This window comes from Marmota marmota, unplaced genomic scaffold (genome assembly GCF_001458135.2).
Source record: "Marmota marmota marmota unplaced genomic scaffold, marMar, whole genome shotgun sequence".
NCBI classification, from domain to species: domain Eukaryota; kingdom Metazoa; phylum Chordata; class Mammalia; order Rodentia; family Sciuridae; genus Marmota; species Marmota marmota.
Window position 1 is genome coordinate 37274553 of NW_025999900.1, and position 72089 is coordinate 37346641.

Below are 72089 nucleotides of genomic sequence, written 5' to 3' on the forward strand. Positions count from 1 at the left end.
CCCTGTATTGATCCACCTCCTGACACTATTACACTGGGAATTAACTTTCTAACACACAACATTTTTCTTTTTCATGGGCACATAATAATTGTACATATTTGTGGGGTACTGTATGATAATTCAATACTATACTATGGTGGTGGTCAAATCAGAGTAATTAGCACTTCCATCACTTTATATACTTATCATTTGGGTTTGAAAACTTCAAACTCCCCTCTTATAGTTCTTAATAAGATATAAAATTGGTTTCATGAACCTGTATTCCCAGCTACTCAGGGGGCTGAGGCAGGAAGATTGCTTGAGCCCAGGAGTTCAAGACCAGCCTGGGTCTTGAACACACCTCCAAACAAACAAAATGAAGAAAAATGATTATTAAAGAATACAATGAACATTTATTTGTCAACATATTAGGTAACCTAGATGAAATGGATCTAGAAAAAACACAAACTACCAAAACTGACTCAAGAAGAAATAAAAAATTAGTGTAACAAGAGATCAAATTATGTGAGCAAAAAATCTACAAAGAAAAGTCCAGGCCTAGAGAGCTTCACTGGTCAATTTTATCAAATGTTTAAAGAATTAACTCTAATCTTTAACAAACTCTTCCAAAAAATCAAATGGAAGGAAATGCTTCCAATTTTGCAATTATGAGCAATATTCCTGAGAACTTTCATGATATTGTCTAATTCTTCTAATACTTCTCAGACTGCATCTTCTCATTCTTCTTCCCTGACATTTCTCCCTTTCCTTAGGCATCTCATAAGAAAAGTCTTTGACCTTCTGCTCTGCTTCAGTCAACACTACCTGCATTTTTTGGTAATCATTTCTCTTGTCCTCCTCCAAGACAGATGTTGAGGAAGCATGTGATTTTTTTTTCTCTTTTTTGTGCTGGAGATTGAACCCAGGGCCTCACCATGCTAAGCACACATTCTACCACTGAGCTGCACTCTCAGCCCTGATTTATTTAAATAAATATCTGACATGACACAGCTCTGCATATAGTCCTGCAGGTGTGCACTGCCCCAGTCCTAAGAGAACTATTCACATCACAGATCCACAGATTTGCATCTTCATTACAATTTTCTAGCAAATGGTAGTAAAGCAACTTCATCTCACCAAAATCAGTAAATTGCAACACATCCCAATTAATTATATTGACATAAAAATGCCATATTAGCCCTAACTCTGATGCAACTAGTGAGTCAGGAGCATAAAGGAAACCAAAAACTTCCTAAGAGACAGATTAAATTTTCTTTACTCAAAACACTTTATCATTAAACAAACCAAAAATCAAATTTACCTTCTTCCCACAAACCCTGCCTCTCTTCTTGACTTTGTAAGATTAATGGTTTTTTTCTGTCCAAGTTAAATCTGTACTGAGAGTTTCCTAATATGTAGCAAAAATGTATTTGCTGTAGGGTGTAGTTAGATGGAGCTGTTTTTAAGTCGCAAAATCATGTGGTTGAAATGTAGCCTTTTTTTTTTTTAGTTGTAGATGGACACAATACATTTATCTTTTTCATTCATTTTTATGTGGTGCTGAGGATCAAACCCAGTGCCTCACACATGCTAGGCAAGCACTATACCGCTGAGCCATAACCCCAGCCCAGAAATGGACCCATTTTGAGCCACCCCTACATATCTCCCTTTGTCCTTGTTCTTCCAATAATAATGCCTGTAGCATACTAGGTAATCCATTTATAACTGTAGGCCTTCCCTTTGCACACCCAAGTTTTAAATTAGGCAATCGTGTAGATTGTAACCCCAACTCCTCCTGTCAAAGTAAAGGGGAGTTCTGCCTTAGGGATACTACCTGAGCAGACTTCCTGCCCAGTGTGCTTGCTTGCCAGCTATTTTTTTGATAGCACATCAAAAATAAAAGTTCCGTAGATGTAAAGTTTGCCTTGCCCAGTAGCTTTTGAGCGTATGTCTGATGCCTTGTGACACCCTGATATTTTTAGCAACTTTGAATACCTGTGTTTGTTTCCATCATTCACCTCTATATAAAATCTTAGTCTAGCTCATTCCCCCCTCCAATCTATTCTCCACAAAGTAATCTGCTCTGGAATTAACAACTGGCACATATAAGGGAGCTGGCCATGTTTGTTGACTGCAAATAAGATGTAGTACCACCAAGCAGACAATGGTAGCTTAGTGCAGCTACTAATGGTAGCTGGTCAGCCTCCCCTAATGGCCAGGCACTTTTACTTCTGTTCCTGGAATCTATTTGTCCCTTTGTCCTTAGTCTTCCAACATATGCAAATTCTACAAGATCTTCTAATAGTCTGTTGTTTTTGTGTTTAGTGCTTCTGAAATCAAGACAATTCTCAGGGTTCCTTTTTCATCTTTCTCCCAGAATTCACCTTTGAATGCTAAACAGTTTTCTCCTCACTGTGACCAGACTTTATGATTCTCTGCTTCCTGGATATGCTCTGTGTACAAAGCCTGGTTCATTGGCACATTCGTTCATTTACATAAATTAATCACCTCGTAACCACAACAGTTTTAATGAGGTCTGCTGGGAAAGCCAGTTCCCTTTGTTAATTACTCTTCTTGCCACAGAGCAGCATTTAGAGACCAGGGAGTGATCAGGGAGAGTGAAGAGCTATAATGAATCATTAGAGGCATCCTCTGTCTTAACTGCGATATTGTCATGGGCCTGAGAAACACAGGAGATTAATTAAAAAGTTGCATTTTCCTCTGGGCCATTTTAAGAGGCTGTCCCTATTGATCTGTAACTTGTCAAAAGTAACCAAACTCCAAGCCTCTTCTTTCCCAGAACTTTGTGTGTGCTTTGTTTACAGATACTTAACCTCTGGAGTATCATTTGACCCTACAGAGCAGGAACAAAGAAGCACCCTGTTACCTTATTCCTCTGTGCCCAGCTTTCTTCATCATTAAGAGAAAACACAGTGTACAGAGACGATGACCTTTTAGTCTGGAGGATAGTAAACCATTTGCCAGGGCCCCGTGTGGGTAGTTAGTCCACACAATTCACTCATTCTTCTTATTTCCAGCTGAATCGGCCTGATGTATCAGGCTCAATTAGGGATGCACTTTGAGATAATCATTCTTATCATCTAAGAAATTTGGAGCTGGAAGAAGCCTTAAGGTTGACCTCTGCAGACCACTCATTCCCCCAGGGCAGTGTGCAGATGCCCAAGGTCACATAACTTGTGTAAAGTCATGAAGAAAGAGGATGAACCAGATCTTCAGCAGGGATTCTAGTGTCTTAGCCTAGTGACCTTACAAGGGAAGCGATAGGAGTCCCTTCCACCTGAGGGCAAGTGTGGAAAAAATTTAAAAGACTGCTTGCCGCTTTCAATGAATGGTATTTAGGAAAAGATGATGTCCTGTTACTGCTTTGAAATTTTGAAGCCTCTCTCATGGTTTCCCTTTGTCTCTGTTCTTGCTGCCTTGTTCTCATGTATTCATGTCCTAATGCTACCCTAGCCTTCTTGCTTTGACATCCCTGCCCCAGTCATTCCTCTGTTTAATCTATCCTGTCCACCCCTGATAAATAATCTTCCTAGGACACCATGTCAATATCGGCTTACCAAACACAAACTGTGTGATTTTTTGTTCTTGTGGGAATTGAATCCAGAGCCTCAGACATGTACCACTGAGGCACACTGCCAGTTTCTTAACCAGGTAATCTTTTTTCATTTGTTGTTTTTGGATACACATGACAGTGGGGTGTATTTTGACATATTATGCATACATGGAGTGTGACCCATTACAATTTTGATCCCATTCTTGTAGATGAGCATGATGTGGAATTTCACTGTCGTGTATTCATTCATATATGGAATAGGAAAAGTTATGTCTGATTCATTCCATCTTTCCTATTCCCTTCCCCCCCTCACTTCCCTTCATTCCTCTTTGTCTAAACCAAAGTACTTCTATACTTCCCCTCTCTACCCTCCTTATTATGGGGTAGTATCCAAATATCAGAGAGAATATTGGCCTTTGGTTTTTTGGAACTGGATTATTACACTTAGCATGATATTCTCCAGTTCCATTCATTTACCAGCAAATGCCATACTTTCATTCTTCTTTATGGCTGAGTAATATTCCATTGTGTATATGTACCACATTTTCTTTATCTATTCATCTGTTGAAGAGCATCTAGGTTGGTTCCAAAGCTTGGCTATTGTGAATTAAGCTGCTAAACATTGATGTGGCTGCATCATTATAGTATGCTTATTTCAAATCCTTTGGGTATAAGCTAGGGAGCAGTATTAACTAGGTCAAATGGTGGTTCCATTTTAAGTTTTATGAGGAATCTCCATACTGCTTTCCAGGATGGTTGCACCTATTTGCAGTCCCACCAGCAATGTATGAGTGAACCTTTTCCCCCACATTCTCATCAACATTTATTGTTAGTTTATTCTTGATAATTGCCATTGTGACTAGAGTGAGATGGAATCTCAGTGTAGTTTTAATTTGCATTTCTCTAATTGCTAGAGATGTTGAACACTTTTTCATATATTTTTTGACCGTTTGTATTTCTTCTTCTGTGAGGTACTATTCAGTTCCTTTTTCCATTAATTGATTAGGTTATTTGGGGGGTTTTGGTGTTAAATTGTTAGAGTTCTTATATATCCTGGAGATAAATGGTCTATCCGAGGTGCAAGTGGTACAGATTTTCTCCCATTCAGTAGGCCCTCTGTTCATGTTCTTGATTATTTCTTTTGCTGTGAAGAAGCTTTTTAATTTGATGCCCTCCCATTTACTGAGTATTTTTTATATCTTTTTTCTTTTTTCTTTTTTTTTTAATTTGTTCTAATTAGTTATACATAACAGTATACTGCATTTTGATACATCATATATAAATGGAGTTTAACCTAGTCTTCTGGTTGTACATGATGTAGAATCACACCAGTTGTATAGTAATATGTGCACATAGGGTGACAATATAAAATTCATTCTACTATCCTTTCTATTCCCATACCTCCTTCCCTCCCTTCACTCCCCTCTGACTAATCCACAGTAACTCTATTCTTCCCTAGCCCACCCTTCACCATTGTGAATTAGCATTCACATATCAGATAAAACATTCAGTCTTTGGTTTTGGGGGACTGGCTTATTTTGCTTAGCATGACATTCTCCAGCTCCAACCATTTACCAGCAAATGCCATCACTGTATTCTTATTTAAGGCTGAGTAATATTCCATTTTGTATATATACCACATTTTTTAATCCATTCATCTATTGAAGGACACCTAGATTAGTTCCATGGTTTAGCTATTGTGAATTGAGCTGCTAGAAACATTGATATGGCTATGTCACCATAGTATGCTGATTTTAAGTCCTTTGGGTATAAACCAAGGAATAGGAAAGCTGGGTCAAATGGTGGTTCCATTCCAAGTTTTATGATGAATCTCCAACCATTATGGAAACAATGATTACACCAATTTGCAGTCCCACCAGCAATGTATGAGTGTACCTTTTTCCCCACATTCTTGCCAACATTTATTGTTGCTTGGAAACAATTGTTATTCTGACTGGAGCAAGATGAAATTTACTGATTCTTTTTTTTTTTAATCTTTTTTTTATGCCTCTGCTTTTATTTATTTATTTTTATGTGGTGCTGAGGATCAAACCCAGGGCCTTCCACACACTAGGCGAGTGCTCTACCGCTGAACCCAGCCCCAGCCTGAAATTTACTGATTCTTGATTTTACTTCTTGTACTTTAGAAGTCGTATTGAGGAAGTCTGTTCCTAAACCAACATAATAGAGATTTGGGCCTACTTTTTCTTCTAGTAGGAGCAAGTTCTCTAGTCTAATGTGTAGGTCCTTGATCCACTTTGAGTTGAGTTTTCTGCAGGATGAGAAGAGTTCAATTTCATTTTATTACATATGGATTTCATATTTATTTCCAGATTTGCCAGCACCATTTGTTGAAGAAGCTGATTTTCTCCAATGTGTGTTCATGGTGCCTTTGTCTAGTATGAGATAACTATATATATGTGAGTTTGTCTCTGTGTCTTCTATTCTGCACCATTGGTCTTCATGTCTGTTTATCTGCCAATACCATGCCATTTTTGTTAAGGTAGTTCTGTAATATAATTTAAGGTCTGGTGCTATGATACCTCCTGCTTCACTTTCTTGCTGAGGCTTGTTTTAGCTATTCTGGGCCTCTGGTTTTTCCAAATGAATTTTATGACTGCTTTTTCTATTTCTCTGAAGAACATCATCAGAATTTTTTTTTAAGTTTTATGACTTTATTTAACTATCAGCAATTAGCTCTCATCCATATTGACTGTCTGTAGATTTTTAAATGTGGTAATGGGGACATAGGTTACCAAAGTATAGAGCTTGTTTGGTGAATCTTCATCCACGTTACATTTTCTGGATAATCACACACGAATACGATATGGGACATTCCTTATTCCTTTGGCCCAGACAGCTTTGTTGAGCCTGGTATCAATGCGCACATCTGGAGTTCCCATCTCCTTCATGGCAAATTTCTGGATCTCTTAGAGTGCCCAAGGAGCACGCTTCTTGAAGTCCACTCCTTGGATGCGCTTGTGAATGTTAATGGTGTATTCCCGGGTCACGACCTGGTTGATGGCAGAACGTCCCCTCTTCTTCTCGCCACTCTTCTTTGCGGGAGCCATTCTGCCAGGCCCAAGTTCATCATCAGAATTTTAATAGGAATTGCATTAAATCTGTATAGCACTTTGGTAGTATGGCCATTTTGATAATATTAATTCAGCCTATCCAAGAGCATGGGACATCTTCCCATCTTCTAAGGTCTTCTTCAATTTCTTTCTTTAGAGCTCTGTAGTTTTCATTGCAGAGGTCTTTCACCTCTTTTGTTAGATTGATTCCCAAATAGTTTTTTGGGAGACTATTGTGAATGGGATAGTTTTCCTGGTTTCTCTTTCAAATGATTTGTCATTGATATCTAGGAATGCAATTGATTTATGCGTGTGAATTTTATATCCTGCTACTTTGCTGAATTCCTTTATGAGTTCTAGAAGTTTTTGGTGGAATTTTTTGGATCTTCTAAGTATAGAATCTGTCACTAGCAAATATTGATAATCTGAGTTCTTTTCCTGGTTGTATCACTTTAATTTCTTCTGTGTAAATGCGCTAACTAGGGTTTCAAGGACAATGTTGAATAAAAGTGGTGAAAGAGGGCATCCCTGTCTTGTTCTAGTTTTTAGAGGGAATGCTTTCAACTATTCTCCATTTAGAATGATGTTGGCCTTTGGCTTAGGACAGATAGCTTTTACAATATTGAGGTATGTTCCTACTACCCTAGTTTTTCTAGTGTTTTGAACATGGAGGGGTACTGTATTTTGTGGAATGCCTTTTCTGCATCTATTGAGATGATCATGTGATTCTTGTCTTCAAGTCTAATTATGTAATGAATTACATTTATTGATTTCCGTATGTTAAAACTTGCATCCCTGGATGAACCACCCTTGATCCTTGATCATGGTGCCCTATCTTTTTAATATGTTTTTGTATGAGACTTGCCAGGATTTATTAAGAATTTTTGCATCTATGTTCATGAGGGACATTGGTTTGAAGTTTTCTTTCCTTGATGTGTCTTTGTCTGGTTTTGGTATCAGATTTTGATTTTACTTCTGGTACTTTAGGAGTCTTATTGAGGAAGTCTGTTCCTAAGTATCAGGGTGATACTAGCTTCATAGAATGAGTTTGGAAGGGTTCCCTTTTTTTCTATTTCATGGAATAATTTGAGGAGTATTGGTGTGAGTTATTCTTTGAAGGTCTTGTAGAGCTTGGCTGAGAATTCATCTGGTCCTGGGTTTTTCTTTGTCTGCAGGCTTTTGGTGGTATCTTCAATTTAATTGCCTAAAATTGATCTGTTAAATTTTCTGTCTGTCTGGTTCAATTTGAGTAGGTCACGTGTCTCTAGAAATTTGTCGACGTCATCATGATTCTCTATATTATTGGAGTACAGATTTTCAAAGAAGTTTCTGATTACCATCTGTATTTCAATAGTGTCCATGGTGATATTCCTTTTTTCATCATGATTTCTAGTGATTTGAATTTTCTCTCTCTTTTTCTTCGATCACTTGGCTTTTATTTATTTTTTTCAAAGAAACAACTTTTTGTTTTGTCTATTTTTTGAATTTTTGTTTGTTTCAATGTCATTGATTTGGGCTCTGATTTTCATTATTTCCTGTCTTCTACTGCTATTAGTGTTGATTGGTTCTTCTTTTTCTAGCTTACCCATATAATCTTAACATGTCATTGCCCTGCTTAATTACTCACACTGTATTAAGTGAGGTGAGGGATCTAATTTGATATTTGCTTCATTTTCCATTCAATGACTCCAAAATAATTTGTCTAAATTTGTGTAATTCCTTGACTTGTGCTCTCATTTTCATGCATAGTAAGCTCCTAGATACAGCAGCACTTACTTCTGTTGTTGTTCCTTGCATCTCTCACAGGTTTTGTTTCTTTGGTTTCATTTCTTTGGATCTTGCTATATTGCCTAGGACTGCAGACTTATGCCACCATGCCTGGCTGTTCCACCTTGTTTTGACAACCACATCCTTGTAAAGTGAAACCAAACTAGGATGTCTACATAATGAAATGCTACTCAACAATAAAATGGAATGAACTACTGGTACAGGAAATGACATATATGAATCTCAAAATAATTATGCTGAGTGAAAGAAACGAACACCCTTACACCAAAAAAAATGACATATTTTCCATTTACATCAAATTCTAGAAATTCTAGAAAATGAAAACTAATCAGTTTATAGAAGCAACAATGTGTTGGTGAAATAAAGAGAAAGTAGGATAGTAGACAACCAGGCAACAGAATCAAGAATATTCTTTTAATTATAGGAAAGTTCTAAGCATGTTCAGGCCAACAGGAATAATTTGGTGGGAACAGAATTAAAGATACCAATGGGTGATATGGTAATGATGGAGTAAGGTCCCCAGAAATCCAAAGTATACAAGACTTAGTTATAGGGCTAGGGATATAGCTCCAATTGGTAGAGTGCTTGCCTTGCATGCACAAGGCCTGGGTTCGATCCCACACACACAAAAAAAAAAGAGTTATATTTCTGAAACTCCCCTTAGCAATCTTGAAATCCACATGTGTTTTTACAGTTGCCTTTGATACCAATTCTACCTTCTGGGTTGTTTTCCAAAAGGATCTCTGCCTTTCACAAAGTTCACTATTAAGCACTAATTTACTGAAGTCTTTGGATCATAAACAACTCACAACCTTGTACAATTTTTCTGAGGAATCAGTCCTGCCTGGCTGCCTTCACTCCACCTCCCTGTGGACTCTGAAGCAAAGGGTTGGGGGTTCATTAGTCTCTGAGTTCTTCCCATTGCATCTGTCACAGCACAGAAATGTGTGCCACTCTGAATACATTCTGCCCCCTCCTAGGAGAGGTTAGATGTCTCCAGGGACATTTCAGTTTTGGTAAGAAAAAGTCCAGCTACTATAGATATATCAAGTGAATTACCCAGGAGATGAGACCTCCTTCCCCAATTCGAGGACAACTATGAAACTCTGTGATTATGTAAGTGAAGATATTGAGAGTAGCCAGGCATGGTGGTGCTTGCCCATAATTCCAGCAGCTCAGGAGTCTGAGGCAGGAGGATTGCAAGTTCAAAGCCAGTCTCTGCAACTTAGCAAGGCCTTAAGCAACATAGTGAGAACCTGTCTGAAAATTAAAAAGGAAAAAAAAAAATTAAAGGGCTGGGGATGTGGCTCAGAGGTAAAGCACCCATGGGTTCAATCCCTAGTACAAAAATAAATAAATAAAAGATACTGAGAGTAAAAAGTTGGAGGGGATTGTTCAAAATCAAACCCTCAATGGAAGCAGGCTACAGCATAGACCTTATGACCATCACCAGACTGCACAGTCCAGCCACAGTCAGGAGATCTGCTCACGCCATACTTTGTTATTTCCAGCCTGGTTGACAAGAGCTCTTACAAAAATAAGTGGGATATGAGATGAAGAAATTAATATAACCCCTTCACCACAGTCTTCCATGGTAATTCATAAACAGTATAAATCCTCCCGGAAATTTCATTTATCAGATAACTAATTAAAAAGCAAAATATAGGGGCTGGGGTTGTGGCTCAGTGGTAGAGCGCTCACCTAGCATGCACAAGGCATGGGTTCTATCCTCAGTACCACATAAATGTAAAATAAAGATATTGTGTCCACCTAAAGCTAAAAAAATAAATATTTTTTAAAAAGCAAAATATATATTTAGGGGCTCAGAGTATAGCTCAGTGAACAGATTCCTGCAGATTCCTGCTAAGCATGCATAAGGACATAGGTTCAATCTCCAGCACCAAAAAAAGAATATTTGTCTGTGTATTTAATTAATAATTCTTTATTTAACTAAATTAGTTTGATTTTAAAACATTAGTCATATGTACAAACTAGGGGTTTTTTTTGTTTGTGTGGTTTTTGCTTCCAAGCTATCTAGGTCATTTCATTTTTTTTAACTTCATAAATTTTTTATTTGTTCTAATTAGTTATACATGAGAGTATAATGCATTGATGCACTTTGATATATCATACATAAATGGGATATAATTTCTCATTTTTCTAATTGACTTGTTGTAGAATCACATCAATCATGCAGTCATATGTGTACATGAGATAACAATGTCTATTTTATTTGTAGATGGACCCAATACCTTTATTTCACTTATTTATATGTGGTGCTGAGGATCAAACCCAGTGCCTCACACATGAGAGGCAAGCACTCTACCACTAACCTACAACCCAATACTAGATTTTAATGTACTGATACTCTTATCAGTCCTGTAAAATATATATTACTAGTCTCAATTTTCACTGAGCAAAATGAAATTTGGGAGGTTAAGCCAATTTCTTAGGACCAATCCATCAATAAGAGGAAGAATCAAAATTTGCAGTATCAATTCCTTGCAGTATCAATTTCTATAAATTTCCCAGCTCTCCCCTGCCATTTTCTCCTATTAAGCATTAGTATTCTTACCTATAAATACATTATTTATGTTGTAATGTATATTTATGTCTGAATATCTTTTATATATTTATCAGTATCCATGTGGAAAGGCTCAAATTTTTAAATGCGTAAAACCAACAAAAGTGATTAAGATTTTTTCTAATGGTTTTGTTTCCAAATCCCTTGACAACCTACCTGAGGCTAGAAAATGGTGCATGATTGTCTCATAAATTTGAAGAATAAAATTCACAAACACAGGGTGAGAACAAAGTAACAGGATTTATTAGAGTGATAGAAAGCAGAGCTTCCAAGGAGGGAGGGATCCTAAGGGAGTGATACCCAAGAGTGCCTACTGTCTAGGGCTTTATATAGATCTATAGGTTTAAGGAAGTTAGCCCCCTGCCTAATCCTGGGTAAGGCGTTCAGTGTCCACGAGGTATTCATGCAGCCTGTAGACAATCAAAATATCAGTCAGGCATTTTTCCTTCTTTGGAGAGGCATGAATCCCAGTCATGTAGGTCCTGATTTTAAAATAGCCTTTTTGTAAGTTTCTTGGCAAATAGCTGCAGGTGCTGATTGGGCTCTACTGCCCAGGAAGTTACCCACAGGCCATCCCCCCTATCCTTCCAGCCTCATCTCTTCCTCAATGGTGGGCAGGGTGGGAGTGGGTGAGGACCGGGATCATATCCTAATTTGCTTCTCTTTCCATGGTTGTCACAGATAAGCCTTTCACAAATGTAGACGTTGCCAAAAATATACAATATATCATATATTATTACCTTCAGTTTTGGACATGACTTTCAGGATGGATATTTGTGGCAAAATGTGTGTCTCTTTTAATGGAAAATTAGTGAGTTTAGGATCAAAATCATTTAGCACAATTGTTGTCACTCATTTGTTAAAATTCCATTTTATTTACATTTTTTATCCAATTAGATCTCTCTAAATAGAGTAATCACAACATAAGCAAAAAAAAAAAATGAACAGTTCACAACTGAACTAATTTTCTCTATTAGTACTAACAGCCCCAGAGAACAGCTCAACACAGTGCCTCCCCAAATCAGGCTCCCACTGTCTCCACTCTGGAGCTGGGCAGACTCCTTCATCACAGGGAACAGCTGGAGACAGTATCTCCACACAGCCACAGGGCTCTTCATTTACTCTAGCAAAGGATCTATCCTCAGTATCGACTGGGTGAGAAAAATTCTAAATTGAACAGATTCCTGCAGAGATAGGACAAAGATCTGTTTGAGCAATGAGTTTGTAGTTTTGCAATTGGGAATGGTTTTGTGCCCTGCAGGCTGCTCCCATTGCTGTGGGGAGCAGAGGAGAAAGAAAGCAGGGATCCATCTAAGCACACTTTTGTTGCTTTTGATGCCCATTTTTTGAGACTTGAAACAGAATACAATCTCTAGAACCAGTCACAACTTAAAATCATAGGGCATTGTTAAAAGTTGAAAGACTATAATCCATTCCTTTTTCTTCCTCATCCTTTTCATAAAATTGTAGAGAAAACAAATTCCAGATCTTTTTTAAGATTTGCCAACATAAAAAAAAGAAAAAAAATGATCTGCCAACATGTACAGATACCCAGAATTAATGACATAAATTTTCACAGTAAGATTGTATGTTGTATGTGTGTGTGTGTGTGTGTGTGTGTATACGTAAAAGAATGAGAGATGGAAAGAGAATACAAGAGAGCTAGAAGAGCTATTCTTATGGATGAGAGAAATGATAGAAAGAAGGAAAGATTATGCATAATATATCCACAATGAGCCTAAAACTTGTGAAGCTTCTAAAAAAATTTTTTCATTTCCATCACAATGTACAATATGAGTGATATAGCCCCTTAATTGTAGCTAAAACAATAACATCCTATGTCCCATACAATAAAGTTCTGCATTTTCAAAATGCCCAGCAAGTTTTTATCTTATTTTTCTCATTATTCTACACATTATTCAACAAGTTCCAATTACATATCAAACTTTCAATAATAATATATATTTGAACACACATGAAATAAATCAGGAAGAAAAGTAATACAAAATACAACTTCTTCTATTGTTCATAACATTAAACATCAATTGTTGGATTATATTGTAATCCTATGTTTAACTTTTTGAACAACTGCCAAACTGTTTTGCACAGAACTACACCAACAATGGAAATGGTTCTAATTTCTCCATATTCTCAGCAACACTTATTTTCTTTATTTTTTAATCATAGCTATCCTAGTAAGGTATAAAATATTATGTCATCATGGTTTTGATTTACAGTTCTCTAATGACTAAAGATGCTGATTATCACTTCATATGTTTGCACACCTTTGTAGAGATGTCTATTCTGGTCTTTTGCTAATTATTAAGATTATTAAGATTATTATTATTAATTATTAAGATTATTGATCTTTTTGTTGTTGAGCTATGAGGGTGTTTTATATGTTCTGATAGTAGGCCCTTATCAGATATATGATTTATCAGATATATATAAATATTCTCTCACATTCTTCAGATTGTCTTTTTACTTTCCTGATATTGCCTTTTTATGTAAAAATGTTATTAATTTTGAGAAAATCCAATGTCTCTACTTTATCTTTCATTGCTTGTGCTTTTAGTGTCATTTCTGAGAATGCACTGCCAAATCTAAAGTTATAAAGATTTACTCCTATGTTTTCTCCTAAGAGTTTTATAGGTTAGTTCTTTAATTTAGGTGTTTTGTCCATTTTGAATTTATTTTTGTATATGGCATAAAGTAGGGTTCCAACTTCATTCTTTTGACAATAAGACTCAGTGGAGAGAAAGATGTGTGTTTTGGGTCTTCATTCTTTTTATCCAGTTGTCCCAAAACCATTCATCAAAAAACACCATTCTTTCGCCCATTAAAAATTTTTGGTCAACAAATATATGAAAAAATATTCAACATCTCTAGCAATTAGAGAAATGCATATCAAAACTACTCTAAGATTTCATCTCACTCCAGTTAGAATGGCAATTATCAAGCAACAATAAATGTTGGCGAGGATGTAGGGGAAAAGGCACACTCATACATTGCTGGTGGGACAGCAAATTGGTGCAGCCAATATGGAAAGCAGTATAGAGATGCCTCAGAAAACTTGGAATGGAACCACCTTTTGACTCAACTATCCCATTCCTTGGTTTATACCCAAAGTACTTAAAATCAGCATATAACAGTAACACAGCCATATCAATGTTTATAGCAGCTCAACTCACAATAGCTAAACTATGGAACCAGCTGGAGCTGGATTCAAATCCTGTACTTTGTCAATCAAAACTTCTTTAATTTTTTTTATTTTTTATAGTACTTGGGATCATATTTTTTATAGTACTAGGTGTCTTTCAACAGATGAATGGATAAAGAAAATGTGGTATATGTATACAATGGACTATAACTCAGCCTTAAAAAAGAATAAAATGATGGGATTTCCAGTAAATGGATGGAGCTGGAGAATATCATGCTAAGCGAAATAAGCCAACCCCAAACAACCAAAGGCCAAATGTTTTCTCTGATATGCGGATGCTAATGCATAATAAGGGGTGAGGGCTAGGGAAGAATAGAGTTAGTTGAGATTAGACAGAGGGAAGTGAAGGGAGGGGGGGCATAGGGATAGAAAGCATAGTAGAATGAATCAGACATTGTTACCCTATGTATATATGTGGCTACATAACCAGAAAGATTCTACATCATGTACAACCAGAAGAATGAGAAATTATACTCCATTTATGTATGATGTGTCAAAGTGCATTCTACTGTCATGCATAACTAATTAGAACAAATTTTTAAAAAGTCAAAAAAAAAAAGTTTTGGTACCTTTTTGAAAATCAGTTGACCATAGGTGTATGGTCTACTTCCGATCTCTCAATTCTAGTCTATGTACTATATATCTATCCTTAAGCCATTCCTACAAACAACATTGTTATAGATCAGTGGTTCTTCAAATGTGCTCCCCTGAACAGCAAGAACTGGGAACTTGTTAAAAATACAGATTCTTAAGTCCCACCTTAGTCCAACCAAGTCAGAACTTTGTTTTAACAAGTCCTCCAGGTGATTTCAATACATGCTAAAGGTTAAGAACAACTTTCTATTCTGCTGGGGGATTTTTTGAAAAAGCTATGACTGGACTGGAGGTAAAGTCCAGGGGTAGAGCATTTGCCTGTTGTGCATGAGACCCTGGATTTGATCCCCAGTACTATAAAAAAATTAAAAAATTAAAGAAGTTTTGATTGACAAACTATAGGATTTGAACCCACCTCAAGCATGAACCCTGACTTGAAACACACATCTTCCTCTCCACCGAGTTTTATTGTCAATGCTTTCTTGATTAGTCCCAAATCTTCATCCAAGTATCCATTCTATAAACACAGAAAAAAAATGGTGTCAGGCTAATTATTTGTGAATTCCTAGTGAAAATACTAACTTTTTGAATTTTCAGCTATTTACCCAAATTAAATCTTCTAACATTTCTTTTGTTCTCCAGAATTTTTCAAAGATAACAACAAAACAAAACTGTTCCTCTACAAGTAAGCCCAGTGCTCTGCAACCTATTATGTCTTGGCCCTGGTACATAGAGTCATTTTAAATAAACAAGCACTCTTAGAGTATCTTTTTAACTTTTGGGGGATTCATAACTTTATTAATCATGTTTATTTTACCAGTTACAGAATGATTATCCCTGATTCAAAACAATGCTTCCCAAACTTTATACATCATGTCACATACTGAGAATTATAATATTTGAGCAGCACACTGGAATAACACATGCAACCAGGAGCAACTTCACCCAAGGACTCTTACCCCTCTGCCCCCGGGGCCTTACCTGGATGATTCTAAAGTGAGAACACCAATATCTCTGGACCTTTACAATACATCAAGGTGTACTATCTTGCAGGACAGAGCAAGAGTCAAGCTCTGTTTTAGAAGGTGGAAGTTAAGCCAAGATTAAATCACACTGAAGACCATCTCTTCTTATCTGTAACTCGTTTTACTTTGGTTCATTCTGTGCTTACAGATTCAAGAAATTACTGTGCACATACCAATGACAGCCTTTAAAAACACACACATACCTGTACTTTGAATTTTTTTAAATGTCATCTTTTTTTGTTTTTTTTATACATGACGTATACATGACAGTAGAATGTATTTTGACATATTATATATATATATATATATATATATATATATGGATCACAACTTCCCATTCTTCTGGTTGTACATGATATGGAATTACATCAGTCATGTATTCATATATGAATAAAAACCAAAGGCTGAATGTTCCCTCTGATATGCTGATGGTAACTCACATTAAGGGGGGAGATAGGGGAAAACAGAAGTATTTTGGATTAAACAAAGGGTAATGAAGGGAAGGGAAGGATTGGTAGTAGGAAAGTTAGTAGAGTGAATCAGACATTACTTTCCTATAATTATATATGAATACATGACCAATGTAAAATATGACCTTAACTGACACCACTTATAAAATTATAGAGTGTCTTTTGTCTTTTCCTTCTTTACAAGATTGTCAAATTGGGGGCTGGGTCTGTAGCTCATGATAGAGCACCTGCCTTATATGTGTGAGGCACTGGGTTCAATCCTCAGCACCACATAAAAATAGATAGATAAAGATATCGTGTCCATCTGCAATTAAAATGTATATATATATATATATATATATATATATATATATTAAAAACTGTCTTTAAAAAAATTAAGATTGTCAAATTGCCATAATTTTATTTTAGAAAGTCTATAATTTATATTCTTTTATAGTATTTCTGGCCACGATGGAATCATACTTACCTTTTCCCTAACTTTTTTAGATTAACTTTCCTAATATCTAAGAAACAACTAGCTGTGCCCAATGGTTCCTCCCTGCTTTTGCAAACTCCAAAATTATGTTGAGCCATAATTTCTTCCAAGATTCTGAAATTTCCATAATATATTAGTTTCTTATTGTCACTATGACAAATTACCACAAACTTAGTGGCTTAAAGCAATATATATTTATTATCTTACAGTTATATTGATCAAATGTACAAAATGGGTCCCATGAAGCTTAAATCAAAGTGTTGATATGGCCACATTCTCCTGGAGCTCTAGAAAAAATACGACTTCTTCAATTTTCTAGCTTCTATATGCTACCTACCTCCTATACATGTGGGTCCCCAGCCAACAATATCATTACTCATACCTCTGCCCCTGTTATCCCATTTTCCTCTCCAACTCTACAATGGGCCTACCCAGCTATATTCCAGGAAAATATCTCCAACCCACGTTCTGAAATCACATCTGCAAAGACCCTTTTGCTGTGTAAAATAACTACTCAAAAGTCCTCCAGCCTTAGGATACAGACATCTTTGGGAGGAAAATTATTCTACCTTCCATATATGAAGGTATTTTTAAATTATTCTACCTTCCATACATGAAAATTATTCAACCTTCATACATGTCATTAACAAATCATTAACAAGTTCTTTCCTAATAATCAGAATTAAATTCACTGTTATAGTGTTCTTCATCATCTCCATTGTATTCTTGGCAATAAAATTGTCAGTGAGTCAAAATTTATTGAATTTTATATTTGGCAGGATAGTTTCAGCTACAAGAAACAGAAATCTCAATTCAAATTGAAGGGGATTCATTGACTCAAAAAACTGGAGTACTCAGAGAAGAAGTAGGACTTTTGGTAAGGCTTAAAGTAATATATCTCAATGATTCCACTTATTAGCTTAGATCAATTACACCTATTACTGGAATGTGAAATTGGACCAATCAATTAATTCATCTTTCCCAAACTTCACGATGCAACACAATAGAGAGGAGTGGTTAGAAATTGGGAAAGCAACCAATGTTGCCCATGAATATTCATACTTAGCATTATAAGACTTCTAATGGTTAATTTTGTCAATAGCAAACACCTTATAGTGTTTTATATCTTACAAAGACTTCCACATATACATAGTGCTATTACTTTCATTTTTCTTTTGTGAAACAGAGTCTTGGCTGTTTCCTAGGCTGATCCTGAAATTATGATCCTCCCACCTCATCCTTCAGAATAGGAAGGTTTATGCACCAGAGTGCCCTGGATTTTATTTTTTTGAACAGCTAAAAAAAAAAAAAAAGTATAGTTAAATCCCATTTTATCTGGAAAGCCACTTGTAGCAGAATAAAATTTAACCCCTACCTCTCACTCTGCATGAAACTCAACTCAAAGTGGATCAAGGACCCAGGCATTAAACCAGAGACCCTGAACATACTAGAAGAAAATGTAGGCCCAATACTCCATCAGGTTCAGTTAGGAATTCACTCTCTCAATAAGACTCCTAAAGTGCAAGAAATAAAATCAAGAATTAATAAATAGAGCCAGGCGTAGTGGCGCATGCCTGAAATCCCAACGGCTCAGGAGGCTGAGGCAGGAGAATTGTTGAGTTCAAAGCCAGCCTCAGCAATTTAGCAAGATCCTCAGGAACTTAATGAGACCCTGCCTAAGGTGAGGCAGAACATCAAGGTGGAAAGTGTGTGGCAGAGGAAAGCAGTTGGGAACATAGCACCAGGAAGCAGAGAGAGAGCAATGCTTGGGGACAAAATATGTACCCCAAAGGCATGCCCCCCAACAACCCACCTCCTTTAGCCATACCCTATCTGCCTACAATTACCACCCAGTTAATCCCTATCAGTGATTTAACTCAATGATTAGGTTAATACCCTCATAACCCAATCATTTCACCTCTAAGCTTTCTTCCATTATTTCACACATGAGCTTTCAAGGGACACCTCACATCTAAACCATAGCAGCTATAACAAAACCATAAATATACCTGACTGCATTCTGAATGGCCTTTCTGTTCAGGATATGGACTTGTAACCTATAACTAGAGTCTTTTGCACATTCATACAATGTTTTTATTTAAATAGGCTTAATAATCCATTTTAGCCACCCAAATAATGTTTAAATTCTCATTTAAGTATTTAAAACAAATGATAGTCCCATTTTTATTGGAAATTTCTCTATTCTTCCTCCTTCTCAAACAAGAAATGGTTCCAGGAGCCTCAAGTTTTATTTTCTTCGGTCATTACATTTCCACAACAGTATAATTCCTATTCCACATGAGAGTGCTCTCATAGGAGATGGCTAATTGGTTTGTCTCCATCTGAAACCCTTCTTTCCCAATTAGAAGCAACATTTTGTGAGATACAGGGTCTTACCATGTTTCCCAAGCTGGCCTCAAACTCCTAGGTTCAACCAATCCTCCTGTCTCAGCCTCCTTAGTGGCTGGGACTACAAGTGTGCACCATGCACCCAGCTACAGCTGCATATTCTTGTTTAAGCACTACGGCTAGTTCAAAAAACATCTACAAAAAGATTTGTTTCCAATTGTATGGATTTATCAACACTTATTTTCTTTTTTGTCCATGAGTAGTTTGTATCAGCACTAGAATGCTGGCAAATACAAGAGAAACATGCAAGGTCAGCTACTAATTTTAGTCTTTCCCTTGATCTAATAGTCAATGCACATCACCTGTCTATAAACTGGATCGGCAGTGAACAAGATTTAGTTAATTTATTTCTAAAGTTTACATGAAACTTTATAAGTCCCCACACTGTCCACACTCTTCAAATAACAAAAGTTCCTCAAACTCAAATTCCTCAATATTTTAAGAATATTTCCTAAAGTGCTTCTTAGGCATGCCCTACCACTGAGTGACATCATCCTGGGATGACTGGGAAGGTGGAATACAGACAGAGGAAAAGCCTGAAGGGCCCCTTGAGCATCTCCAAATGGACTTTATGCAAATGTCCTACTAATGGGCTATAAATATGTCCTGGTTATGTTATTAATTCTCAGAATGAATAGATATGTATCATTCCCAAAGAGCTATGGATGATCCAAAGTATGACCAAAATGTTGAATCTCTTTTTGTTCAATTTTGGAAATTCTAACTTACTGTTCTAATAATGAGGTCTGTGTTCCATTAAACTGTTATCAAAGGACTCTGTAAATCCTTGCCTTTTTCTCAAAACTCTGCTATCCTTACCTTCTATAAACACCAGGAATAGTAAAGAGAGGCTGAGCGTGGAGCAGCACACCTGAAATCCCAGCAGCTCAGGAGGCTGAGGCAGGAGCATTGCAAATTCAAAACCAGCCTCAGCAATTTAGCTAAACCCTAAGCAACTTAGCAAGAACTCTCTCAAAAATTAAAAATAAATTAATTAATTTAATTTAAAATTTAAAAAAAAGAAAGGGCTCGGGATGTGACTCAGTGGTTAAGTGCCCTGGGTTCAATCCCTGGTATAAAAAAAAAGGAGAAAAGAAAAGAAAGCAAATGAACTTCTAAAACTAAAATTAGAATAGTTTTCAGCTGGGCATGATGGCATCCCAGCAACTTGGGATCCTGAAGCAAGAGGATAACAAGTTCAAGATTGGCCTTCACAACTTAGCAAGACCCTGTCTCAAAATAAAAAATATAAAGGATTTGGAGATCAGCAAGCAGTTGAGCATCCCTGGATGCAATCCCCAGTACCTGAGAAGGAAATCAGACTTCTATCAGCCTTAATGGCAATGAAATCTGCCTTCTTGAGGACCCACATGTCATCTCACAAGCCAATAACAGGCTACCCTGCTTCTACACCTAGATTTTACTCTATATTTTACCAACTAATGTGAGTAAATATCATAAGACTTGCGTGAGATCTCCAGCTCTATCACCAACAAGTTCAAGCTGCATTTCCAAACACCAACTGTGTGATCTGAAATCTGGAGCTTATGGTTTCCTTAAAAAAATACATCAGAAAAAAAAAAAAACTGCCCTTGAGTTCCAACAAAATGAAACTTTAGCAGGGACTGATAACAACTGACACAGCATTAAAACTTCAAAGTATTAATCCCCAGAGTCATGCTTCCTAAATTAATTAATTAATTAATTAATTTTAAATATCACCAGTTTCTTAAGCCCTGGAAATTTATCCAGTTGGGAGACTTTAAGTTGAGAATTCCTAAAAATTCTCCAGAATCTGATAGAAGTGGGTGGCTGTCACCCAAGACAACAAAACAAGATTAATTTTCTCATTCTTTGTCCTTTTTCTTTTCTTTTTAATCTGCCACTAAACTTGTCTATTATTATATTCTAATCTTCTTTATTAGCCAACTAAAAAGTTTATATGTATGTTGTTCCTGGCTTCATCCTGTCAATTTTGACTTCCTTTGGTCTTCTACAACTTGGAATAAAAGCACATTTTTCTCATGTGTTTTGTTTGTTTGTTCTTTGAGACTCTGCTACTATTCTGATTCATCTGATTGCCAATTGTGTAATCTTCCTCCAAATACTGCTGACAAAAAGTAGCTGTTTCTTTAGATAGTTCAGACAGTGATTTTTTTTTCTACATGTCTGACCCAGAACTTAAGTTTTTTCTCACATAATTAATCCCAAATTTCAGTTTAAAATTGGATTTAAAGCTGGGGATGTGACTCAGTAATAGAGCACTTACCTAACATGCATGAGGCCCTGGGTCCCATCCCCAGCACCACAAAAATCAGAAAGTGAGAGAGAAAAAGATATTTTTAACACTATATCAATAAAATGCTTCTTCTGAGGTCATTATAATCCTAACAACAAAACCCAGCCCATCAAAAATGGAAACTAATATTAGTGCTATCTTTGCTACAGTACTCTTGTGTTCTTTACAGAATGTCCACACTGCTTTGCAGGAAGTATTTAACTCACTTTAAAAAATCTTGCCAGGCACAGTGGCAGACACCTGTAATCCCCTCGGCTCAGGAGGCTGAGGCAGGAGGATCATGAGTTCAAAGCCAGCCTCAGAAAAAAGCAAGGCACTAAGCAACTCAGTCAGACCCTGTCTCTAAATGAAATACAAAATAGGCCTGAGGATGTGGCTTAGTGGTTGAGTGCCCCTGAGTTCAATCCCTGGTACCACCCCCCCCAAAAAAAAAAAAAAAACTTTCTACATTAAAATGGAACCAAGGGTTGTCTCATGTTGAGTTAGGTGACACACTCCTTGTACAGCCAGTGCTCTCACTGTTGGTGGAAACACAGCCAGTGCTCTGGAATCCCCAACAGCAGTTTCAATTTATGTTCTTCATCACAGATAAGCACATAACTCTGAGTTTCCTCTGAGCTATGAAATGGAAAATATATGCTTTATTAAACACTTCTTGATGAACCTATAAAAATACTGCAGATTCAGTAAGACAGTTAGTTAGTAAGCTAAAAGAAAAGGTTTCCTGGCTCTCTACAAAGATCAGCTGGTCTTTGGTTTATGTTTTTATTTCCTGAGTTTGAACAATTAAGCCCCTGTCCATAGGATTCGCTATAATAACTTATTACCATTTTGTTCCTGTTTATTTCTTGTGTTGCAGTTAACCAATATATACCATTCATTTTTTTTTTTTTTGTGTGTGTGTGTGTGTGTGTTACTAGGGATTGAAATCTACTGTCATGGCAAAGGGTTAAACAATGCATCATGCAACAAAAAGGAAGAAGAGACTAATCCTGGTCCCATGACAAACAACGTTCTCTGAACAACCTTCTGATTAAAAAATTTTGACACCAATGACTATATAGATAACACAGACTAACGTTCTGCTGCCTTACCTTGGTTTCAGCTAAAAGGGTAGAAAAAAACTGTGAAAGAAAATCAGCCCTTGACAACTAGAAAACAAGTTTGTCAAAACTAGAAAATAAACCTGGCTCTATCACAGAGGCCTTGGGATGTCTAGAAGTTGGTTCAGAATTCATTGTTAGGCTATGATGAGTTCCCACAAAACAACAACCTCTCAGACCCTCAACATCTGGCAGGTCCACCCTATGCCATATGCAGCAGAAGAAAACAAGACTGTCTCATAGCCACATCTGAACACAGATTAAAACCATATCCAAACCATAACAGACAGACACTCCCCTATCTTGGCTTTTTGAGTGATGGTTTCTTTTTTACCAATTAAAATTTTCATCTTCTCTGCTCTTCCTGCCTTCTAAATGAAAGTTATCAAGATAAGCAGTTATTTAGAATTATCCCCACTTCCTAACAGCATTTATTCCAGAGGAAAAAAAAACTACTGCTTTGAATCCTTCTCATTACCACCCAACACAAGCCCCAATCCTATAATTCCTTTCTAAAATCCTCTGCTTACTGAGCCTTCCATGTTAGCCATGAAGTGATGTAATTGGAAGGAGTACATGGACCCAGCTCAGTTTGACTGCAGGTTTGTTTCTGGTGGTCATTGGCTGGAGGCCATTGACCACAGAATTAGATTGAGAAATTTTCAAAATTACTTTCTTAAGATGTTTTACCAGAGGTCTGAAAGTAAAGCAGAGATAAGGTGGGAAAGTATTCTAGACAAATGTAATATTCAGTGCAGGCCCATGAGACAAGAGATGCATGTCAGACATGCTAGGGAAGGCACATGGCCCATTCAGTGAGCAAGAAAAGACAGCTTGGCATGGTGGTGCATGCCTGTAATAGCAGGGACTTAGGAGGCTGTGGCAGAAGGATAAGTTCCAAGGCAGCCTCAGCAACTTATTGAGACCCTCAGCAACTTAGCAAGACTCTGTCTCAAAAATAAAACAAAAAGGAATAGGGATGTTGCTCAATAGTTGGGTGCCCTGGATTCAATCCCTGGTACCAAAAGTGGGAGGGGGCAGAGGAAAGTGATGACTTATAAGAGAAAATATATATAATATTATGTAGATAATAATAAATAGAATCTTGTAGAGCTTGGTAAAGACTTTCTATTTTGATTGTGATAAAAAGAGGTATTTGAGCAAAAGAGAGAAGCACTTCTAAATAATGAATCTAGTAGAAAAGATGGTGGAATGAGATGGACATCATTACCCCAAGTACATGTATGAAGACATGAATGGTGACTCTACTTTGTGAACAACCAGAGACATGAAAAATTGTGCTCTATATGTGTACTATGAATTGAAATGCACTCTGCTGTCATATATGATAAATTAGAATAAATAAATAAAATTTTTTAAAAAAATAATCTGGTTGTTGAAAGGAAAATGGGCTGAGGGGACAAGAATTGAAACCCATATAGGTTAAGAGGCTATTGCAGAAGTCAGAGAGAAACAATGCTGAGAAGTTGTGAGGTTCAGAATATGTTGTAAAGGCAGAGTCATTTTCTTTTACAGATAAATGGTTGCATGTGGGATATGAAAGGAAGAGAAGAAAGGGGATGGACTTGAAGTTTCTTGCTTAGCATTTGGGGGAATGGTAATTCTGAATTACTAAAATGGGTAAGATAATAAAAGCACTTTTAGGGATAGAATAAATGCTGGATTCGTCATCAGAAAACTCAGTTTAAACCCTGGTTCAGGTACTTACCTGACATGTAAACTCTGTGAAAATGACTTAACAGCAAGTCCAACTTTTTCATAATGCTCCCTACCTCACAGAAATATTGTGAAAATAAAATAAAATAGTGTGAAAGAGCTTTGCAAACTCTAAAGTGCAATGCATGTGTAAACCATGGTAGTCACTTATTCCATGCAGGAACTGAGAACACACAATTTGAAACATCAGGGTCTTCCAGGAAGGAGAAGCCTGAGTGAAATCTAAGCAGCAGTATAAGGTACAGTTAGGGGAAGTAACAGACCAGGGAGAGAGGCCACCAATAGGCAAGGAAAAGCATAGAAACTATAACTTAAAAAGATCAAAGACTAATTCCTCAACCTTGTTTTTACCAATGACAGTGATAATAGTAATCACCCTGTAATCAATTGAACACTGTTTTCTGTGTTGCTCTCTGGATATCAGGACTATGATAAAGTATCTCTTTACTAATTCTCTGTACTTATTTCTATGATGAGTGCAGAGAATTAGTAAAGACAGCCTATCCCTCTTCCTAAAATTTACCCTGATTTCCAAAGCTGTTATAGTAACAATGCAAGTCCCACATTGGCCACATAGCAGTACATGTAAGTTCTGGAAGTTCGGCGTTTTTCAATGCAACCAAATCTGCCCTTTGATCAATGATAATGAATTCAACAAGAAAACTAGGCAAAAAGAGCCCAAGCCATGATGGCTTGGGAATCAGCATTTTCTGGAATTTCTAAGAATGTTCCCTCTATTACCACCTTCTACACCATGTGGCATGGAGAGGTGGCTATAGGGCTATTTCTTGCTCCATTTCCTTTAAGTAAGCTATCTTAACCATCCCACTAAACTATTCCATCTTGAAATTCAAACCCAAAGTATAATCAGATATCATCTCACTCTAATAAGAGGGATTATTAACAAAAAGATCATAAGACTCCTGTCTCAAAACAAAGATGAATTCTGAAGCTGGGGGAATAGCTTAGTCATACAATGATTGTTTGGCATGCAAGAGGCCAGGGGTTTGGTTTTCCAGCACCACAGAAATAATGAATAAATAAGATTAAAGATGAAAAGCACTAGCAAGGATGTGAAGAAAAGGGAATGCTGGTGCACCATTGGTGGGAATATAATTAGTACAGTCATTATGGAAAACACTCTGAATGTTCCTCAAAAAGTTAAAAGTAGATAACATATGATCCAGCAATTCCACTACTGATACATTCCCAAAGAAAATTTTAATAATATGTCAAACAGACGTCTACATTCCCATTATTTCACCACTATTCACCATAGTCAAGAGATAGAAACAACCTAAGCTCTTTGAACTGATGAGTGAACTAAAAAAAAAAAAAAAAAAGCATCATGGTGCATGTGTACAATGGAATAGTGCTTAGCCATTTAAAAAAATAAATAAATCTGTTGCATGAGACAACATGGATGGAACTAGAGATCATCCTGTTAAGTAAAATAAGCCAGGCACAGAAAGACAAGTACTACATGATCTCACCCATATAGAAAGAATTTTTTAAAAGGTCACGTCACAGAAGTTGAGAGCAGAATGGTGGTAACCAGAATACAGGGAGAGTGGGGGTGGAGAAGTGGGTGAGGTTGATCAGTGGGTATTAAGATATGGTTAGATAGGAACAAGAAGTTCTGGTGGGCTCTTGCATAGCAGGGTGACTATGGGTAATAATAATGTATTACATATTTTTAAATGCTAGAATAAAGAATTTTGAATATTTTCACCATAAAGAAATGACAAGTGTTTGAGGTAGATATTTTAATCTGATTTAAACATTACACAATGTACACACATAAAAAAATATCACATGAACTGGGAACAATGATGCCACCTGTAATCACAGCTACTCAGGAGGCTGAGGCAGAAGACAGCAAGTTCGAGGCCAGCCTGGGAAATTTTGCAAGACTTTGTCTCAAAAAAAAATAAATAAGTAACAAGGGCTGGGGATGTGGAGTGCCACTGGTTTCAATACCCCATACTAAAAAAACAAAAAAAATTACATGGTACCCCTTAATCTATACGGTTTTATGTTTTTATGTATCTGTTAAAAATAAATTTAAATTTAAAAATCAAAGAATAATCTTCAACTCTCCCCTTTGGACTCTTCATTCTGCAATTTAAATCACCAAGCTCACATAAAGAGAAAAAGCAAAAGGAGACCTGGATCAGAAAACTAAATTTTCACTGTTATCTAAAAAAACAAATAATTGAAGTCAGAAATTCTGACTGGTATTTGGCAGTGGTTATTGTTGTTGCTGTTGTTGTTGATGTTTTGCTTTGCTTTTTGCTTAAATTGTGTATTATATAGTTATGCTAACATATGTAAGATACTAAGTGCCAAATGCTTTGCAAAGATTTCAAGAGTTCTAAAAAATGTGAACATTATTATTCATGCTTTACGGATGAGAAAACTGAGGACCAGAGACATTTAGTAACTTCCCCAAGTTCACACACATCTAGGATATTGGAATTTACACCCAGACAATCTAGTTCAAGAATCAAATCATGTAACCTCTCTGTCAGAAAGCTGACTAAAATTTCGTCGGGGGCAGGGGGGCGGGTGCGGAGGAGGCTGGGGTTGTGACTCAGCAGTAGAACACTAGCCTAGCATGTGTGAGGCCCTGGGTTCTATCCTCAGCACCACATAAAAATAAATTTTAAAAAAAGGTGCAATACCTTTGTGTCCAACTACAACTAAAAATTAAATATTTTTTTCCAAATATTTTTTAATTCACCTCCATGTAACAGAATAATTTTCTTAAACATGTTGTGGGCATATATATGCATAATTACAAAAGGGAAAACAGAAGACAAACTAATGTATTTAAGCCTCTTTTCTTGGAAAAAGTAAGTCAAAAGAATACCATAAAAAGTCTGAATTTATTCTTCAAAAAACATCCATAATTTAGAAAATATAACTTATGGGCCTAAACATGGACGTGCGCCTGAGGCACTTCCGGATCCTAGAGCCAAAACATGGATGCCTGAGGAACTTCTGGATCCGGGGGCTTAAACAAGAACATGCACCCAACGAACTTCCCGATCCTGGGACTTAAACATGGGCATGCGCCTCAGGAACTTCCGGATCTGGGGACCTAAACATGGATGCCTGAAGACTTCCAGATCTGGGGGCTTAAACATGGACGTGCGCCTGAGGCACTTCCGGATCCTAGAGCCTAAACATGGATGCCTGAGGAACTTCCAGATCCAGGGGCTTAAACATGGACATGCACCTGAGGAAATTCCGGATCTGGGGGCCTAAACATGGATGCCTGAGGCATTCTAGATCCTGGGTCCTAAACATGGACACCTGAAGCACTTCCGGATCCTAAACATGGACACCTGAAGCACTTCCGGATCCTAAAGCCTAAACATGGTTGCCTGGGGAACTTCCAGATCCAGGGGCCTAAACATGGACGTGCATCTGAGGAACCTCCGGATCCGTGGGCCTAAATATGGACACCTGAGGAACTTCCAGATCCTAGAGCCTAAACATGGACGTGCACTTGAGGCACTTCCGGATGCTATGGCTTAAACATGGATGTGTGCCCGAGGAACTTCTGGATCCGGGCGCCTAAACATGGACGTGCACTTCTGGATCTGGATCCGCTGGTCTAAACATGGATGTCCGAGGAACTTCCGGATCCAAGGGCCTAAACATGGACGTGTCCCTGGAACTTCTGGGTCCTTGTGCCTATAAAGGGCAGTGCGTGACTCTCAGAAGGGATGTGGCCCATGAAGGGGAGCTGAGTATGGGGCTTGTTGGGGGGCAGACTGAGCTGTCGCACCCTGAATTTGAATGTGATGGTAGCCTCACTTCCTGGCCTTCCTCTGGGTGTCACTTCCTCCCCTTCCAGGCGGTGCCGGGGAGGAAGTGAGACCAGGTGCAGGGGCCAGGCCCTGAGGAGGGACACTGTCTTTCTCCTCGTTTAGCCAGGTGCCCGGCCTGGCTGGGGACGGGGATGTCTTACGACACTGGCTGCCTCCTGCATCCCTGCCCCAGGACCTCAGGGTCCACAGGTGGGGACAGTCGTTGACATGATTCTCCCCTGGCCACTGACCCTCAGCCCCGGGGTCTGCCCAGGGAGAGCTCTGTCTCCCAGAGGGTCAGGGGTCCCCTGTGACCTGCTGCTCCTTACCCATGGTCATCCTGGGTGAGCACAGGTCAGGACACCAAATGCTACTGAGAGTGACATCTCCTGGATGGACAACTGAGGACTTTGCCTCTGTCCCCAGGCCTCAGACACCAGATGATCCCCCGCAGAGACAGAAAATAACCCCACACTGCCCAAGACTTATTTTTAAGCTTTGGATTCTGAAATTTTCCTGCTGCCACCTTCTTTGTGAAGCCAGTTTTTCAACAGAGACAATATTCCAGGGGGGCGGGGGGGAAACACAACATGGAGTCAATCAAACCAAGCTGACACATCTGGTCCTCCAAGAGAAATCTGGATTGGAGGGAGAACAGCCATTCTCAACTGGCAAAATAGTAAAGTTCCCTTGTTCTTATTTTGTGTAAGCAAAATAAATAATCTGATGTTAACTCATCAAATTATTTTTGATGAGTGCTTGGCTCATAGGAAAACTGATTCAGTTTTATGGAATGAAGTGTTACCTGATTTTAAAATTAAAAATGAAGCCAGTTAGGATTGTTAAATTACACTGTCATAATTCTGTTCTTTGATAGCAGAAATAAATAAACCTTTTTTAAAAAAATTAATAAATAACTTATATCCACCTCACCAGTGACAACTTTTCAATGGATTTTAAGAAAAACTACCTATCAAATATTTTAAAAATCCATTTATTGAACTATTTTGTGAAAAAATGTGATTTTCATTTTGTAATGAAGAAATCACCACAGTATATTTGTTATTATCCCTCTTATTTACAATTATGATGACGATTGAAGTCTTGAGCATTGAACTGCTTTCTGAAATAAACCAAATGTAAGCTTTTGAAAGTAAACACTGGGAAAATATATTTTTGAAAAATCTGAAGGGTCGTATATACATATGTAAGAAAAAATACAATCCCAATCTGAAGACATTTTGCAATTAAAATTGTATTTCTTCATCCTTTTTTAATACTTACAAACTAAGTTATAATTTAGAAAGAAAATTTTTTTCACAATATACACACCAAGTATCATTATGTATTATTTGAACATCCATTTTATTATGTTGTTAAATAACTTACTACACACAACTTTAATTTGTTCATACTAATAAAGTTACACCATCATATTCTTTGTGTGCTTGATGCACATTTGTCTCATTTCTAATTTTCTTAGGTCACAAAAACACTCTGAGATGAACTCTGAAAATTCATTAATGACAAGTCCCAGCATTGAAATTCCTTGGTCAAACAGGATGAGGAATATTAGTTATCAATGCTCAACTACATTCCTGAAAGTTTCAACATTTTCCAACTAGAACCAGCAGGGTAGAAACTACCTCTTTGCAAAGCATGCTCAAAGCAGATTTGTCACCTGCCAGCTCTTCCCTATGAGAAATTTCAGATTCATTAGGTTGAGTAGGAGGAATGGACGAATCATAACAGATACTTTGATTTCTAACGGTGAATGAATTTCAAGAGTTAAGTTAGGCTGGTTCCAGGAATGGAAAAGGCACAACTTCTTTCCACTCTGGGAAAAGTAAAGTAGGGATTGGAGCTTTCCAGGCATGTATTCAGTCATTATTATATAGAAATGCAAAAAAGTCATTTGGATTTTGTTTGTTCAAAGTATGCTTTGTTAAAACTGCAGATTGCCTTCCCAATAAGTTGCTGTTACAATAATATGTGTGAATGATTACTGAACAATTCAATACCTGATCACAAAGAAAGAAAAATACAGCTGTAAAAAAAAGTAAAAATATTAAAGAAACTACACAACTAAATAATACAATCAACAATCTACACTGAATAGAAATATATGGAACATTTCATCCATCAACAAGTAATATACTTTCTTAACAACAATAAAATTCAAAGAGGTAAAACCACATTATAGTGTCAGTCAGAAGTATTCACTTCAAAGGAATTAAAGAACATTCATATTCTCTGTAATATAATCAAATTGATATACTTCTAAGAAGTTTAGTGCATGTGATAGTCTTGAACACTTTCTCTTCTGCAAATGGAACTTTCAGTAGCAAATCAGCTGTCAAAGATGCTGATTATAATTATGTCTTTATGATAACTTTCCATTGCTTAATATGACCTAGTCAGAAAATTGTTTTGAGTTATATAAAGAAGTCAAACCAACAACTAAAAAATAAATGTTTTTTAAAAACTAAAATATCATCTCCATTACCCTTCTCTCATTTCTGTTTTTATATGAATTAAATAAGAAAACATGAAAGCACATCACCTAATAATTAGCACTTAATAGATAATCACTAAATAGCAGTTCATTTAATCATGTGTGTGTGTGTGTGTGTGTACCTCCTAAAGATTTAGGTGCTTAAGTCCCGCATTTTCATTAAATTCTCTTAGTGACTGCAAAGACTGTTACGTCAGTCCCTATAGAATTAACTTTTCTACCTACTAAACAGGGCAAGCTGATATCATTGCTGAAAAGCTTCCATGTGCATAAAGCCTATATAATTCAGGTAGAAAACACCAGCACTACAGCTGCCAATCCCAGCTGCCTTCTTTCTCTATGATTCACTTTCAGTAATTTAAGGTAGAATATTCCATCTAAAAACAACAATACAAAACTTGGCAGCTAACAAGTGTGCTAAAGTGGAAGGAAGATGCTCCAGCAACACTGGTTTTCTGAATAACTAGTTAAGGTTCTGTTTTAGAAGCTCCCTGATAAACTAGCATGGCCTCCAGAAATGGGTGATTATGTCTTTTAATCCTATACCACATCCTCAACTGGAAACCAATCCTATAACATCTTCCTGCAGAGCAACATGCCTCTATGTATTGAAAGCAAAATATGAGACCATAGGAACAAAGGTGTGATTCTTTTCATCTCTGAAAAATCCTGAAATCGTACCTCTCACCAGGAAATATCACCCAGTATATCTGCTGTGACTTGTCACCAACTGTGAACACGACCCAAAGGAACTTCAAGAGAGCTCACCTTCCTTATGGAAAAATCAAGGTAAATGAGGTTATTTGACTTGTCCAACTCCATATAGATTCTTATTTCCACTGGAAGATGATACTCTTGGTATTGACACTACAGGACTAACAATTCAGTCATTTTCAGTACTGAAAGCATCAGAAACCACTCAGGGTGAGTTTTATAAGCATTTTAGTTCTATTCTAGTTTTGCTCTTAATAATTTCCCCCCTTCTCCTGAAATGTGTGTAGTTTGTGCACCATATTCTTGACATAAACTAACACCAAATTTCTACTGCAGTCAAACATAGCTCCATTTTTCAAAGTGTTTTTTTCCTGTGGTTCCACAAAAAATAGGAAAAAAATGCTGATGGTAGAAAAAGTTTTAAATGCTTACCCATCTCCTATGAGGAGGAGATAGAAGTCTTTATTGCACACTTGGTTTTCAGTGCACACACACACATTTCTACCTGTACAGCAGAAATTTCTCATGTTGAACTTAAAATACACCTCTGGCTCCATTCCTGGTCAGGATTCTCCTTTTCAATTTTGCAACCAGGAAAATACGTAAATCTTTTAACACTTAAAATAGTTTTGGGGTTTTTTGTTTGTTTGTTGTTGTTGTTGTTGTTGTTGTTGTTTGGAGAAAAAGCTTTAAATTCATGCTCTAAGAAAAGTTTCTAAATAGTAAAATTAATCCATAACTGTATTAAGATGTTACAATGAGTATTAATCAAAGCATCAGACCCATTTAATGTTTAAGTGTTAATTGAAAGACTTCTCCTGCCCCCAAACAAAAACATATCACAGATCTACCTTGCTAGCTCCTTGCTTTGACACTATCATTTTGTCCTCTGATATAAACAGCGAAAGGAGCCATTAACTGCAGGAGATCTGCCTGGTGAGATACAGGAAATATTTGAGAAAAAGAGAAAGCTAGAGCAGAAAAGAAGCTTTCTCTAGCCTTTTTTCCATGAGCGATGTGAGTTTATTGATTTGTCTGGCAGAGAGCCTGATCTCAAGGGCTGATACAAAGCACTTTATTGATGTGTGATAGGCAGGAGGTAGCATAAGAGGGAGGGGCCCAAGGAAACACAAGAAACAGTCTCCAAGGGTGGGACACTCCTGGAAGGCTGTGTACCAAGGCAGGATGGTGGGGCAAAACTCCCATAAATCACACCCTCAAGTGGATTTGGGACACGTTGGAGAGGAAGAAGGTCACTAAGACATTCTACTTAACTCCCCAGTTATTCCAACCACCATAGAATTTCAGATCCAAGTAGAGATAGAGTGGATAAAGCCTGGACCAGGAGTCAGGAGACCTAAGTTTAAGACCCACATCCAATTGCCTTGCCTATCTGTGCCTCGTTTTCCCTATTTGTAAAAGGAAAAAAATATTTAAAATTATAGAAACTCTCAAGTCCCTTTAAGAACTAAAAATTCTGTGGCTCTGTATAACACATATATGTTATTTTAAAAAATAGTGACACTGGATGGTACATAGGCTAATCTAAAAGAAAATAACAAGTTTTGATTTACTTGTGAACCAGAAATTACTTATTTATGGTAGAGATACCTTAATATCTCCTCCAGTCAAAATCGATCACTTAAATCTAAGCCCTGATATCTAAGCACAGACAACAGAATCAGAGTTTGAAAAAAGCTAGAGGTAATCTAGTCAAGATCATGAGGCTAGTGGGCCTAGACCTTGAGCTCCAGTTTAAGAAGGAGGTGCCTACTTCAGCGGAGGGCTGGAGGACTAGCAAGCCTCCTTACGCTCTCTCCGGATTTTCCAAGATTTCCAGAGTTTTATTCGCCCTCTTCTAAATAATTGTTCAAAAGCATCACAATCACATTGTCAGTTATCCAGTCGCTTCATGAAATGATGCTGCCCTCTGAAAGCGTCATCTCAGAAAGTACAGTCTCTGACATCAGGGGAGCAGGTATGTTGGGTTAGTGAAAAGTGTAGTCCAGAAATTATGTCTGAGGTCAGATTTATGGGACCTTGAACAAACTACTTATTTATGGTAAGGAGAACCCTACTACCTCCTCTTGCAAAAATCCATAACCTAAATCTAAGCACTGAGATCTTGCTATAATAAGGGAAGAATAGCATGATTGGTCTTTCCATCTCCCTCTTCAAGGTGGATTTATGAGTCTTAGTGAATCGAGATTCTCCACTGTATTATTATTCCATAAGTGAGTGTTCAGCACCTACTATGCATTCAGCATGATTTAAGGAACACGGGGTTAGTTAGAGGTGTAACTCAGTGGTAGAGCTAGTGCTTAGCATGTGCAAGCTAGCATCAAATCTCCAGCACCAAAAAAAAAAAATTATTTAATTAAATTAAATTAAGTCAGAAAGAAGGTAGGAAAGGAGGGAAGGAAAGAGAAACACAAAACAATTAACTATAAATTCTAGGTAGAGATAGAAACCATAAGCACACAAGAAATTCAGTAACTAAATGATTAATGCAGATATGAAGTGTTAATACTGACTTTTTTTTTTTTTTTTACTTCTCCGCAGGAGTATTCAACAAAGAGAATGGAAGAGGCTTTCCTACTCAATCAAACTTCTTTAGTGACATATTTTCGGCTTAGAGGTTTATCTGTAAATCAGAAGGTGCAGATGGCTATGTTTTCCATATTTCTCGTTTTCTATGTCCTGACTCTACTCGGGAACATCCTCATTGTCATCACTATCATCTATGACCGCCGGCTCCATACCCCCATGTATTTCTTCCTCAGCAATCTGTCCTTTATCGATGTCTGCCACTCCACTGTCACTGTGCCCAAGATGCTGAGAGACACCTGGTCAGAGGAGAAGCTCATCTCCTTTGATGCCTGTGTGACCCAGATGTTCTTCCTGCACCTCTTTGCCTGCACAGAGATCTTCCTCCTCACCGTCATGGCCTATGATCGTTATGTGGCCATCTGTAAACCCCTGCAGTACATGACAGTGATGAATTGGAAGGTATGTGTGCTGCTGGCTGTGGCCCTCTGGGCAGGAGGAACCATCCACTCCATATCCCTGACCTCCCTCACCATCAAGCTGCCCTACTGTGGTCCTGATGAGATTGACAACTTCTTCTGTGACGTGCCGCAGGTGATCAAATTGGCCTGCACTGACACCCACATCATTGAGATCCTCATCGTCTCCAACAGTGGGCTGATCTCCGTGGTCTGTTTTGTCGTCCTTGTGGTGTCCTATGCAGTCATCCTGGTGAGTCTGCGGCAGCAGATCTCCGAGGGCAGGCGGAAGGCCCTGTCCACCTGTGCAGCCCACCTCACTGTGGTCACACTGTTCCTGGGACACTGCATCTTCATCTATTCCCGCCCATCCACCAGCCTCCCAGAGGACAAAGTGGTGTCTGTGTTTTTCACTGCTGTCACCCCTCTGCTAAACCCCATCATCTACACCCTTAGGAATGAAGACATGAAGAATGCCTTGAACAAGATAATGAGGAGGAAGGAGAGGAAGGAAAAATAATGAAAATGTCTAAAGCCCTCAGAATGCCTGGTGCTCCAAGTCAAAGAAATGTCTGACAAAGAATGCATTATATACCATATTTATCAGACTATAGGACTTGTAAAATTATCCTCTGGCCCCACATCTAACAATCAGCAATAGCGATGATTAGTAATCCTTCCATTTCCTGTAACTTGTTCTAGGCACTGTGCATTTACTTAATTCTCACAACATCCCTGTGAGGTAGGTATTGTGTTTATTTATACATGACAAAACTAAAGCTCAAAGAGAGCAAATAGACTGCCCAAAGTCACCCAGCTAGGAAATACTGACTAATTTTTACTGAGCACCTAATTCGTGCTAGGTACTAGGTTTATACTCACAAATAAAACATACATATAGTCCCTGCTTCGTGGAGTTTAGGGTGTGATGAAAATAGAAAGTGAGAATGTTTCCTAGCTGAGTGGCTTTGAATTTGGGTTCAAAGACAGGATTTAAACCCAAGCGTATCAACACCAACTCAAGCTGTCTTCAATACATCATGCTGACTGTCCCTGCTTTTCTGTTACAGTGATAACCAAGATCTAAGCAAACCTTCAGATTTCTGGAAAGCCCTTACCTACATCTTCACTTAAATGCTTGCCTAAAAGCTTAGCAAAAACTGGTGAATCAGACAAAGTAAGCCCGCATATGACTTTGGTGACAAAGAAGACTTTTAACCATTGAAATTTCTAACACTCTCAAGAAGTTTTCAGTGAAACCTGCCATCAGAGCAATGAAATGTTTTATTATTTATTCATTTGGCAAATATTTACTGAGCACCTAATTTGTGCTAGGTACTAGGTTTATAGTAACAAACAAAACATACATATAGTCTCTCCATCTTATATCTAGTGAAAAGAAAAAATGAAAATATCAATAAACATATGGTAATTACAGACATGACAAATTCTGTATAAGAATAGAGCAGGAGATATGGAAGAGACTAGAATGTTTTTAGACTGATTGGACAAGGAAGGCCTCTCTGGGTTAATTTAAGCTGAAATTTAAAAAAAATGAAAAAGAACCAACCATGAGGAAAGAGAGGTGATGGACAATCCAACCAGAGGAAATGGCAGGTACAGAGACCAATGCTGGGAAAGCCCATGGCTTGTGCAGATGATGTAAGCAGAGAAATGGCAGGATGTGATTTACATCTTTTTTTAATTTTTTAATTGTAGATGGGCATAATACCTTTATTTTTTATGTTTACGTGGTTCCGGGGATAGAACCCATTGCCTCATGCATGCTAGGCAAGTGCTATACCACTGAGCCACAACCCGGCCGTGATTTACATCTTAATAAAATCATTTTATTCATTATGGAGAGAAGTCATTCAACTGAGCATTCTTTACTACAACCTTAATAATCACCCAAAATTGCTCTAAGAGTTAGAAAAAAATACCAACTTGAATGAGACATGTTCTATAAGCCAACACTTTAAATTTAGCTGTGGAGACCCACACTCAGAGTGACATGTGCTGAGTAGGCAGGGGACACAAGGAATATGAAGAAAGAATTGCAGGCAATAGTGTCTCATATACATCCAATTTACAAAAGACCGTAGCATGTTGGACACCAACCTTTCCTTCTGACTCTTTAAGAAAGTCACTCTGAAATTCAGCTGGGATTTCCTAGCCCACCAGTGAGGATATAATCCATAAACCTCTGGACCAAAAAAAAAAAAAAGCCTCCACTTTTTTATTATTTGTTTTAATTAGTTATACATGACAGTAGAATGCACTTTGGAACATCATACATAAATGGAGTATAATTTCTTGTTCTTCTGATTGTACCTGATGTAGAATCCCACAAACACTTAACAGAAGAAAAAAATACAATTGATCAACAAAATATGAAAAAATGTACAACATCTCTAGCAATTAGAGAAATGCAAATCAAAACTGCTATAAGATTTCATCTTACTCCAGTCAGAATAGCAATCATCAAGAATACAGGCAACAGGGCTGGGGTTGTGGCTCAGCGGTAGAGCGCTTGCCTAGCACATATGAGGCTCTGGGTTTGATCCTCAGCACCACATAAAAATAAATAAAATAAAGGTATTGTGTCCAACTACAACTAAAAAATAAATATTAAAAAAAGAAAACAAGCAACAATAAACTCTGGAGAGAATGGAGTGAAAGGTACACTCATACATTGCTGGTGGGCCTGCAAATTGGTGCAACCATTATGGAAAGCAGTATGGAGATTCCTCAGAAAACTTAGAATGGAACCACCATTTGACCCAGCTATCCCACTCCTCTGTTTATACCCAAAGGACTTAAAACCAGCATACTACAGTGACCAAGACTCCACTTTTAATGATACTTTTGCCAGAAAATGTGTTAAGGAAGAAATTCAAGCTACACAAACCATTTCAGTTATCCAGAGGCCAGGAGGGGTTTTCAGATAACACATGTTAACATATCTAGTGGGTAATAGAGCAGTCTCTTTCCCAAAGGTAACTCTCTGGATAGTAGAAAACTGTTCATTGGTACTGGTTGGTGGAATAACTAAACCAAATTAGAGAATTATGGAATTTGTATGAAATAAATGCTTTCTTATAGGAAGGTCAGGCAATAAGGAGAAAGAGCTTTCTGAAGAACCCGTGTGGAATGGCTCTCTGCAGGAATCAGCCACACAGAGGAACGTATTCAATATGATAGACAAGACAGTGCTTCCTGACACTCGTTAAGGCTGTATCTGGTAACACTATGACAGAATGATCCTGTTGGCTTATTTTTTCATAGCAAGCAAAATTTATAATACTATCCATTTTCAATCACAATAATTTTCACAACTCTCTGAGGAGGTAAAACTAAACATTCTCCATTTTTCAGAAAATAGTTTAAACTCAGGGATAATATTAAAATGTATTGAGTCACTCATTACATAATCAGAAAATAAAGAATAAAATGTCTTGGCTTTGTAGTTGACTTACTTAAAGAAGAAAGGGAGGCCTTTATTTATCAATATAAAAATTTGTTCAGCAACTTTTTATTCAACAGTTAAATTTCTCAGACTGCAACAATCTTCTGGTTATAGACTATAGTAACCAGTGTTTCCATAATACAAATAAACAAAGCACTGGGAATTCATTTATGCATGAAAGATAATAATGTATATGAATACTTTTGCATATAGAAGTCCAGATGGCAAAGTATAATTAGATCATTTTTCTCAGTTTTCAACTTGTGTAAGGTAATAATATCTGAGCTTTATTGCATAATAGATAAATAAAACTAATGTGGGTTTTTGTGAGAATCGTAGGGGATTGACAATATTCTACACTTGTTTGTCAATTTGCAAGTAGTGATATTTAAATATTTCATGATCTTCTCCTGATTTGCTTTGAAAATTGCTACTGGCTCTTTTTCCACTTGAGTACTTTTGTCGTTTCAATCTTTCATTGACTTTTAGTTAAGGTTAATGAGTCAGTCACTCTGTATTGTGTGTGCCTATGATGTACGGATGTTCACATTATCTGGAGTCCTGATCTCCATAATAAGCACCATTTATACAAGTGAACAGAATAATTATAAAATAATGACCTGTTATAGTTTGGATATTAAGTGTCCCCCAAATGATTCATGCGTGCTGAAGGCTTGGTTTCCCCAGTGTGACGATGTTCAGGGGTAAGGATTTGGAAAAGTGATTAGATTTTGAGGTCTCTGACCACATCAGTGGATTAAGCCATTGAGAGATTTATAGTTGAATGGACTATTGGGAGGTGGTAGAAATCGTAGGAAGTAAAACCTAGATATAGAGTATGTCCTTGGGAGCATCTCCTTAGTGATCATAGCTTGTCCCTAGTCCCTTCCTCTCTCTCTCTCCCTCTGCTTCCTGGACGCCACAGGATGAACAGTTTTCCTCTGCCATCCCCTTCTGCCATCATATTCTTCCCCACCTCAGGCCCAAAACAATGGAGCCAGCTGACCATGGACTGAAACCATGAGACAAAATAAATCTTTCTTCCTTTAAGTTGTTTGTGTCAGACATTTTGTCACAGCAATGAAAGCTGACTGACACAACCAAAGGCCTCCATTCATTCCAAATGCCTTTCAGAATAAGCTAAGGAATATCAGTTATAGTTTTAATATCAGTATACTCTACTTCATTGCATCAGTTTCAATAAAGTTGATATTATAACTACTTTGTATAGTAGCCCTCTGACCATTTATAGAGGACTCATTTATATTTCCTCCTACTTCCTTCAGTCACAGTATGTCGTCCTCCTACCTAAGAAAATTTTCATGGAACCCTCTTCTGATGAATGCCCATTCTACAATAAACTGAGATCCTTCATCCCAATGAGTGAAACTAGTAAATTTAGGAAATCAATAGTTCTGAAATCATATAAGTCCATGCCCTACTTTTAACTATTTCCACCTGTATTTCTTTTCTAAGTAAATTTTAGAATATTCCTGGAAATTTTACACAAAATATCTTGTAGGCTTTTTATGATAAGTACTATATACCAAATTTAAGATTTATTGAAGAAGGTCCATTACATTAACAATGTTTTTATGCCTATGCAAAAAAACATAAACATATTTCCATCTCTTCAAGTTTCTTTAGCATAGCTTTGTAGTTTTTTCATAGAGGCACATATGCTTCCTGTATTGGGGGAAAAAAAGATCTCTATTGAGTTTCTATTGCTGCTATAACAAATAACCACAAACTTAGTAACTTAAAGCAAAAAAAAATTATCATCTTACAGTTCTATAGCACATGTGTTCAATACAAAACTTCACTGGGCTAAAATCAAGTTGTCAACAGAACTGCATTACTTTTGGAAAGCGCAAAGAGAAAATCCATTTTCTTTTCTTTGCTGCTTTTAGTGGCCACTTGCATTCCTGGGCTAGTGGCCCTCTTCCTTCATCTTCAAAGTCTACAATGTGGAAATCTTTCCATACTGTCCATGGCCAAGTCCCCTTATGATTCTCTTATTCTGCTCCTTCTCCCATCTTTAAGAGTCTTTTGTGATGAAAGTGGGTCCATGGAAAATGCAGGCTATTAGCCCTGTCTCGGGGCCATCTGATTAGCAAATTTAATTCAATCTACAACCTTAATTCTCCTTTGCCATGCAACCTAACACGTTGACAGGTACCAAGGATTAGGTTGTACCCATCTTTGGGGAACCCTCGCTCTATGCCTAGCACACCATCTGTATTCCTTTATTTCTTTTTAAATCTAGAATTCCAATATGTTCAAGCTAAATTTAGTTTTTAATTATAATTACTAGCTCATCACTATTTTCTGAAACATGCATTGCTCAATCCTTACAAATTTTTATTTCTGTTTTATTTAACAGTACAGTTTCCTATATTTTGATATTAACATTTTTATAAAATAAAAGAAGTACAAATTGTGTATTCTGACTCCTATTTTTTCATTCATATTACTAAGTAAAAACAACCTAGAAATTCAAAAGCATTATATACAAGCCTTGGGTATGGAAAGATTGAGAAAAGTTCCAGGATTGTTTTATGGAGACTTGCACTTATGGTCTTCAGAGCAGCATCACCTAGAAGCTTGTTAGAAATGCAGAATCTCAGGCTCCAATCCATATGTTCTCAATCAAAACCTGCATTTTCAAAGGCCCCCAGGTAACTTGTATGTACACTATGTTTAAGAAAAACCATCTAGACCACTATGTGTTATGGGATGAAAAGAATCAATGTTAGAAGATACAAATGAATGCTTTGTAATAAATACTTTTATTTAGTACCTAGCAAAAGCTTGAACTTATACAAACATAGAACTTTGGACAGACTTAGTTTTTTCACGTAATCTTATATAATCTTACAACAGAGACAGTCACATGAGATATAGATCTGTACTCTCTTTTAATACAGAATTTTTTTTCTGAATGTCCTCGCTATTACAACCATCAAAAACAAAAACTGATATTTCAAATCATTTTCTGAATCTTTTTTAAAGTAGTGAGGATTGAACCCAGGAGCACTCTACCACTGCATCCCCATCTCTTTTTACTTTTTATTTTAATACAGGGTCTCACTAAATTGCTGAGGCTGGCCTGGAACTCCCAATCCTTCTGCCTCAGCCTCCCAAGTATCTGAGATTATAGGCATGCACCACTGGGTTTGACTGCTTATGAAATCAGTTTTTTAACAAATCATTTTTTAATCAATTTATTAAAATAGTTGACTTGGACATCTGTGATGGTGACTTCAGCCTCCACACCTTGCTCAATACTGATGAAAGTAACCTGCTTAACAACCTCAGAAGGACTGTGCAAGTCAACTAGTCGCTTGTGGATGAATTCTCATCTGGACACAATTCCATGTCTTGGAGCCTTCACCACAAGGCACTTTTCTTGTAGTGATTCTCAATGTCTTGATAGGCATGTGAACAGGTCCTTTCACTTGAGATTCTTTTCCTTTATGCCTCTGATCAAGTCAGTTCACACGATCTCCAGAAATTTCACATAACGACTGGTGGTGGTGTCTTTCTGGTATCTTTAAAAGCCATGGCTCTTTAAAAAAATAAATAAAGTTGATAGATCCTTAGCCATGCTAATGAAGAAAAAGAGACAGATAACTCAAATTACTAAAACCCATGATGAAAAGGAAATATCACAACGACATTACTGAAATACAGAAGATAAACAGAAACTATTTTGAAAATTTAAATTTCATAAAATAGAAAATCTTGAAGACATCAACAAATTTCTAGAGATAAATGTCCTACCAAACTGAATTAGGAGGACATACAGAATTTAAACAGATCAATTTCAAGCAATGAAATAGAAGATGCCATCAAAAGCTTACCAATTAAGAAAAGCCCAGATCTGGGCACGGTGGTGCACACCTTTAATCCCAGAGGCTCAAGAGGGTGAGGTAGGAGGATCATGAGTTCAAACCAGCCTCAGCAAAAGCCAGGTGCTAAGCAACTCAGACCCTTCTCTAAATAAAATACAAAATAGGCCTGGGGATGTAGATCAGTAGTAGTTAAGTGACCCTGAGTTCAATCCCCAGTACCAAAAGAAAAAAATGTTCAGTACCAGATGGATTTTCAGCCAAGCTCTACAAGACCTTTAAAGAAGAACTTACACCAATATTCCTCAAATTATCCAATGAAATATAAAAGGAGGGAGTCCTTCCAAAATCATTCTATAAAGCTTATATCATCCTGATACCAAAACCAGACAAAAGACACATCAAGAAAAGAAAACTTCAGACCAATATCCCTGATGAACATTGAAAATTCTCAATAAATTTCTGGCAAATTCCATACAAAAATATATTAAAAAGATAGTGCACCAGGATAAAGGGTTTTCAAGCCAGAGAAGCAAGGTTGGTTCAACATATGGAAACTGATAAATGTCATTCATCATATCAATATACTTAAAGACAAGAATCATATGATCATCTTAATAGATGCATAAAAAGCATTTGACAAATATAGCACCCCTCCATATCCAAAACACTAGAAAACTAGGGATAGTACAAACATACTTCAATGTTGTAAAAGCTATCTATGCTTAGCCCAAGGCCAACATCATTTTTTTTCCCTTGTGGTATTGGGGATTGAACCCAGGGCCTTGTGCATGTGAGACAAGCACTCTACCAACTGAGCTATATCCCCAGGCCCAACATCATTCTTTTTTTTTTTAGTTGTAGTTGGACACAATACCCAATACCTTTTACTTTATTTATTGATTTTTGTGTGGTACTGAGGATTGAACCCAGGCCTCCGTATGGGCTAGGCGAGCACTCTACTGCGAAGCTACAACCCCAGCTCCCCCAACATCATTCTTTTTTTTTAATTTTTTAGTTGTAAATGGACCTTTTATTTTATTTATTTATATGTGGTGCTGAGGATCAAACCCAGGGCCTCACACATGCCAGGCAAATGCTCTACCACTGAGCCACAACCCCAGTACCCCCAGCATCATTCTTAGTGGGGGAAAATGTAAAAGCATTCCCTCTAAGAACTGCAACAAGGCAAGGAGGCCCTCTTTCACCACTTTTATTCAACATTGTCCTTGAAACTCTAGCTAGAGCATTTAGACAGAAGAAATAAACTAAAGGGATACAAATAGGAAGAGAACTCAAGCTATCACTGTTTGTCAATGACATAATTATATATTTAGAAGATCCAAAAAATCCACCAGAAACATTTTAGAACTCATAAATGAATTCAGTAAAGTAGCAGGAAACAAAATTAATATCTATAAATCAATTGTATTCCTGTACATAAGTGATTCCACTGAAAGAGAAATCAGGAAAACTATCCCATTCAGAAACATATGAAAAAATGTTCAACATCTATAGCAATTAGAGAAATGTAAATCAAAACTACTCTAAGATTTCATCTCACTCCACTAGAATGGCAATTATCAAGAATACAAGCAACAATGAATGTTGACAAGGATGTGGGGGGAAAGGCACACACATACATTGCTTGTGGTACTTCAAATTGGTGCAACCACTATGGAAAGCAGAATGGAGATTCCTCAGAAAACTTGGAATGAAACCACCATTTGACCCAGATATCCTACACCTTCATCTATACCCAAAGGACTTAAAATCAGCATGCTACAGTGACACAGCCACATCAATGTTTGTAGCAGCTTGATTCACAATAGCTAAGCTATGGAACCAAACTAGGTGCCCGTCAACAGATGAATGGGTAAAGAAAATGTAGTAGATGTGAGGGCGATCTGGCTGCGACATCTGTCACCCCACTGATCGCCAGGGTTGATTCAGCTGATCTGGCTGGCTAGGCTGGTGTCCCCTTCCTCCCTCACCGTTCCCTGTGCTTCCCTCCCAAAGGACCATTCTTAAGTCAAGGGTATACAAGTAGCTGCACTCTCCTGATAGAACCTCCAAAAAACTCTCAAAAAAATGTGGTATATACACAATGGAATATTACTCAGCCAGAAAAAAGAACCAAATGATGGCATTTGCCAGTAAATAGATGGAGCTAGAGCATATCATGCTAAGTGAAATAAGCCAGCCCAAAAAAACCAAAGGTTGAATGTTTTCTCTGATATGTGGATGTTAGATCATAATAAAAGGGGAGGGACTAGAGAAGAATAGAGCTACTTTGGATTAGATAAAGGGAAGTGAAGAGAGAGGAGGAGGTGTGGGAGTAGGAAGGATAATAAAATGAATTAGACAGTATTAGCCTATGTGCATATATGATTACATAACCAGTGTAACTCTGCATCATGTACAACCAGAAGAATGAGAAGTTATACTCCATTTATGTATGATGTGTCAAAATGCATTCTACTGTCATGTACAACTAATTAGAACAAATTTTTAAAAATAAAAAAATCCAGTATTCATTCATGTCAAAAATTCACAGCAAATTACTTAAAAGAGTTTTACAAAGAAGACCTAGCAGAACCCTATAGTTGACATCATACCGGATGGTGAAATACTGAAAGCTTTTCCCTGTAATCAGGAACAAAGTTGTTCTCATCACTTCTACTAGCCACTGACCTGGAAAACCCTATCAGTACAACAAGACAAGAAAAAGAAATAATTATCGTACAGATTGGAAAGGAAGAAGAAAATTCATCCTTATTTGCAGATGACACCATTGTGAATGCAAAAAGCTCTAGAAACCTGCAGAAGGCTGGGAAGTAGTCCTGTGATAGAGTGATTACCTACCACACACAAGGCTCCAGATTTGACCTCCAGCACTGCAAAAAATCTCATCAAGCCAGGCGTGGTGGCTCACAGCTGTGATCCCAGAAGCTCAGTAGGCTGAGGCAGGAGGATCACGAGTTCAAAGCCAGCCTCAGCAGAAGTGAGGCACTAAGCAACTCAGTGAGAGGCTGGCTCTAAATAAAATAAAAATGGCGGGGATGTGACTCAGTGGTTGAGTGTCTCTGAGTTCAATCCCCAGCAACACACACACAAAAAAAAAAAAAAAATCTAATGGAAACTTGTAAGTGAATTTAGCAATGCTATAGGCGTAAAGTTAATATATACAAATAAATTGTATTCCTACATACTACAATAAGCAAATGAAAACAAAATTAACAATAAGATCAGAAAACATATGATACTTAGGGACAAATTTTGAAATATGTTTAATTACAAGTGAAAATGACTAACATTGCTGAGAGACATTAAATTACCCTAAATAAATAAATTCATAAACTGGGAAACTGATTATTGTTTAGATAATACTCTCCCAAATTAATCTATAGATTACCCACAAAAACACGGATTAGTCTCAGAAACAGCACACACAACAAGATAAGTCTGGCCCAGAAAAGTATATATCCTATGATTCAATGTATGCGACACTCTAGGAAAAACCAATCTTATCTATAATGACAAAAATCAGATACTTGTATGGAGATGGAAGGGCCTCAATAAAACTTTGCGGTGGTAAAAGTGCTTTATACCTTGATTGGAGAGGCTGTTACATGGGTGTATGTGTACCCCTGTCAAAACATCAAACTGAGCCAGGCGTGGTGGCACATGCCTGTTGTTTCAGCTACTTGGGAGGCTGAAGCATGAGCACAAGTTTGAGACCAACCTAGGCAACACAGAAAGACCATATCCCCCCTCAAAAAAAAAAATCTGTCAAACTATACAATTAAAATGTGCACATCCTATGTAACATAAATTTTACCTGAATAAAGTTTACTTTAAAAATAAGCTCTTTACACACCTTTACCCTGATTTCAAAATCAAAGTATTATAAAAAGTGTAAAATAGTTCTAGTCATAATGAGAGGTGCACATTCAAAAGTGTAATTCAACATGAGTCAGTAAAGCCTTATTTATTTTATTGAAAATGTGTTTGAAAGCAAAACTGAAACCACTGTAAGGTATCAAACACAAGAGTGACGCACAGCTTCCCAAAGCCAACGACCCAGGAGGGGAGCTCCTCACCACGGCACCTGTTCCCCACAATGAAACTGAACTGAGTTCTCCATGGTATTCTTTCACTGGTAAAGTGTTCTTTAACCTTTTCAGGGATCTTTTTCCTTACATGTTCCACTACAAACTTTTCCTTTATTTAAATGATTACTGAGTGTCTCTCTTTAATGCAGAAGTCTGCCCTGCCCTAATTCATCTTCTTCTTTTCTTCCATTTTTTTTCTTTCTCATGAAGGATATGGCCACAATTATCCCAATGCCCAGGATATATTTCATGAAAAAACTTGTCTCTGCCTGAGCTGCTTCATGGCACTTTTTACCTCCTCATTCCTCAAGGTATAAATGAGAGGATTCAGCAAAGGGGTGACCACAGTGTAGAAGACAGACACCATCTTGTCAATGGAGAAGCTGGTGTCTGGCCGAGTGTAGAGGAAGATACATGGCCCAAAGAAAAAAGCGACCACCATGAAGTGGGCTGAACAGGTAGACAGGGCTTTCCGACGTCCATCAGCTGACTGCTTTCGAAGAGAAACCAGGATGACTGTGTAGGAAGTGACTAAAGCCAGGAAACAAGTAAGAGAGATGGTTCCACTATTGGACACGATCAGCATTCCTGTGAGGTACGTGTCTGTGCAGGCCAGCTTGATGACGGGAGGCACATCACAGAAATAGCTGTCAATAATGTTGGGGCCACAATAGGGCAGACGAATGGTCAAGAAGGTCTGCACTAGTGAGTGAACAGTGCCCCCCAACCATAGAGCAAAGACAAGTTGTACGCAGACCCTCATGTTCATTACATTGGGGTAGTGTAATGGAGTGCAGATAGCTACGTAACGATCATACGCCATGATGGTCAACAGAAAGATCTCAGCACAGGCAAAAAGATGTAGGAAGAAGAGCTGTGCAATGCAGTTGTCAAAGGAAATGGTCTTTCTCTCCAAAAGCAAACCCTCCAGCATCTTAGGCACGGTAACAGATGAGTGACAGATGTCAATTAAGGACAGATTGCTCAGGAAGAAATACATAGGGGTGTGGAGACGTGGAGTAAAGAAAATGGTAATAATGATGAGAATGTTCCCCAAAAGGGTGAGCGTATAAGTGATTGAGAATGCCACAAAAAACAGTATCTCCAGCACCCAGTTGTCAGTGAGTCCCAAGAAGACAAATTCAGGCACTCTTGTTTGGTTTAGAGCTCCCATCCAATGAGCTTTCCAAAGGAACTTGCAGGGGAAGGAGGGTGAAAGTTAATTTAACTTTGACATTATGGGAATGGAACTCATTGAAATGATACTGTGTTCCTATCTAAAATGCTTATTGAATTATAATAATAATTATTACAACATGCCCACTACATATCAGGAGCCAAGCTAAGCACTTCATGTACACCATTCTATTTAGGCTTAATTGCTCCTATCTTGCAGATGAGATCAGTGAGATCTGACAAGAATAAATAAACTTCCCAAAACTCTTACCCATTAGTTAAATGGCTCTTTTCATTTCAGAGGAATCCATTGATAGAATCAAATTAACATTCCAAAAATATACAATCCCTAAATAAAATCACTCAGTATTTAACTTACTATCAAATTAAATGCACATTCAAAACCTATAATGGTTTATTGCATGCTTAACTTTTTTAATGTGGTGTATTTTTTATTTGTTTTCTTCTCTCCAGCCAAACAATTTGCTCTCCTCCAGGCATGCTACCTCCACCTACCTATTTTTCAAAATCTTTGTTTTTATTTATTATTTTCCTTCCACTCAGAAAACACATCCTGTGGGAGAGTGGGGAAGGAAAGAATAGAAGAAGCCCATTGGATTAAACAAAGGGCCATGAAGGGAAGGGATTGGGAAGAGGAATAGGAAAGACAGTAGAATTAACCAGACATAACGTTCCTATCCTTGTATTTGAATACACAACCAGGGCAACTCCGCACCATGTATGGCCACAAGAATAGGATCCTAATTATAATAAATTATACTCCATGTATGTACAATATGCCAAAATACACTCTATTGTCATGTATATCTAAAAAAGAACAAATTTTTTTAAAAAGGAAAACATATCCTGTAACCAAGTATACTCTCCTCACCTCATCGCTGACTAATAAAATCCTATTCATCTTTTATCTTGGACTCTCTCAAAGAGCACAACCTTTAAGAAAACTTTCCTCATGTGACCAAAGCTTACCTTTTCCCTTTCATATTTCTTTTATGGTACTTGATTGTAAAGGAAAGTAAAATAGAGATGTAATTTAGCTCACAATAAAATTAAACTTTTTCTTAAAAAGTAATAAACACATGTGACTTACTACTCACAGCACTCAGTAGATGTTTTACATGCAGCAAGTAGGCAAAAATATTTTTATTTCAACCAAACCAAATTTTAAAAAAGAATCCAATCCTCCCTTCAGAATGGTGTTAATAAGTTACTTAAATAACTTAATTTTTTTAATAGTGTAATATGAGTTGTCCTCTAGGAGATATTATTGTTCAAATACTAAAGTCATATTACCTCTAGTTCCATAGTGGTTGGCTGGCCAAAAACTATAACATTTTGGGAAATAATCATCACAAATCACACAAGCAAAAAAAATGCACTCCATCCAATTAATTCACTTTTAGGAATCTCCTAAAGCATCCAAACACAGAAAAAGCAAAAAATCAAGAAAATATTAACTATCATGTTATTTTTAAAAACCTAACAGTAGCAGAACTTGACTAGAATTGTATACAGCCATTAAGAATGATAGTGACAACTAATTGAAATAATAATGATAGAAGGAGGTCAGTCGAGTACAGCAAGTCAATCAAGGCAGGAAAGAGAAGGAAAGGGAAGGTTCTGGGAAATGAGATTGATCAAAGGATGTTATATGTATGCACAAATATGGCAAAATGAATCCCACTGTTACATATAATTACAATGCAACAATTAAAATTTTCAATAGAAAGAATGATAATGACAAAAGATTACCAACATGAAAAGACATTGAAATATAATACATATAAGCTTTAAAAATACATTCTCAGCAATTTGAAATGTATGTAAAAGACAAATAGCAAATCAGAAGACAATATTAAAACATGTATGTCTAAAAATAGAAAACATTCCTTTCTTCGAGGATCTCAAAACTTGATAAGAAAAGACAAACGACTTACTTGAAAATGAGCAAAGAATACAAATAGGAAAAGAACAGGAAAACACTTGTGAGACGTAAATATGAATAAAAAGATGTTCAACTTTAGTAGTACATGAAAAAAATACATTTTTGTCTTTCATCAAATTGACAAAACTATAAAGCACTCTTTACATGCTGCTACTAAAAATAAATATTATTAAGACTCTTTGGAAAATAATCTGGCAAGACCAATTAAATTTTTAAATGTTTATAACTTTAGACCAAGGAATTTTAGTTCTAGGACTATGTTTTACAGAAATAAAGAAACTGGTAACTAAAGATACATTTTTTAAGCATTTTTAGTAAAACAAGATATTGGAAACAAACTGAATGCTCATCAACAGAGGAATAGATAAATACTTTTAATAGTATGCAGTATTATGGAGCCATTAATAAGAATGAGTTAGATCTATGTGTATTAACCTGAAGCAGTGATTCTCAACATGGCTACATATTAAAAGCACCTAAGGAATGTTTACAAATTTTGATGCCCCAGGCTCACTCCAAACAATTAATTCAGAATCTCTGGGAGTTGGACCCATCAGGACTGTTAAAGTTCCTTAATGATCCCAATGTATAGTCAAAATCACAAATTACTAACTTGAAGGAATGTCAACAGCATATTGTCGAGTAAAAAGAGTCCATTATGAATACATTTTATACCTGGAAGAAGGAATAAAAGAATGAATGAAAAAAAGAAATAAAGGAAGGAGTCAGAGATTTGTGGGTATGCACACATATATATATAAATGTGATGCATCTATGTATGTACGTACACTTGAACAAATTCAAATATATTTGTGGATTCATGAATTATATTTGTACATATTTAATCCTAAAAGGATAAAAGATAGATAGTGAAGAATACACACCAATTTTAACAGGTTACCTCCTAAAGTGTGGAATTGAAAAGAATATTAAAGTTTTATTAATTTTCACATTATATTCTGTAATTATTTAAGTTTATGTATTAAGCATGAGTTTTAAAAAACCAAAGTATTAAAAGAATGCATAGGAGAAAGAAAAGGAAATTAAAATTCTGATTTTGTGGAATTATAAGCAATTTTTCCCTTCTGTGTCTAAGAGATTATGCTTTGAGTATTTTTACTCTTTGTCTTTTGGGTTTTGTTTTGTTTTGTTTTTATGGATTGGGAAATAAATCCAAGGCTTTGTTTATACTAGACCAGCACCCTACCACTAAGCTACTGAGGATCTTTCCCATACACTATTGGTCAGAAATGCATTAGAACAGAGAAACAAGAACTCTTTTTACTTTCAATGAGAAAGGAGAAGACATAAGCTAGTCATAAAACTATATACAGTGCCTTCAAATGACTGTGATCTTTAGCATTTACTTCCATGAACCTCAGTTTTCTGAGCTATAAAATGGGAACTAAATCTATTTCTTCTGTATAATTATATATACATATATCTGAATATATATATACATACACACACACATATATATATATGAGAGAGAGAGATATGTATGAATGAATGATGACTGAGTCTTTTGTTGGAAGGACTGAAAAGCAGAGAATGGGAAGAATTTCAGGTTTCAGTGTCTCCATGGCACAGAGATCATCATTAAAAATTGAAGCTCATCGTGCACATTTTACTTTTGTAGAAAAATCTAACAGGAAGTATGAATCTTGGGATACGCCTAAATTTACAAAACCAAGATAATTCCCTTGATGTCCCTAGGCTGTTTTCCAGCAGCAGATGGCATCTGTTACATCTTCGTTACCAGAGCAACCTACACAGTGTTAGCAAAAAAAAAGAGTTTTAGTTCTAGATTTTTGATTCTGAGATTATTTAACTTGGGAAAAATAGCTTGGCCTTTCTGGCTTTCATTTTTCACATCTATACAAATAAAAGTACTCAACCCTGCTTCATAGAACTGTAACAGAAAAGCTTAACATATTGCCTGCACTTGAAGTGCATAAAAATTTGGTCATTTTCATTGATAACTAAGACATCCCTGAGAGAAAATGTCTAATAAAGTTTCCCTAAGTGAAAATGTAGGTCATGTAAGTTTCGGCAGCCTAAAACCCAGACCATGAAAAAGCAGGTGAAAGATAAATGAGGGGATGGGGATGTAACTCAGGGGTAGAGCCTTGCCTAACGTACTTGAGACCCTGGGTTCCATCACCAGCACCAAAAAAAAAAGGAAGGAAGGAAGTTAACAAGATTAAGTGAGTGTCAGAGCAGGATTTTAGCACATGAGAAATTATTCCGTCAGATTTTCCCTTGGCTCTCCTTTCCCAATTTTAAGGTCCCAGATATCTCTCATGGAGACCCTCCTGATTGTTAAAAAGGAAAAAAAAACCACTTCCCGATTACACATTACCTGGTTCATCTTCTTTATAGCACTGGATTTATCCAAATTATTTGCATGCATGAATTATTGTCTGCCTCTCCAAATATTAACCCCTTGAAGGCAGGGACTAGGCCCACCTTTACTGCCACTTCCCCAACACTTGGATTCATCAGGGGATGAGATCCCAACAGCCAGCCCACAATATTTTTGGCAGTGACTAAGATCCATACGCCAGGAGAAGAGAAGCCACTGCAGAAATGTTGAGCAGTTTCTAAAAACTTTCTAAAAAAACTTTCTAAACTTTCTAAAAAAAAAAAAACACACACACACACATAATTGAAAACGATAAACAAGAATACAGTGCCTGTTGAAAGTGAAGACTTACCACTCTTCTGTTTTGCTTTTGTTTTTTGTTTGTTTGTTTGTTTGGGGAGTTTTTTGCAGGGGGTTACTGTGGATTGGACCTAAGGCCCCACGCATATATGTGTTTATGCCTAAGCTATATCACTAGCCCCTGGTTTTTTAAGATTATATTCTGTTTGTTTATTTTGCAGTGCCAGGGTTCAAACTCAGGGCCTCCCACATGCTAGACAAGTGCTGTACCACTGAGCTACATCCCTATCCCTTAAGATTTTATTCTTCTAGCCAGGTGCCTTGGTGGACGCCTATAATCCCAGTGACTCAGGAGGCTGAGACAGGAGGATCACAAGTTTGAGGCCAGCCTTAGCAATTTAGCAAGACCCTCAGCAACTTAGCAATACTCTGTCTCAAAATAAAATAAAAAGGGCTGGGGGTGGAGCTCAGTGGTAAAGCACCCCTGGGTTCAATCCCCAGTATCCCCCACCACAAAAAAAAATTTTAAAGATTCTATTCTTCTAAGAGTTGCAGAGCACCTCCTTCAACCTTTCCATCACAACTTTGTCTACTTCACCATTCTTGCTCAGTCCTTGACCTCCATTATACTAGTTTTTTCTTCTCTTTCCTATCCCCTGAAAGTTTCTTAAAAATAATAATCTAGATAGCTTAGGAAGCATAATAAAAAATTTGGAAAAGTGATGTGTGTTGGAATGGACCATAAACCTGAGGAAAAGAAATGTGCCCACAAAGATGTTGTTAGTGACATTTGAGCAGTTCCATGTTTCCATGAACACATCAATTTTGACTCCTTGAATCACACAGTGAACATACAGATGAATAACTTGGCAGATGGAGTCTTTCATATAGAAAGAAATTAAACCTAGGGCTTGCAAAATAAGGAGGTTAAATAGAAAATAAAAACTTCAAGTCCTTGAGTTAAAAATGCCTCTTTGAGGCTGAGGATATAACTCAGCAAGAATACACAAAGCCCTATGTTCAACCCCCAGCACAGAAGGAAAGATCTGCCTGTTTTTTTAATTTATTTTATTCAGTACTGAGGATGGAACCCAGGACCTTGCGCATGCTAGGTAAGTGCTGTATCAATGAGTAACATCCCTTATTATTTTTTATTTTGAGACAAGATTTCACTAACTTGTCCAAGCTGACCTTGAACTTGCAATCCTCCTGCCTCAGTCTCCCCATTAGGTGGCATTACAGGTGTGCACCACCAGACTTGGTAAAAATCTTTTTTATTGACTTAGTAGTAGTAGACCACCACTCACAGAGAACTCAAAGAACTGAAAAGCCGCAAGTGCAACTGTATTAGTAGCAAAAAAATGCTGCCCATCCAGTCCTCTGACACCTTCATTCCTCTGTTCTCCAACTCTCCAACTGAACTTGCCCCTCTAGATCGTCAGTATCTTCTACCCTCAACTTGCTGAATCTGGACTTTTGGCCTCTGCTTCTCTTGGCTTGACCCTTACCTTAACACCACATTCAACTAGACATAAGTTCTTCTTAGAAAATCAGCATGACTACATAAAGGAAAATCTAATGGGAGGAATACCCATAGTCCCACAACCTAGCTTGATTATTATTATCATACTCTAGACTTTAATTTGTTCTATTTTTATTACAAACACATGATTTTATATTCTACTTTTCACTCTTTTTTAAAATATTTATTTTTTAGTTATAGGTGGACACAATATCTTTATTTTATTTTTATATGTTACTGAGAATCCAATCCGGTGCCTCATGCATGGTAGGAGAGCACTCTACCTCTGAGCCAAAACTCCAGCCCTTCACTCAGTCTTTTTAAGCATGTGTCTAAATAACATTTCATCATGTGCATATACATAGCAGAATGTACCTACCCATTGCACCCTGTGCTGTCATGATGTTTCTACTTTGACTATTAAAAATAATAATATGGCCAGGCATGGTGGCACGCACATGTAATCCCAATGTCTTGTGAGGCTGAGACAGGAGGATCGTGAGTTCAAAGTCAGCCTCAGCAAAAGCAAAACACTAAGCAACTCAGTGAAAACCTGTCTCTAAATAAAATACAAAATAGGGCTGGGGATGTGGCTCAGTGGTTGAGTGCCCTGGATTCAACCCCCAATACCAAAATAATAATAACAATGGTAATAATAATAATAATCTGTTCTTAACATAAACAGGGAGAAATCCTATTAAACACAGTTCAGAGCTGGGTTTGTGGCTCAGTGGTGGAGCGCTTCGAGGTATTCAGCACCACATAAAATAAATAAAGGTATTGTGTTTATCTATACCTAAAAGAAAATGTATTTTAAAAAACACATACACACAGTTCAGGGCTGGGGATGTAGCTCAGTGGCAGAGTGCTTGCCTAGCATGTGTGAGGCACTGGGTTCAATCCTCAGCACTACATAAAAATAAATAAATAAAATAAAAGCATTGTGTCCATCTACAAAAACAAAAAAAATTAACACAGTTCATACCATGTCATTCTACTAATCAAAGACTTTCAATGGCTTCCTATTCATTCATTGTAAAAGTAAGGTCTTCACAGTGACTAAATGATACAGATATCCATCACCTCTATGACCTTGTCTCCTACCTCTCTCTACTTTGTTGCTTCACTCAGCTCCAGCTGTTATTCTCATCAGTAGTCCTCAAATACTTGAAGCACAGTCCCACATTAAGACCTTTGCACTGCCTTCTTCCTCTATTCAGATTCTCTTCCCCAGATATCCCATAGTCACTCCCTCACCTCTTACTGTCTTTGCCCAAACATCACTTTCTCAGTTTATGTCGATGCATGTATTTAAAACTGAAACCCACCCAGAATCCCCAGCACTTACAATTTTTCTTATCTTGATCTACTTTTTTCTTTTTGAAAGCACCAATCACCTTCTAGAACACTATGTAATTCACTTATGTAATTAGCTTATTGTTTATTATTTTTCTGTATCCTGCTGCCAGAAAGTAAATGTGACAAAGGCAGGGATCTTTCTTTCATTCAATGAAATATCCAAAGTGTCTAGGAAAGTGCATGGTAGTAGCTCCAAAAATGCTTCTGAAAAATTAAAACTTCTCCAATATTATAAATTATTCATTTAGGAGTACATTATTAGAAATGAATTTACTAGCTCAAAATTTGTGGCCCAAACTACAATGTCGCTAAACAGATTTCCAAAGAATAAGCAGAGATAAGTAATTCACTTGGGTCACTCAGTTAACAAGTGGCTGAAATGGAATTTGAACTTTCCAGCACCCACACCCTCAGCCACTCTGCCATGCTGCTTAAAATAGACGAAGTAAAAAACAAACAAACATAAAGAGGCCTTTAAGAGCAACAAGAGTCAACTATGCACCCCTTGAAGGAAGGGAAATATCTCATTCATTTCCAATCTACATAGTAAAGTACTTGGCACAAAGGAGAAACTCACTATATATTTGCTAATTGGAAAAAAATGTTAAACATTACAAATAAGAAACAAAAAGTTCTGAATTTTGTGGGACAAGTTGATCTGTGAATCAAAGTAATTCTCCATGTTTTTAGACCATAAGTAGAAATCTAATCTGCAATGGGGCAATTGAACTACAAAGACTAGAATCCCCAATGGGTGTGAGTATTATACCTATGTGTATTGGTTTTCGTCAAACAGGACGGAGGTCAATGAAAATTTGTTCCTTTCTCTCCTTTTGCTGCCTTTGTATCTCTCTCCCACAAGCTCTGGAATTACTTGTTCCACAGTGTAGACAGGAACAACTTTCCTTTTTTGAAATCACTCCTCTGGGCTGAGGTTGTGGCTCAGAGGTAGAATGCTCACTTAGCATGTGTGAGATACTGGGTTCGATCCTCAGCACCACATAAAAATAAAATAAAGATATTTGGTCCACCTATAACTAAAAAATAAACATCTTTTTAAAAAAAAAAAGAAAAGAAAGAAAGAAATCATTCCTCTGAAAAGTATAGTGACTGGCCAGGGATCAGACTCCTTTACTTCCAGGCTCCCCAATTTCACCCTTCTGGTTCTTGCTCTCATCAAAACCATCCCAAACCCTACCTGTCTCTGCTTCTTTTCTCTGTTCCAATCCGATCTCTATTTCAGCACTGCAGGCTCAACCCTTGGCAAGAACACACCTCAAGGAAGCTCCTTTTGCTCATAGGAACATGAGTTTCCATCATGGACTATCATTTTAGCTTCAAATGTATCTGTAAAATTCTGAGTTGCTGAGACTTGCCTAGATGGATATGTTATGAGAGAACGGCCAGCCTTCGTGGATTGGAATGTCAGGGCTTAAACCCTAAAGAAGAAACAAGGTAGATGCTTTAAACTTTCAACAGCTTTATTTCCCTAATAAAATGGAGTGCAGCTGCATTTCAGGGATGTTTGATGGCTTGCCCAGCTTTTGCATGGCAGGTTTAGAACTGCATCCTAATCTCCTAGGTCTTTCCACTACTCAGAAGTTGGCTGCAGAGCTGACTTAGGTTAAATTTTGAATTTTAGTATGTTGTATTTAGTTTCTTTTTAAAGATTTTATTCTTTGCAGTCTATTGTATCCACTTTTTTTAATTTTTTTTTAAGACTTGAGCCTTCACAGTATATAAGGAGATTTTTTTGGTTGCCAATCAAAACAGGAAAAGGAAACTCTGAGAAAATTTCCCTGAGCTTTCAGAGGGGAAGGTTGTTTAGGATAACAACCAAATGATGTCCTCATTGCTGCTTACAGAAAAAGCCTTCAACATCATGTAACAGGGATGTAGTCATGGTGAGTTATGTCCCAGAGAGTAACCTTGAATAGAGAAGCCCAGGATGGGCTGAGAAAATCACCATGCCTCAGCTGGAGTCCTTGTCTTCTCCAGAAATTCCTGGGGATTGAACCCAGGGGTGCTCTACCACTTTCTAAACCCCAGTCCTCCCTTCTTATTTTATTTTGAGACAGGATCTCACTAAGTTGTCCAGTCTGACCTTGAACTTGTGGTGGTCCTCCTGCCTCAGCCTCCCAAATTGCTGAGATTACAGGTGTGTGCCACCACACCCAACTTTGAATCTGATCTTTATGCTGACTTTCAGAGCACAGAAAGGTTAAGATTTTCTGTGGTGATAGTAAGGAGTCCCTTGCAGATATAGATATAGATATAGATATAGATAAAATATTATAATATATATAATGTTGTATATATACACATATATATATATATCCACACTCACAGTGTGTGTGTGTGTGTGTGTAGATAGATACCTTCATAGAAATTGGGGTTGGGGCTGCGGCTAACTGGTAGAGCACTTGACTAGCATGCGTGAGGCACTGGGTTCAATCCCCAGCACCACATAAAAACAAATAAAATAAAGGAATTGTGTCTACCTACAGCTAAAAAAATATTTTTAAATGCTGATCCTGAAGACAGAAGAGAAGTTAAAATAACTCTAAATTAAAAGACCCTCTGTTGAACTTCTAAACATACATTTATGCAGACAAGTGGCTGTCATTGGGTCTTGCTCAGTGCCATGCACATAGTTGTAGATATGTGTAGACCCACAGATGATTGGTAAACTAAGCAATGCCAGTAAAGAGGTAGTAAGCTGGGCTTGGGGCTCAGTGGTAGATCACTTGCCCAGCATGTGAGGCCCTGGGTTTAATCCCAGTACCACATTAAAAAGAAAAAGGAAAAAAAAAACAGATGGTAAAATTTACCATTTTTCTCCAATTGTGTAGGGATAGCTCAGCTAATCGCTATAATATTATTATGTTCTTTCATTCACTTTTTTTGGTACTGAGGAACAAACCCAGGGCCTTGTGCATGCAAGGCAAGCACTGTACCAACTGAGCTATATCCCCATCCCCTCATTCACTTTTCTCATCATAATTGCTTTCAGAAATAAAATACAAGAAGGAAAATATTTTTAAAAATAAAATGTGCTCTAATTTGGGTATTAGTAATGGGACTTTTATTTAATTAATAGTTTCACCCCTTAATATTGGCCCCTGGATTTTTTAAATTCTCTTTCTTTTTTTGCAAATTTTGGCTTGTCATTTCAAACTATTTTTCCTTTTTTCTGGACAACTAAGGTAGAATTAAGTCTACTTGCCACTTTAAGCAGTAGCTATCATGGGCAACTTTAGAACTTCCCAGAATCTGTTACTCAAATGTCAGTCATTAAGTCAACAAATATTTTTCTTAGAAGGAAAGCACTTATTTCTAGGTAATATGAGTAAACAGCATACCTCAGGGGATATGGCCATACATTAATATTAAGTTTAAGTTTTTATGCTAAGAAAATATAAGTTTTTAAGGAGTTCATGTCAAATCAAAGCCAGGTAGTCTTAAGTTCTATTGCTGTCCAGTTGAATTAATAAACATTATATGAAAACTATTTCATAAGTTAATATATCTAAACTTTTAGAATCTGCTTCTTTTTATGACTTTAACTCATATATCACATCTCTGAATACACTAAATACATTATGGAAAGCAGGTTATAATTGTATTTGTTTAATTACTATGACTGGATAATATTATGTGTCACTTTGGCTAGGCCTTGGTAACCCAAATGTTTAGTCAAACAGTGATACAGATGTTTCTATAAGGGTATTCTTTAAATGAGATTAAAATGTATATCAGCAGTCTGTGAGTAAAGCAGATTACCCTCCATAATTTGGATAGACTTTATCCAGTGGAAAGCCTTAGGAGAAAAGACTGGGTTTTCAAGGGGAAAAAAAAATTCCACCTTCAGGCCACCTTCAATCTGTAGCATTGACTCCTGCTGAAATTTCGAGGTTGCCTGCCTGATTTGCTGATTTTGGACTTGCCAGGTATCTCTATTCCCCGCCACCCCACTCCCCATCTTCCCCCTCTGAAACTTTGCTTCCTATTTCTCTAAGAACTTTAACACTAGTACCTTTTTCACAATGGTCTTAAAGATGGGAATGTGGTGAAAGTTAGGTATATAGGAAGGCCGCTGTTCACTTAACTCTAGGAAGAAAAACTTCTCTTGAGGACCATATGATCTCCTCTCTCCTTTCCTCAACACTTAAATAAGTAACAATAATCTCTTTATAAAAGTGAGGCAGCAGAAGCATAAGAAAACTCATAATCATCAAATCAACCAACCCAGTAGCTCTATTAAATTCTAGATCTCTTTTAAGGTCCAAAGCAATATACTTCAATGTACAATTAGTAACATATATCTATAGACAAGAACTATTCACCTTACTTGTTTAAAATAAATATCCCAACTCACAACAGACACAATCTATTCCATACCTCCTCTAAGGATTCAATTCTCTTCTCATACTCTGATACAGACGCCTATGATGTAAAATCATAGAGCACAAAATTCTGCTAAAGGTGAAATTCAGGGTTGAAAGCTTTGTGATTTTTATCCATCTGACATAAGATTATAAAGCAATCATTGAATGACTATAATTGAACATGCCATCAAAGAATGCTCAGGGGTATTATTAAAAGTTTTCCCTATCATTGCACTTCCTGCTATTAGTCTTACTCATTTAGTAATTTAATAAGTGGACAGTAAACCCAGCAGTCTCTAAACATGGAAGAGCTCCAAACCCTTGGCAATTACCATAGCATCAGTTTGTGTAGCCACTGTGCTAACCTATACAGAACACAGCAGGGATTCAAAGTCCATGAACAGTGAAACTTCAGCTTTGACCCCTAAGCAAGCCAATCCACAGATACCCAGAATACCTTTCCAGAAATAGTTGATTGAAACTTCTTCATTCATTTTGTCTACTCCTTGAGCAAATACTTAAAGTAAAAAAATAATAATAATAATCTCCATACCTTACAGATTGTCTAGGTGAGGAATCTCTACAAATGAGGCAAAAGTATCACAATGTTTGTACTAATTGGTTTTTAAGTCTCTTTAAAAGTGTTGACTACTTAAAACCAAAGTAAAAATAATGTTTTGTGGAATTTGTAACATGCAGGAATAAAATATAAGAAGATAATAACAAAAAGACTGGGAAAAGGAAAACAGACATTTGAAAAGTTCTTAAACAGACAATAGTATAATATGTTTTGAAGGTATATTTTATTAGAGAAGTACATTTTAAATCCCAGAGCTAAAATAAAGTGGTATAGTTATAAAGATGAATACTGGGTATAAAATAAAATATAAAAACACTCTATATGAAAAAAAAATAACACAAAGTAAATAGAAGACAAATAGCAAAATGATCACTTCAATTCTATCAATAATCATATTAGATGCAAATAGTACAATTTGTATACAGAATAAATTGAGTCTTTTAACTCCAAATTTTAAAAAGACAACTAACACAAAATAAATTGGGCATGGACTGGGGAATTAGTAGTAGTAAAGCACATGCTTAGTGTGTATGAGGCCCTAGGTTCAATCCTCAGCATCAAAAAAAAAAAAAGAAAAGAAAAGAAAATTGGGCAAAGAATTTGAATAGAGATTTTTCCAAAGCAAATGTACAAATGATATATATATGAAGCCACAAATAGTGTGAATATACTTTGTGTACAACCAGAGATATGAAAAATTGTGCTCTATTGTTAGAGTCTGTAAACATCCAAGTCTGGATGGCGCCTGGCATTTTGCCAGAGGGAGTGGTTTGTGAAGTAATGCCAGCGAGCCATTAAGTGTGGAGATTCCTTATTGGTTGACTGCTGTATCTGTTTTATGTTAATTAAGATAAGCTGTGTGGACTGTATAAATACCTCTGTTGTCCTACAATAAACGGCTTCCACTCCTGTTGTATCGATCTACACAAGTTGTTCGTCCCGGTAATTTTGCTGCAGCCAGACTGCGGCACTCTATATGTGTAATATGAGTGCATTCTGCTGTCATATATAACAAATTAGAATTTTTTAAAAAAGAATCTAGTGAATAAACAGATTATTAGCAAAAAAAAATCTCTGCCTTGGTGAAATAAACATCCTAGTTGAAAAAAAAATACAAATAAATACACTATTATTTAATAAACACTATGAAAATTACCCAAAAAATGTACAAATGGCCAATAAACCCATGAAAAATTGCTCAACATAATTACCCTTCAGGCAACTACACAGCAAAAGCATAACAATATATTACTTCCTATTCACTAAGATAACTATAATCTAAATGACAGACAATGACAAGTGTCAGAAAGAATGTGGAGAAATTGGAAGCCTTATGCACTACTTGAAGAACTGTTTTTTGTGGGGAGGGAGCCATACTGGGAATTTTACCCAGGGGCACTTAACCACTGAACTACATTACCAGCCTTCTTTATTTTTTATTTTAAGACAGGGTCTTGCTAAGTAGAGACAGTCTTGCTAAAGTGTTGAGGCTGGCCTCAAAGTTGTGATCCTCCTTCCTCAACATCCCAAATAGCTGGGACTACATGTATGCACTACTGTACCCAGAATATTACTGATAGAATTGTAAAATGGTAAAAGCACTTTGGAAAACAAGTTAGCTGTTCTTCAAATTGTTAAGCTCAGAGTTTCATGACCTAACAATATCACCATTATACATATTGAAAACACATGTACACACAAAAACTTGTACACTAATATTCATGGCAGCATTATTCCTTTCTTAATATTTTTTAAATTGTTGATGGACCTTTACTTTATTTATTAATTAATTTATCTGTGGTGCTGAGAATCAAACCCAAGCCTCACACATGCTAGGCACGCACTCTACAACTGAGGCACAACCCCAGCCCAGCAGCATTATTCTTAATAGCCAAAAAGTAGAAACAACCAAAATATCTATCACCTGATGAATGGATAAACAAAATGTAGCATACCCATAAAATAGGATATTATTCAGTAATAAAAAAGTAATAATACACATAACAATATAAACTTTGAAAATATAATGCTAAGTGAAAGAAAGGTGTCCCGGAAGTTTGCATTTGTGTGATTCCATTTGTATGAAATGTTCAGAGAGGCAAATCCGCAGAGACAGAAAGTAGATTAATGGAATCCAGAGGCTGGAAAGAGGGAGGAATGAAGAGCAACTGCCAGCGGCTATGGGTTTCTTTTTGAGGAGATGAAAATGTTCTAAAATTAAGTAGTCGTTATGGTTGCATGATTCCATTAGTATAATAAAAATCACTAACTTATATACTTTAAGAGTGTGATTCTTATGGTATGTAAATTATAACTCTATAAAGTTATTAAAATGTATATAATCTAAAAGTTTCAACTAAAAGACTAGAGATTGAAAGATTGATTAAAAAGGAAGCAATTCCAAACTCCATGCTATTCCAAAAAAGTCACTGTGAATACAAAAACATAGGCTGAATGTAAAAGGAGTGAAAATAAAATATACTGTGCTAACATTAATCAGAAGGAATTCTAGATTGAAACCTCCAATCCAGAGCCACCAATAGGCACAGACCAAAAAAAAAAAATCTTTGGGGCAGGGCTTTTCCTTCTCCAGCCAAACACCCAGACTTCTGGGTTTTAACTGATGAGCAGGGAAGTTAATCTTCCACTCTTCCCTCCCTCCCCAAAGGAAGTGATCTATGCGCTACAATTTCCCCACCTGGTGTGTCAGTCAGCTGAGCTGGAAGCTATCTTTCATTCCCTGCCTGGCAGGTGATGCTCCAATTCCTTAGAAAAGTAGAATCCATGGGATCTAGCAATAAGCTCAGCCTCCTTCCCACTGGCAACAATGAAGTGGGGTGGTCAACACTCAGCTTCCCTCTAGCCCAGGGAGGAACAGCAATGTAATTCAACAAGGTAGGGGAGTCAGGCTAATCAGAACTCCCTTACCAGCCAGGCCCAATGGAGAGCCAAGCACCCCTCTTCCTACCAGCATCAACTGATAGGAGATTGGTCCAGTAGGCCTTCTGCTTTCCTCTATTCCCTGGTAGCCACTGGCCCAATGGAGAGCTGATCAGCCTATTTAGAGGCAATAAGGCAATGTGATTCAATGCTGCCTTCTGCTGGAAAGGGATCCAGCAGAAAACTGAACATATACATCTGCCAGTCCTCACACTACACCCAAACAGGAAAACTGCCTGCTGAACAGAAAACTGAACAGGTCCACAGTTTTATAATATAATATACATAATGTCAAGCTACAATCAAAAATCCCTTTTCGGGGCTGGGATCGTGTTTCAATGGCAGAGCACCTGCCTTGCACATGTGGGGAACTGGGTCGATCCTCAGCACCACATTAAAAAGTAAATAAATAAATGAACAAAATAAAGATGTTGCATCCATCTATAACCAAAAAACATTTTTTAAAAAAATCCCTTCTCAGTCAGGTGCAGTGATACAAACCTGCAATCCCAGAGGCTTGGGAAGAGGACCACGAGTTCAAAGCTAGCCTCAGCAAAAAGCAAGCACTGAGCAACTCAGTGAGACCCTGTCTCTAAATAAAATACAAAATAAAGTTGGAGATGTGGCTCAGTGGCTTGTGCCTCTGAGTTCAGTCCCCGGTAGCCCCCCAAAAAAATTTCTAAAAAAAAATCCCTTCTCACTCCAAGAAGTACAAAATCCTAGCATAAATGAGAAAAGACAATCAACTGATCCTAATACCAAGATTAATCAGATGCTGAAATTATTCTACAAGAATGTTTAAACAGGGGCGGGAGTTGTGGCTCAATGGTAGAGCACTCGCCTAGCATATGCGAGGCCCTAGGTTCAATCCTCAGCACCACATTAAAATAAATAAATAAATAAAGGTATTGTGCCAATTACAACTGAAAAATGAATATTTTTTTTAAAAAAAAAAAGAATGTTTAAACAGTTATCACAAAAGTGCTTCAACAAGCAATTACAATTTCTCTTGAAACAAAACTAGAAAATCTCAGCAAAAAAAAATAGAAATCATGAAAAAAAGTACAAAGCAGAGAATTGAAAAATTATATAACAAATTAAAAAACTTTCCGGATAGAATTATAGTAAAGTAGAAATGACAGCGTATAGATTCTGAACTTGAGAACAGATCAGTAGAACTTACCAATCTGAATAACAGTGAGAAAATAGACCGGAAAATAATCAGAGCCTCAAAAACCTGTAAAACAATAGCAAAAGCTCTAACATTCATAGCATTGGAAGCCCAGAATTAGAGGAGGAAGAGTAGGACTGAAAAAGTATTCAAAGAAATAATGGCTTCAAACCTCCCAAATTTGGCAAAACTATACTGGCAGAGGTAATTGGGAATATCATAAGTACATAGAATTGCTACAATATAAAGAAGGTGGAGAGAAATGTGGCTGGAACGTGGGATTCACAGGGACATATCTTGGTGTTTTGGGGCCTAGTAAACAGGCAGTTGCATCAATTAAGGTGTGAAAAGCACATGATAACCAAGGACGTAGGCCCTTCAGGCATGATGGTCTGGGTTACCCACTAAGCAAGAAACCAAGACCAGCAGAAATGCTGGATGAGCATGTGAGGGAATCTAGAAAAAGTGATCGAGGAAGGAGACAATGAATAATAATAACGGTTTGGGAACCAACCACAGCAGAAAGGATGTACTTGTCTTATTAACTCTCTTGTTTCAGGTGGGTTGTTTTTGTTGTTGTTCAGGTTTGGGGTTTTTTGTTTGTTTGTTTTTTAGAAACTGTAATCAGTTACTACCTTGAGGAATCAATGACAAAAGAGAATGAATATAGTGCTGGACATGTGTATACCAAAGCAGCACAAAAAACTGAAGAAACTCTTGAGCCCTTCCACACCTAACCCATGAGCATTTTTTATGCATGAAAACACTGATCCAAACTCCACCTGCAACTCTTCCCAAAGGCTCTTTCTGGCAACTAGAGCTTTTTTGTTTGTTTGTTTGTTTGTTATTGCTGGTTCCAAGATGGTGGGAATCATAAGCATCATAAACCTAAATACTAGAAAATTTATATACTTAATGAGACCCTCTCAAATAATTACTGGCAAAAGTTGGTAAATGGAGCCAGGTGGTGTATACCTGTAGTTTGCCTATTTCGGGGTTGAGGAGGAAAGGATCGCTCTAGTCTAGGACCAGCCTGGGAAAGAGCAAGACACCATCTCAAAAAAAGTTGGTAAATATTAACCAGTTAACTGGGTGCAGTGATGCACATCTGTAATCCCAGCTACTTGGGAAAATTGAACCAAGAGGATGGCAAGTTTGAGGCTGGCCTGGGAAACATAGCAAGACCCTTCCCCCAAATAAAAAAAGGAGCCAGTCAACAAGATGACTCCAACTGTTTCCATAAACTCTGGAATTCTTGCTGGTAATCCCCTTTATGAATGTATCATTCCGGGTTTGTATGACCAATAGAATACAGGAGAAGGGACTGAATGACACAACTGAGGCTAAATTTTAAAAGATACAAGTTTCCCTCCCTCCCTCTCCCTCTCCCTCTCCCTCCCTCTCTCCCTCAGATTACTCTCTCTGGGAGAAGCATGTCCTAAAAACACACTGTAGAGATTCATGTGATAAAAATCTGAGGCCTCTTGCCAACAACCATGTGAGTGAAACACCTAGGCATGCATCCTCCAGTCGTGGTCAAGCCTTTAGATGATTTTGACTTGACTGAAACTTCATAAAAACTCTGAGCCAGGGCTGGGGATGTGGCTCAAGCGGTAGCGCTCTCGCCTGGCATGCGTGCGGCCCGGGTTCGATCCTCAGCACCACATACAAAACGAAGATGTTGTATCCGCCGATAACTAAAAAATAAATATTAAAATTAAAAAAAAAAAAAAAAAACTCTGAGCCAGGGGGTGGGTGTGGCTCAAGGTTAGAGTGCATGCTCAGCATGTGCAAGGCCCTGGATTCAATCCCCATCACTTCCCCCCCCCAAAAAAAAAAAACCTCTGAGCCAACACTACCCAGCTCAGCTGTTCCCAAATTCCTGACCCGTAGTACTTATAAGAAAATAAATATTTATTAACTAATGTTTAGACACTGTTATGGTTCGGATATGAGGTATCCCCCAAACTCTCATGTGCGAAAAAATGCAAGAAGGTTTAGAGGAGAAATGATTGGATGGGTTATGAGAGCCTTAACCCAATTAGTGAATGAAACCTCATGGGGTTAACTTAAGGCAGGTAGGTTGTGGCTGGAGAAGATGGGCTTTGTGGGCATGCCTTTGGGGTATATATTTTGTATCTGGAAAGTGGAGTCTTTCTCTGCTTCCTGATCATCATGTGAGCTACTTTCCTCTGCCACATCTTCCACCACTTCGAGCCTCACTTGAAGCCCCAAGGAATGGAGCTGGCTGTCTATGGATTGAGACCTCTGAAATCATGAGCCCCCAAATAAACTATTCCTCCTTAAAATTGTTCTTGTCAGGTCTTTTAGTCACAGCAGCAAAAAAGTTGACTAAATCAGAAATCATGTTTGAGGTCATTTCTTTTGCAGTAGTAGATAACTAATATAGTGGATAAATATCCCAGTTTTCCTATCCTTCTAGCAGAGTAACTCTACGCTTGTGTTCTACTGGCTTCAGAATTTTCTAGCAGGGTTAGTTCTAGTTGTCCACAGAAGTAACCTTGATAATGTATACTTTGCTGGCTTCCTTTCCTTCTCCACCTCACCTCACTTCCCTACTCTTCTGCCAGTGTTACCTCTCAAATAACTACTGTATTCAAACACCAGCCTTGGGGTCTACTTTTGAAGATCCTAACCTAAGACATTGTCTCAGAGAGAGAGGGAAATCCATCTACACACACTAAGACTTAAAGTAAGGGAAATGCAATGGAGTGTTGTCATTCATTTCTATGTTTTCCTATGCTTAAAAGTTTTTACTCCACAATGATCATTCCTTATATGCAGTTATGCACCCAGTTCTTGATTCATTGTTTTATCATAAGCAGTTTTTGACATTAGGGCTTTGATTCATTTATGGACTATATGGTAGGGAGAATTTTAAGGAACAGTCCCAAGATTCCATGCCCTCATCCCCACAGTCTTGAATATAATTAAATAACACTCTGATGATTATGTTGTGTCATGGCACAGTTGACTTTTGAAAAGGGAGCTATCTAGATATGCTTTGCCCAATCACAGGAGACTTAGAAACACATGCACTTTGTCCAGTAGCAGAAAATAAAGCCAGAAAGATTCCATGGGAAATGGATTTGACTTGCTGTTGCTGGTTCTGAGATGGTGGGAATCACATGAAAGGAATGCAGGTGCCCTTAAAGAGCTCAAAGATGCCCCCAGACCACCACAAAGAGCAAGGAACGGGTACCTCAGTCTCACAGCTGCAAGGAACAGAATTCTGATAGTAATAGAAATGAACATGGAAGAGGATCCTGAGCCTGACCCGAGAATTCAGCCAGTCAACACTTTGAGTTTAGCCCTGTGATAACCTGAGCACAGGACCAGCTGCACCATGTGGAATCATGACTTGAAAAACCACCGGCTACGGAATGGATATCATGGTGACTTGTTACGCAGCAGTAGAAACCAAGTCAGCTCTAAAGTGTTCTATTCATCATAACGTACATGATATTGTTGTTCATATATTGACCTAACGAATATAATGCTACTATAGTAACACTCCATACTCACCAAGTTGCAAGCCTCTAAATCTCATTTCTAGCCCGTATCTCTTTGACAGCTCAAACATGGAAATACCAGGTAAAAGAAAAATGAATCTAATAACTTCTAAATAAAATACTTTTTTGTTATTAAACTAATTAAAAGAAAAGTAAAATGAATCTTTATGGCCTTGACCCATATTATCAGATTGATTTTCAACTTATGCCCATTCAAATTCCATCTGAAAGTCAATCTTATATTTTAAATGAAAAATCCCTCCCAACTTACCCAAAGAGAAATTTTTTTGTACCAGAAATTGAATCCAGGAGTGCTTAACCACTGAACAACATCACCAATCCTTTTTTCTTTCTTTCTTTCTTTCTTTCTTTTTTGAGACAGAGTCTTGCTATGTTGCTGAGGCTGGCTTTGAACCTGTGGTCCTCCTGCCTCAGCCTCTGGAGCACCTTGGATTATAGGCATGCACCACCATGCTTGGCTTTGTTTAATCTTCAATTTCAAAATTTTACATATAACACAAGACTAACTATCCCATAGGTTAACTTGGGGTGTTCCTAACTTTTCACAACCTACAATATGAGATTTTTATTATGTGATCAGTTTTATCACCTATGGAAACAACCTCCACAGAAATAATTTGTTCTCTAAATCTAGCTTAAAGTAGGCCAAAACATTTAACAAACTTCATTGAGATTTGAATATGATATAAAGGAATTACAAATCAGGAAAATAAAATGTTAAAATTTACTACAGATTTTTACTGTTCCTAATGCTGTTGACTCTGCCTAGTCATAGGAATCCCCTGGTGACGCCTTCATCACCCTGAGTTGCCCTATGTTGCTTATGCTTACTCTTTTTTCCAGTCATCTATAGATTCTCTCGATTATGTCCATACTCAAGTATAAAGCCCCTAAACCTCACTTCTAGCCTAACATATAAACTTCCAAAATATGCTAAGATCATATTTATTTTTCAAGAATATGTGTAATGAAGATAGCCTTAAATAATTAATCCAAATACTTCACATCTTATTCTGAAATATTCACATTTTGGTATCCAAACTTGAGTATCTCCCCAAAGAAAATAGGTAGCACCACAGGGATTCCTCCAGAACAGAGAATCTGCCCCATAGACAAATGCCATGCTGCAGCCTGAGATCCACAAGATACAAATCATTTTCAGGATTCCATCTTCCATGAACAAAGGGTAGAGAAATACTAAGATCGTGTACCAGAGCCCTGCCACATAACACAGAGTTCAACGCTAGAAGTAAAATAACAATTTCAGAGTCTCTATCTTCCTGCGCTGTTCTAAGTCACAGAAAATATACATATACAGATTCATTAATCATAACAACCCTATGAGGCAGTAATATTATTCCCATTTTATAAATAAGAAAAAAAAATAGAAAAAAGTGACTTGCGTAAAGCTACCAGCAGGTTTGAAAGTGGCAAACTCGGGCTGGGGTTGTGGCTCAGTAGTAGAGAGCTTGCTTAGCACATGTGAGGCACTGGGTTTGATCCTCAGCACCACATAAAGATAAATAAATAAAATAAAGGCATTGTATCCATCTACAAATAAAAAATAAATTTAAAAAAAGATAGTGGCAAACTCAGATCCTCATATCTAGTTCCAAAGATTTAATTCACAGCAGACAATCACAGGAAATACAACTTCTCAATGCTGTGGCCTCTGGATTTTGGTGCAGCCTCAGAGGCCACATAACCATTGTGTCTCTCACAGCACACACATAAGAGGCAGAGTCTTGCACCTGGAGCTCACTCAGGAGAAGGTAACTGTACCCATCAGACCGACTAAGGAATGTAGAAAATTGGCCTCTCCTCTCCACACCATCCAGAACATTGTAAGAGAGAAACATGGGTGCTCCACCCTCACGTTGCTGGTACCAGGACAGCCCATTGAACCCAGATGTCTGGTACGTGCAGTTGACCTGGATGAAGGCTCCTTCCACAGCGGTCAGCTCAGTGGGCTGCTCGACACTTTGTCCTGCAGCACCTGTGAGGGGTACCAAGACCATTACCAGGACAGCACTCCTGGAAGCCACGTGATTATCAAAAAACGGTGCTTCCCTGTGGTCACAGAAAAGCTGCCACTGACAAGGGAATTGCCTGGATAGAAACGGTAAAAGAAGAAGCAATAGCAATACTTATTATTAAATATTCCGTAATAATTGGAATATCCTCATAAGTCTAGCGGGAAAGATTCTTTGTTACAAAAGTTAGAAGTTGCAATCATTTAGCTGGAAGAAAATTACTTGAAAACTACCAGCTGTGTTTGCTATTAAGTTCAGGCTTACCTCCCACCAGCAGGGAAACATGAAAAAGGAAAAATCCCCACATTGGCTGCAGGACACCACCAGCCTGGCACAACCTCCTGGCCGCTGCAGAAGACAAACCCTCTCTGTGAGGGAGGGAGGGAAGCTCCACCTGGTAAAGCCCAGAGGGACACAGGGGAGGAGCTGCTTACCTAAGGGGTGGCTTCAAGCTTCCTCCACAGGAGCAGGTGTGGGGTCCTGCAGGATTCTCTTCCCATGAACATTTCCAACTGCCCAACCCACGGGTTTTAATCCAAGTGATTCTGGTGAAGACTGAATAACAGAATTGCGTATAAAGAACAGAGAAGACAAATGGGAACATAAAGCAAAGGCAGATGTAGTCAATTTTCTCATACTAAGTGTTTCTTTCCCCAAAACAGGAGAAAGTAAAAACAGAGGTGCAATGGTAGTGGGTTTTGAACATACTGTGTATGTTTGTGGTGGTGTTCTTGTTATCATAATCATTATTTGTGACAGTAGGAAAGAGTTGGAAAGGTTTTCAACTGTCTAATTTTATCTCCAAACAGAAGATCAGATACTAATTAAAGGTCAAAAGAAAAAATATATATGTACATGTATATGTATACATATGTATATATGTGTATATATATATATGTACATGTATATGTATATATGTATGACTATAGAGAAAGAAATGGAGAATATTAGTTACTTTGGAGGGTTGAATTAAAAGAATGGTGAAAATATTAACCTTTTCTTGCACATCTCTGTTTTGTTTGACTGGAAATGTTTTCATGGCTTTTTGTGTGAGCAAAATGGCAGCCCGTGCCTCGGAGGTGGTCTTGCTTATCCAAAGCTTTGGGATGGTGGTCTCGGCAGTCACTCTTGATGACTCAGTCTACAGCTGTAGTTCCAGTAAGAACTAAAAAACGTTTCACACCTCCTGCTTATGAACCCAAATACAAAACAGAAAAGGAGTTTATAGAATATGCCCGGAAAGCAGGATTGGTTATTCCCCCAGAACGTTTGGACCGGCCCATACATGTGGCCTGTACAACTGGTATCTTTGATGCTTATGTTCCTCCTGAGGGTGAGGCTCGAATGTCATCTCTTTCAAAGGAAGGACTGAAACAGAGAACTGAGCGATTGAAGAAAAATGCAGCATCACAATTGTCAATCCGGAAGATAAAAGAATTTGATGCTAATTTTAAAACAAAGGACTTCCCTGAAAAAGCTAAGGATATTTTCATAGAAGCTCACCTTTGTCTAAACAAGTCAGACCATGACCAGCTTCACACTGTGGTGACGGAACAGTGTTTTCCCGATATGGTCTGGGACATCGAGTATAAGACTGTCCGCTGGGGCTTCGTGGAATCTTTAGGGCCGGCCCAGGTGGTGCAGGTTCGCTGCTCGAGTTTGGTGAACCAGAGCAACATGTGTGGCCAGGTTACTGTCCACATGCACACACGGCAGACTCTAGCCATCTATGATCAGTTTGGGCGGTTGATGTATGGACAAGAAGATGTGCCCAAGGATGTCTTGGAGTATACTGTGTTTGAAAAACACCTGCTGAACCCCTACGGGAGCTGGAGAATGCATGGCAAGATTGTTCCCCCATGGGCACCCCCTAAGCAGCCCATCCTTAAGATGGTGATGATTCCTGGCCCCCAGCTGGAACCTTTGGAAAAATGTGAAGAGGCACAAAGAGAGGACCGTAAGTCTCAGCTAGCCTGACGACAAAAATGACTCTTGGGGTAAAGCACTGGTGATGATGATGCTGGAAGTTGTGAAGTCATCCATCTCTTTCAGACCACCCCTGTTTCCTCCTGCCTTGCTTGGATCTTTTGAGCAGATTCATCCTTACAACCATGTCTGATGGCTGGGCCCAGGTCATTGGCTAGTATGCATAGCCATGGACCCTTTGTCTTTTTAAAATCATATGTCTAGCTTCTGAGTCTAGATGAAAGACAATATGTTTCACTGAACAAGCATCTGATAGTTTTTTTCATAGCAGAGACTGTGGGAGCTAATAGGCAACATTCTTTTGTAATCATTGGGTAGAGGTCAGAGTTTGAAATAAAATACTATCAAAGTGTTGGACCAAAAAAAAAACAAAAAAAAAAGAAATGTTTTCATGCACTAAAATGAAAACATGAAAGGAAAAAAAAGGAAGAGAAGAATGAGAAAGGCAGAAAAAAGATGGGAGGGAAGAGAGAAGGAACCGTGTATTTCAAAGTATTTTCCAAATATTACAAATTGAAGTTAACTCTCTCTGAAATATAGTTTTCCAAAATTAATGGATGCTAACATATGGTATCTTGGCTAAAATAATTTGTATCTCTAATGAATCCTCTGGATTTATTTCTATTGACTTCAACTTGGAGAACATAAGGTTTTAATAAGGATGTTACTGCCATCTTGTGGCAAGGTTCAGCATTGCAACTTTACACACACACACACACACACACACACACACAAGCATTTTTATTCCTTAGTAATGAATTAAGAACTTGAGAGGACTGGGTTATAGTTCAATGGTAGAGCACTTGACTAGAATAGTGGAAGACCATAGGTTAAATCCCCACCACCAAAAAAATACAAAAAAAAAAAAGAACCTTAAAGCTGGAAGCCATGGTGCATGCCTGTAATCCTGGTGACTCCAGAGACTGAGGCA

The 72089-nt window shown here is 37.5% G+C and overlaps 3 protein-coding genes and 1 pseudogene across 3 annotated transcripts; 2 read left to right on the forward strand and 2 right to left on the reverse strand.

Annotated features, from left to right (window-relative positions):
* Nucleotides 1-6216: 6216 nt before the first annotated feature.
* On the reverse strand, nt 6217-6646 carry LOC107145409 (annotated as a pseudogene).
* A 27312-nt stretch (nt 6647-33958) lies between these two features.
* Nucleotides 33959-34903, forward strand: LOC107145414 (olfactory receptor 4E1). Its single transcript, XM_015489362.1, has one exon. The coding sequence runs from the start codon at nt 33959-33961 to the stop codon at nt 34901-34903; it is 945 nt and encodes a 314-aa protein (XP_015344848.1).
* Nucleotides 34904-46062: 11159 nt separating this feature from the next.
* Nucleotides 46063-47012, reverse strand: LOC107145421 (olfactory receptor 1509). Its single transcript, XM_015489375.2, has one exon. It carries the CDS (start codon nt 46990-46992, stop codon nt 46066-46068), a length of 927 nt encoding a protein of 308 aa, XP_015344861.1. The 5' UTR covers nt 46993-47012; the 3' UTR covers nt 46063-46065.
* A 22845-nt stretch (nt 47013-69857) lies between these two features.
* Nucleotides 69858-71316, forward strand: LOC107144313 (39S ribosomal protein L45, mitochondrial-like). The gene is made up of 2 exons (XM_048799519.1): nt 69858-69863; nt 70238-71316. Exons 1-2 carry the CDS (start codon nt 69858-69860, stop codon nt 71147-71149), a joined length of 918 nt encoding a protein of 305 aa, XP_048655476.1. The 3' UTR covers nt 71150-71316.
* The last annotated feature ends 773 nt before the right edge of the window (nt 71317-72089 follow it).

Bases quoted from the DNA above. Each gene is read 5' to 3' on its own strand.
- LOC107145414 (XM_015489362.1), top strand. From the start codon at position 33,959: ATGGAAGAGGCTTTCCTACTCAATCAAACTTCTTTAGTGACATATTTT.
- LOC107145421 (XM_015489375.2), bottom strand. From the start codon at position 46,992: ATGGGAGCTCTAAACCAAACAAGAGTGCCTGAATTTGTCTTCTTGGGA.